Source organism: Haliotis rubra, unplaced genomic scaffold (assembly GCF_003918875.1).
Source record: "Haliotis rubra isolate DU_JTF1 unplaced genomic scaffold, ASM391887v1 Scf252, whole genome shotgun sequence".
In the NCBI taxonomy this organism is placed as follows: domain Eukaryota; kingdom Metazoa; phylum Mollusca; class Gastropoda; order Lepetellida; family Haliotidae; genus Haliotis; species Haliotis rubra.
Genome location: NW_025766581.1, coordinates 1,285,503 through 1,357,591, shown reverse-complemented (window position 1 = coordinate 1,357,591; position 72,089 = coordinate 1,285,503). Strand labels below are relative to the sequence as shown.

Here is a 72,089-nt window from a genome sequence, read left to right as displayed (position 1 = left end):
GCAGATGATTAGTGTTATAAATTTAGTTACAGATAAATAAATGATACATATCAGAGGCCCAGATAAGCTGCGTATCCGGGTAAAATACGCATAGAAAATTTTCAATTACGCATTGAAAAATAATTGTTGCGTACCAATTACTCATTTAAAATGTTAGATACGCAAAATGTTTAAAACAAATGCGTACGGAATATATTTATAAAAATCGCTTACGTAATGAAAAAGACATGGATATTGCTATCCAGTTGTACTGTTAGTATAGGACTAGTGTTGTACTGCCAGTGTAGGATGAGGGATTTTTTATGAAATCATTTCCATTATATTTAAGTTGGTTTTGATAAGGTATGACATAAGGCAGAACATACCTGCTTAGTAAACTTACTCAATGACATAATACTTAGGTGAGTAAAATCACTGAAATACGCACATATTTGAAAGCAGTGGGTAACGGAAAATGAAATACGCACTCAACATTCATAATACCCACTCCATTGGTCCATACATATGTGAATGGAATTTGTAAGTGTAACAGTTACCTTGTCCTACACGTATTGAGTGGTAGTGGCACTGTTTATCACTGTTAAAAAGTGGATGCTAACATACATAAATAGGCCTGACTTAAGAACTGGTATATTTTCATTTACATTCTCTGTAAAAGGTAAGAAATTCTAATAATACCATATCAATGTGTCCCACTTTAATATAAATTTAACTAATCTTACAAACCGAGCACACATGATATGACAAATGTAAAGAAATTTAAATAATACCATCCAAATGTGTCTCAATACAAAATTCACAAATCTCACTAATTGAGCATTTTGTTGATACAGACTATATGGCTCATCTGGACATGCGTTATCAAAACACTAACCCTGGTCAGCCAGATCCCACTCTGGCTATGTGAGAGACCTGTTTTGACAGAATCTGGCTGCGTGAGAGGACACCTCAGAAACTGGCAATAACCAGCCAGACATGATCTTGCTAATTAGGGTGTTAATTATAATCTGATATTCGTTAACTGTAGTTGGATTAACTACTGGCAAAGTGGGAGTAAATCAAGAATGCTGATCAAACAAGCATTGGATTACGATTCTCAATTCAGGTTTTAAGATCTTAAGTTTAACCATCTGCCAGTGGTTAAAAAAATGTTAGGAATTGATAAACTTGAAGTCAATGTACGTCTTTTATATTTGTCTTATAATCCTAATTAGTTTACTATCATATTTGCATGCATTTTGAAACTTAATAGAATGCTAATACTTATTGAATTTATAACAAGATTGTAATATCTAGACATTTTATAAATTGCCAACGTGTATCATATTTCACACACACGCCCTGAGTGCGACTTAATGTATGTTGTCTGTCTTATTACACTTCACGGCAAAAAAAAAATGATTTTGTTGAATGTCATAACAAATAAACATAGACATAATGCAAATATTAAAATTAAAACAGACTAAAGTTATAGCAACAATATCAAGCTATTACCTTGTTCGGGGTATGTATCCATCAATATCCACATACAGGAATGTAATGCCATTCATCTGCAGCTGACAAAGTATCCTGTTCCATGTCATGTGTCTTTTAACAGTCTAATATGCGAAAAAGTGAGTTATTGTTTGAGGTTTTTCACATTGGTGTATAGATCCCATTGGTCACCCAAGATGGCACACCTGGCAAACTAATTGCATGATGTCCGCCATAATTCTTTAAAAGTATTTTAGTTAGCCAGTAATGAGCAATCAATCAATGTATTGGCGGTTAATCATTTGAAGGAAGGACGTTGTTTTTACACTGGCACTTTACGACAGGGTGTATTCAGTATAGATTAGTGAATCTACATACATAAACACTACCTTTTGACAAATCCGCTGTGCAGGGTAAAAGCAATTAATCAATCAGCATGTTATTGGTTAATCCTTTGATCGATGTTAGTTTTGTAACTCAGCTGATAATCCTCTTACTGCATTCCATGCCCATAAGTGTAATATTACATAAGATGTAATACTTTCAGCCTTCTATCAGACCCTCAATTTATAATGATAAATATTTACTCCAGACACAAGCAATGCCAAATGGGAACCTTTGTTGGGTAATCTGAGTGGTGTTATCACTAATTATACCTTATAAATTCATTGACTGACCAGCAAGTTAATGATGACAAATAACATATGTGTAGGTTTACCACCAAACAAGGGTTACAGCAAGAGAGTAGTAATTGCTGTATTGCATGCAAGTTTGATTGCCTGAAAAAAACAAACTTATGGTCCGACACTGTTTTGAGGATACGAACGGAACTTCATTGTTACATAAGAAATATATATAAGCATTTGCTGTGTACTTAGTTAAAAACTGTATATACAGACAGACAGACAGACACATTTATTCAGTAATGTGGGCCTAACGGCCTATAATACAATTGAAACTTACAATATTTTACAATGCCGCGTGATAGTTTCATATATAATGTTTAAACAGATGTTTAAAAAAAAGAGCAACTGATTTAATAACATTAGAATCCTTGGAGTGTAATACATTTATCATGCTTTGTTCACATTGGGACATGGCATTCAGCTGTGGCGAGTACTTTTTCCGAATTTCATTATATTTTGTACATTGCATAAAAACATGGTATTCATCTTCAATCCCTCCAAGATTACCATTTTTACAGATACAACTAATTTTCCCACTGTCTTTATTTCTCCTGTAAGTAACAATTCTAAAATTATGTAAGGATATTCTAAATTTACAAACTGCTCTTAGAAGAGACTTATCATTCAGTTGTGACAAATAACATTCAGTTTCCAGAACTGCTTTCAGCTTACAGTAGTTCGTTAAATAATGCGAGTTACAAATAGGATCATGCCAAGTTTGTTTGTATAGTCAATTAATCTTTCTCTATGTACCAAAGTAAAGTTTCAGATTTATTTTGCAATGGCAAAGTGGGGATGTTTAGTTTATGGATTCAAATATATCAAATGTGTGTTTTTGATATCATAGCATACGTAATAGACATCATGTCTTACATGATTAAATATTGAGGTAAAAACACAGAAATAGGATCAAATTGGATCAGTCACTAAACCATCCAAACATTTGAAAATCTGAAAAAAGCCTACACTGCTGGGATTCTTTATTACAGTCAGACAAGAACTACCGGGGATAGTGTAAATAAGGGCATCTGATGGGCATCCACCCTTCCTAATGTCCCACTGATTAGGTTGAAGAAATTCTGCCAAGGCGGACAGTAGCAGGGTCCCCGCGTCCGTCACGGTCGAGGGAGTAGGGCTGACCAGTTTGCAGCTTGGTTTCTGTAATTAGGATCTGTTAGCGAGAAACATTAATCAGTGGCCCTGTAATGCTTTTCATAAACTAGAATCTCATAAACTATTTGTTTCTGGAATCATCTGTGATATGAACTTGTGTACTGATTTCTCTAGAAATTATTCAACGTGATCTAAAGTGAATAATGTATTAAACATTTAGTTACCTTTTTATTGTAAATGACCAAATTAATTAGTTACACTATAATTTATTAAAGAAGAATTTGGGCTGGTTTTGCAGGGTGTTCCTCTTTTGCCAGTCGGGCAAGTTGTTTATTTAGGGATTAAGATGATCACCAGACCATATTAATTAGCAAGACAATGGTGGGGATGACTGAGGAGATGACCTAAGCAAAGAAAGATATTGCGGATTTCATTATTTATTTCTTATGTTCAGTTATAATGTTATTCCAGGAATCCGCTATCGATAGAATGGCGTTCGGCGAAACGCTATGAGTTCAGCCAGCGCCAGTTCCTGTTTCCATCCGCTCGTTCAAAGCAGTCCGTCGGTGCCTTCAGCATACTGTTATGAGTCGGCGCCCAGCACGAGTTCGATTTCTCCTGGTTTGCCGCCGCAATGGTCAGGCAAGCGGCAAAGGCGTGCTGCGGCGAATGCAGACGGTGGTTTTGTCAATTTGGCGGCGCGCCAGTCATGCGCTGCCATGCCGAGTTCCGCTCCTGCCGTTTTCAGGGGCCAAGCTCTCCAGCACCAGCCTTCGCACTCCCGGAGGGCGGCAGTTTGGCCTTCAAGCTGCCATCCGTCCCAGACCGTGCCAGCTCGCGTCGGCTCTCGGTCACGCTCTTAAGTAGGTCGCGAAATTTTGTCTCTTCGGCGTTCAAATCTCTGCCCATTCCGCACTGAAGCCAACGCCCGCTCGTAGTCTATGTTCCATGGCGTTCGTTGGCACTTCTCGGCGAAGAGTTCGTCGAGCTGTTTGAAGTGCGCAACGCGCGCATAGCACGTTTGCTGCCATCCTGTCCCGCCCCTGCTGGGTGAATGTGCCGGAGCTGGCAATACGTCCGTGCTCCCATCCAGCGCCTGCGCGGTTCCTCTTGCCTCCTTTCAGCAACATCTCCCTACCTCCGACGGTGAAGAGTTCCATCTACCAACGTTTCTCCCACCAGCGTGGCCACATAAAGCGTTCGCCGCATGCCCACGATGGTTTTAATGCAGTCAATGCATGTCGTACTGTTCCGCTGCCCGCCCAGCCCATCTCTGAGCAGCCGCTATCGATTTTGCCACCACCAGCGCCGATATTCCATTTTCCTGTTTACCATGATGCCATGGCAACCCTGCCCAAGTCTGCCTGCGGAATCCTAGCTAACCCATGGTTCAGCACAGTTCGGTAATTTTCAGAAACATATTGTTTCAGGCCCTCAGTAGCACTGCCCAGTGCCATTGTTAAAGGAAGAGCATATCATTTTTGTTTCTATAATTTATTGAAGAGCAAGTAGCTGAATTGTCCCAACATATCCAGTAGCTTACAGTGTTGTTTTACTAAAGCTGAATGGTCTGTCCCGGTGCTGGCCTTCGCGTGCCGAGCATCATTAAAGCAATGAGATTCACAGCCTCCCGCCCCATGCATGGGGTTTTGTGCACGCGGCCAACTCCAGTCTGATGAAATATCCCAGTGCCATCTGTCCCCGGTGTCGAGAGACTCTTGATTTGGGTTTCTCAGCGTCCATAGTCTGTTTGCAGGCCTGGTGCCAGAGCAGCCCCAGCCTGAAACGCCTCCAGCCTGCCGAGCCGCTGCGCCCAAACAGGTGGGGCAGCCACGAGCCCAGTGATTCCCACCCACCTGCCCAGCCTGTCCGCCTCCCAACCCCAGCAGTGCCCCACGGTTCCGTCCCGGCACCCGGCATCCCCGCCGCCCGGACCGCCCGTCACCACCGGACGACCTTCCTGAAACAGCGGCTATCGAAAGGTAGGTCCACCTTTGGGCTGTTTCTAGCATCTGCCGCACCTTCTCGATACCCAGACGGGTCTCTTCTTGTTCCTTCTCGACGCTTTCTATTTCCTCCCGGAGTTCATCCTCATCGTCCTTGTCCAGCATCGACAAAATGTCGACCAATAAATTCGTGGTTTGCTCCACACGAGCCGCCAACGTATTCGTGGTTCGCTCCACACGAGCGGACATCGCCGCAGTTTGCTCCACACGAGCCTCGAGCCTCGTAGCGGTCGTAGAAGTCCTGGACGGTGGGCGCAGTCGACGGTTCTGCAGCAGGCAATACGCTGCTGGTAGACGGCTCGCTGGGGGACAAGATGGCCGCAGGCAATACGCTGCCGGTAGACCATGCGCTAGCGGGCGAGATGGCCGCAGGCAATGCGTCTGTGCTGGGGGTCGACGCCGGATTTAATAGCTTTCTCTCCAGTGGTGTTGGTAGACGGTTCCATGGCCGTATTCCATATTTTGCGTAGTCGATTGGAACCGATGCCGAATGGTTGTCTCGTTTTTTGTGCTGGGACTTTTCCACGCATCTTGCGAATCTCCTCCACTTTGTCTTGCGATAGTTGTCTTTTTGGAGGCATTTGGCTGTACTATATATCTACATGCGCAAAAATTGTCTATATGGGGAAACTAGGGAACACTAGATGCAGACTAGACAAACTGGGGCGCACTAGGTGCAGACTAGACAAACTGGGCACACTAGACAGAACCTAGAAGTTTGCTTGTTTTGCCAAGCATTGCCAAGCATTTGCTTAGCATTTGCTAAGCATTGCTAAGCATTGCTAAGCATTTGCAGGAAGCACAACCTTTTACCGATGCAGCCAGCAGCCAGGGATTCGGCGCATACTTTCAAGGCCATTGGACCAATGGTCGCTGGCCTGCACAGTGGCATGAAAAGGGACGGCTGAGGTATTTAACCATGCTTGAACTATTCCCTATTGTACTTGCCATCAGGCAGAAGGGCTCTGTTATGCCAAACAGCCGGATAATGTTCTTTTGCGATAATCAGGCGGTGGTCAACATAATAAACCGTCAGACAGCGAAGCCTCCACGGGCCATGTCACTTCTTAGATGCTTGGTGCTTTTATGTCTGAGACACAACATACTGTTCAAAGCAAACTACATTGACACCCACGCTAACGTTATAGCAGATTCTCTTTCGAGATTTCAGTGGGCACGATTCAGGTCGGCAGCGCCTCATGCGGACAAGCTACCAACCCCCACTCCCGACGACATGTGGGACATCTGATGTCGGAGGTTAACCGACTCATCACATCAGCATTGGCACCAAGTACATGGCGCACTTATCAGGCAGGCAAAACAGCGTTTGAACAATTCCGTGCTGCATTTGTTTTACTGTCTCTTTGGCCTATACCGCTGGACCAATGACTGCAGTTCATTGCATATTTATCGGTGTCAGGTAGGTAACCTGCCACAGCCTGGTCATATATATCTGCGTTGGCAGCACTCCACAAACTTCTTAATATCTGCGATGTGTCGCATCACTTTCTGGTCCAGAAAGCCCTTTTGGGTATGCCTAGATTGTCTCATCGGCAGGATACAAGACAACCAATAACGACTCACCTGCTGGCAGAGATCATTCGCGCCCTGCCCTTGGTCTGCAGCCAGTCCTACGAGGTAGCGCTGTTCGCTGCCGCATATTTGTTGACTTTCTTCGGGTTTTTCAGAGTCGGTGAGCTGGTAGCAGCTTCAGCAAAGGACACCACTAACAGAGCTTGCCTCTCTTTTAGATATAACTGTCGCGGTTGACTTCTCAACCATACAGGTTCATATGCGGGGCTCCACAACAGATCAGTATGGTCAGGGAGCATACATCACTATTCTGGCGTTGCCCAACTCCCCATTATGTCCTGTTTCCTCGGCATCAGACCCACTGGTATTGGGTATTCTTTCACTCATTTTGATTGCTCCCATCTAAGGAGATTTCAATTTCAGGCAGTGCTCAAAAAGGCTTTGGCGTCAATCCCTGAGTCCATCAACCCTAAGTTGTACTCCTCACATTCATTTCGCATAGGGGCTGCCACCTCAGCAGCATTCCAGGGTGTTAGTTCACAAAAAAATCAGGAATTGGGGCGTTGGAAGTCAGCTGCGTTTTGGACATACATACGCATTCCTTCCATTCAATGAGCTTTGCATTGGGTTAGGGTAAAATGTATACACATAATCCTATAACAATCTTAAAACAATACAGCCTGGTTCATCGGGTCCAGCTAATTGGCCCGGCTCCTACAACATACAGACTCGGGTCAGGCTCGCTTTTTCGCTCAGAGGCAAGTGGTCGGTCAAAGGGGGGATTTGATAGGCCCAGTTCCGAACCTTCGTTGATAGGCTCATCACGCACGAAGCACAGCCAAAATTCCGGTGATCCACCTAGGCTCTAATGACCTCTGTGCCATACCAGCTAAGCTGCTCTTTGATAGCTCTTGATCTACTCTATCTGCGTCTTAGGTGATCTAAGACCACAATTATCTGGTCGGGCATGCTGCCCAGACTGGCATGGAGGGGGGCGCAGAACCCACGCGCCATAGACACCAAGAGGTGCAAACTTAACAGACGGGTAACCAATGCTGTACGTGAGCTGGGGGGGAAAGTGCTCCAGGTTTGGTTGACACATCTCATCAGTTCCGAATGGCGCAGATCGATGCTCATGCTGTTGACAACTGCATATTGATGAGTGCGGCGTAAAACTAAACTCACTCACTCACACAGTAACCCATGCTTGTTGTTAGAGGCGACAAACAGGACCCCCACCCCCAACAAACAAACCACATCTCGACATTACAGCTTGCTCGCTCTACCTGGATACTCGGTACCCGCTGTTACAGCAGGAGCCCAAAGCTCCCACCTGCTGCATCCGCGGGGGGAGTGTTGAGTTTTCCCAGCAGCTGGGCTGCCATGCCACTGCAGACCAACTTGTGCACACCCGTGCGGGTCTGCGAATGCTTTTCGCTAGCCCGTGTGGGCCTTCCATGCTTCCAAATGGCTGAGGCTTCATTGCCATACCGCTAGTGAATAGGTAGGAATGTGGCTGTACCTTATCTGTGTAAGCCTCGTACAGTAGGCTTCATTGCCATACCGCTAGTGAATAGGTATGAATGTGGCTGTACCTTATCTTTGTAAGCCTCGTACAATAGGCTTCATTGCCATACCGCTAGTGAATAGGTAGGAATATGGCTGTACCTTATCTGTGTAAGCCTCGTACAGTAGGCTTCATTGCCATACCGCTAGTGAATAGGTAGGAATGTGGCTGTACCTTATCTGTGTAAGCCTCGTACAGTAGGCTTCATTGCCATACCGCTAGTGAATAGGTATGAATGTGGCTGTACCTTATCTGTGTAAGCCTCGTACAGTAGGCTTCATTGCCATACCGCTAGTGAATAGGTAGGAATATGGCTGTACCTTATCTGTGTAAGCCTCGTACAGTAGTATCTGGTATTCTCTTTCCCTTTCTGCTATCTCCTCTGATGGTGAAGGCAATTCAAGATCAGCACGTTGGTCCTGTAAGGCAGCCATGATCCCCTTCGTATTTTGTTTTGATATAACTTGATTGATTCTCACGATAGCATCATGATCTGCAATATAAGTTATATTCGAATACATAGCCTTTAACACTTATTCAATAAAGCTGAAATGATTAAGCTATAACAGTTGAACAATTGACTTGCATTTGCATGTGTTTGTGATGGGTATCATTCGTGGTATTATTGAATATATACAATATACAATCGGTATCGTTCAATCAAGAAAGTTTTCAGTGGAGATTGTTTAGGATATTGGACGGGTTTTCTCACTTTTATTTCTATTTAAGCCAAATCAGAATAGCCAGCAACAAATACATGATCACAAGCTGCATTGTTTTTACCCATGTCAGCGAATCATTGTAAAGTCTAATTGTACCTGATAGTCTGGTTATTTTACTGTCTTTTGTCTAGAGGGATTTGTTCTATCTTAGTTTGTATTTATTAATATACAAGTCTCGTATTCAAGATATGGCTGAAGTAACTCCGATGTGAATTTTTACTCATTCAACCACTCACTCACTCTTATTGTACCTGGCATGGCGTCCCAGAGACCAATATGTTAATTACTTTGCTAAAATACACTCCATCTTGCATCCAGCATATGCAAACAGATGTTACAGATGGTCGTGGGAACTTCTAATGGGTTTATAATTCATGTAAAGAGGTAAACAGTATGATAAACATTCAAAAACATACGTGCGGTTATCCTATGGATTTCTTTCAGACACTCTTCTATGTCTTCGTCAGTTACGTTTTCTTTTCTTGCTACCCTCACATACAGGTCTTTCTGACTGCCACCTTCCTAGAGAACAAAATATGGTAAAAATATAAGTAGTTCCCTATGGACCAGATTGAACATTACCCAAAACGCAAAATGAAAACTAGAAATATGTGCATATGTCTAAATATGTACGTTTGTTTTCATGTTCTGAACACTCAAAATAGAATACCCATGTTGTTGTTTTTAATTAAATCCTTCAGATGTCTGGTTTCTGCCAAGTTGTACATGCGATACGTTGGACAACGTCAGCACGACATTTGTAAACCGTAGGACCGTGTGTGATCACTATCTGTACGTAAGATTACATTCATTACGCCTCGTGCCCACTGAACAAAGAGGCGTGCATGTGACACGTGTATAACGGCAGCTCATTCTGCATGATTTGTTTGGCACAGTTTCAGCATTGTCTGTGATCCACTATAAATCTTTGTGATGGGTATTATGAGTGGTATAATTGTCGCCATCCCCCTTATCATCACCATTTGCTCAATATGTAATCAGTATCGTACAATTGAAAAAGTGTAATGAACCAATAAATAGATAAACGCATTACCTTGCTCTTTGTCAGTAGTTTGTAATAGGAGACAAACGTCTGTTCCTTCTTTCCTTTCACGTCTTCTGTTACGTCGACATACTTGACCTTCATTGACGCCATTAGTTCTTCGGGTGTTGCAGACCTCATCACCCTGGCGACCGACTGGTGACCTGTCACCAAGTACACTTAAATGTTACTTTGTTTTCGTGAAGAAAGAATATTACACATTTAATATCAACAAATCAATGGTGAACCAACGCAACACACTGACACCCTTTGTTGTCCCGTTTGCAAGGCGTTGGGTCGACGTTTTGAGTCGGTGCTCAATGGTAACCTCCAACAACATAGCATCAGTACAATGCCATTGGTCACCAATGGGCCTAGACGTCTCCCAGTAGACGCAGCACTTGGTTGGTTGTTTGGTTGGTTGGTTGTTTAAAACCGCACTCAACAACATGCCAGCTAAACGGCGGTGGGGCCTGTAAATAATCGAGTCTGGACCAGACAATCCGGTGATCAACAGAATGATCTACGCAACCTGGATACGATGACGTGTGTCAACCAAGTCAGCGAACCTGACCACTCGTTCCCTTTCGTCGCCTCTTACGACAAGCATGGATTACTGAAGATCAACTCTAACCCAGATCTTCACTGGTCTGTATTACCCCTCTTTGTCGTCGGCTGTAAATAAGAGAGCCAAAATTCCACGACTGATGTTATGAACCCTCGAACACTTTGACCGGACAGCATGCCCTTTATGTTGCATGAGATGTCGTCCAGGCCGAATTGTCACCACGATCTCTTAGTGTTTACGTTTCCAACATATTCGATAATGTATCAGCGACAGTATTACTTACGGTTAACTTGATCAATAGAATTTTGGATCTCTTCCCTGTTAAGTCGTCGACCGAAGATGTTGGTGGGGTCTGTAGTGTCTTCCTGAGGCACATGCACATGTGTATAAATGGCAACATAACTCTAATGACTTCAATGAAGGATATATGTTGAATAACATATTTATAAATTAAGTATTAAACGTGTCACCAGTTTACATTGGCATCATTTAGTTTGCAAACTGTTTTGCCATTAAGGTATTTAAGTGTGTATGGGTTCTTTATGATAAAACTGGCAGCTGTAGCACTCTTGGATCGTTAGTTTATTTGTTTACTTCTTTTGGTTGCTGTCCTCCCTTTTGTGAGAGCTCCCAGTTGTGTGAGATGCATTAATTCATGGTTCAGTGCACATAGGGGGGCGGTGGGGTAGCCTAATGGTTAAAGCGTTGGCTCGTCACGCCGAAGACCCGGGTTCGAATCCCCACATGGGTACAATGTGTGAAGCCCATTTCTAGTGTCCCCCGCCGTGATGTTGCTGGAATATTGCTAAAAGCGGCGTAAAACCAAACTCAGTCAGTCAGTCAGTGCACATAGGTGGTGTTTCCCCATCCCTATAATGAATGTGGGAACAGCCCTTTGCTGAAGAGTACTGACAGGGGGCACAGTTCATTAATGAACATCGATAGATATAGAAAATTATTTCTTTATAATGTTAAGTAATATTCATATTCTTCAAATGCTGATTTTAATTTTCCATTGTTATTAAGTGTCAAGCGTATCGTATACTCTGCTTAACTCAATTTAGAACTTCAAACCACAGGTTGCTCTTTGAAACAGGACTTTGTTGCGGAATTGAAAGATGTAACAGATATACATCATCTGTGTCTGTGATGAACGCCACATTATATTATAACGCACCCACTCCAACTGTCTCACAATCTGGGAGTTCTCACAAGTGGGAGTAAACCCTTTGGTTTGCTGTTTTGCTCGGGGGGAGCTTAGGGAGGTGTTATTATGTTATCTTTCATTGCGATAAGAATTTCCCAGTGTGGTTATTGTAAGGAGCAAACTATTTTGACCTTGTTTTCCTTTCCAATTCTCCTTCCGAATTCTATCCAAGTACTCCTGATCAAAAATTCAGCCCATTGCTACCATTTCGCACAGTTTTCAATTTTCCAGCTTTTGAACGAACAATCCAGGATTCGCCCTGATAGAGTCCCTCTGATTCCATGATCTAGGGACTACACATAACCCTCTCGGCTGCAAACAAAACAGAAAGGAGTTAAAGAGGATAGGATAGTATATGGTCTATGGCCTGGGTGACTACTGACTACTTTGCATCGACAAGTTCCACCTGGATTTCCGTTCTCATAAAACAAATATGCAAAATGCACATCAAACATAAGTTTATACCCATTTTGGTATATGAGGCAATCTACACTGGAGCAAATCTCCAGACAAGTGTCTACTGTGCTAGTGTGTGGAAAGAAAGTGTTTACCTTTTTCGCGAACACCTAAGCGACTGGAGTGAAAGTGGAGTATGGGTTTACGCCGCTTTTAGCAATATTTCAGCAAAACATTAAAAACACCCAAATAAAAAATTTATAATACCTAAACTTTGAAATGACTAAGACATGTATCAGCCTCGAAAATGGTGGCTATGGTGTTTAAAGTGAGCCCTTGGCTCACCAAATTATAATGCAAAAATTTAAAATGGCCAAAACATCTTCGAAACACGAAAATGAGCGGATACGGTAAGGTTTTGAAAGCGGAGTCTTGTAATGCATACGTACTGTTGTGAAATACGTATCTGGTGGTCTACATCTGCCTCCGTCAGCCGTTGAGGGAAGAGGTTCCTGGTTCCTGCACTGCTTTCCTCTTCTTCAAAAGAAGATTTTGAGCTTTGTAATTGGACTCACGAAAAAACTTTTATAGCGTCTCTTTCATATAACATATTCTGGGTTCAAATATGCCTGCTTGGTTCTTTTTGTTTGTTGTTTCACGCCGCACTCAGCAATATTTCGAAGCTTATATGGCGGAGGCCTATAGTAATCGAGTCGGGACCTGGGGACAATCCAGTGAGCATCGACCTACGCAAACTAATTTGGGGAGCCTGGTCAACGCAACCCCGTTCGCCGCCTCTACGACAAGCATGGCTGAAGAAGCACCAATTCCTAACCCGGATTTCTACACGGATTCAACATGTAACGCATCAACCGTGATGAAAAAAGTTCAGCACAATTATCTTTGGCTAGAGAGTAAGATTTCTCCGACACGGCACCTTTTCTTTTGCCTCCTGGAAGGAGGATGCAAGTGTCCAGTAGGATCCCTGTCTCCAACATTTTCTTGAGCTTCGGTAAACGTCTCAGCACTGCTACGGTTTCCTTTCTGTTGTCTTCGATTGCCCGGTCTTTACTTAGGGCGTCGTCAAGATCGACAAGCAAGTCGTTAACTGTAAGTCAATAACGACTGGAAATATGATTGACAACAAAGTCAATCACAGCGTAACATGATTGACCACATGGGCATCGATCTAAGCAACAAGGTCACGAATGAGTGTTGTATTACGGCTCCTGTAGCCACGTTCCAGCGATATCATGCGTGTGACACCAGAAATGGGCTTCACACAATGTACCCGTGTATGGAATGGAACCCAGCTCTTCCGCGTGACGAGCGGACACTTTAGCCACCTGGCTACCTCACCACCCCTTATACGGATAGGATGATACAAGTGATCAGTGAGCATACACATCTGATTCTGTTCGTCACGTCTACCGACAATCATTGGCTGCGGGCATAACCAATTTTAACTGAAACTCCAGCTGGTGAATGAGGTGGATCAAGAAATAGCACATGGGTATGAGGTGATGGAGCAAGGTCTTTGAGTAAAGTATCTACAAATGAAACACATGTCACCATCGAGATTCACAAGACGTTATTGGTTGGTTGGTTTGTTGTTTTACACCACACGCCGTGAGTGAGTTTAATTCTATGTCGCACTCCAGCAATATTCCAGCTATATGGCGGTGGTCTGTAAATAACGCTGTCTGGACCAGAGCAATCCAGTGATCAACATCAAGAGCATGGAGCTACGCAATTGGGATGCGATGACATGTGTCCACAAAGTCGTATGAGCTCTCACCACCCGATCCCGTTAGGTCGCTTTTACGACAAACATGGATTACTTGAAATTCAATTTAAACAGGATCTACTACTGTACAATGTCTTTACATCAATGGTTAATACCTACCTTGGAGGAGGGATGAACAGAACCGACCCACCAGTAACCCATTGTGACTTATCTGTACTCGGAACATGAGAAAATTAAAAAAATATATAATTGATCATTACAAAACCCTTTTCGTATTAACAAGATAATTTGGGCACCAAACCTTCAAGCTTCAAGGTCATAACAAAAAGTATACAGCTGTAACGGTGGTGCACATGCATGTTTTCTGCACTGGGAATTCCAAATCTGTCGCCTCTGCGTGACTTTTTGATTGCATAACATTTCTGTCAGGTTCTGAAAGCTATATCACTGCCTCGGTCATCGTTGGACATGACAAGTCTTGCGGGGCAGACATTCACCCTACTCCTAATCCTCCAACCCAATCCCCTCGTGGATACTGCTAAAACGAATGAACATAATCAAGTATAGTTTCAATTCCAGTCAATTTAAACAGATCATTGGTAAGTATATGGTTATAAGATCAACTTCTGAAATGATCTTCAAACACGAGTCCCACTCCCGCAGGGTATTTGGCCTGACGATCTTTCGGTTTTAACTGACTCCTACCTCAAGTTGTTGTGGATAACTAAAAGTACTCACGAATGTTTAGTCTGCAGTCAGTTCATTCAGAAGTTGTAATTTTCTCCTGTGGTTGCATTCGCCGTATGCCGTTTCACAACTCGATACTTAGAGACTTAAAGCGCATTCCGGTTAATTTGAATGGCATTCGCAGGAATCCTTGAGACCTCCTCGTTGCATTATAACTCTAATGTGTGTTTTTATGTAACTTATCTATACATCGCTGTCCGTTTATTCAATCAGGGCGTGAAAAGTTAACGCATGTCAGCGCTATGTGCGGTTTTGTCAGATAAACGTCAAGGGTCTATGAGTCCTTAACCTCAATCCACTGGTGATATTTATCACACAGATACGGGTATGATGCAAAGATATGCTACCAGGAGGCAATACTGTTGATGAATGGTGTATAGTGAAGGAGGTAATATCAAGTTTGTTTCTGAATGGTGTTGCTACAGACATTCCTCATCAACAAACTCCAGAGGTGTAAGGTGGTCCATCTGAATAGGACCCGGTCGTGACGATACAACGCTTTATTTACAAGAAACCACACCGTTCGTTCGTCGCGCCGAAAACCCGGGTTCGATTCCCCACATGGGTACAGCATGCGAAGCCTATTTCCGGTATCCCGGTATTTTGCTAAATTAAAACTCACCCACTCACTCACTCACTCACTCGTAAGACATGACAGTACAGCTTTATTCTCCCACAAAGCAACCATGGGCTGGTTCATGACAGGTTGTGCATTAATACGTTATGACCCTATTGGCTTTGCCTGAAGTTATGCTATTCGTGACTTATCTCTGTGAAATATAAAGCGCCGCATAGGATTTCCCTTTTTGTTTTGTTCACTTTGCATGTTTGTACACCACAAATGATATTGACTTGGCAGTGTTGTGTTGAACATTCTCCCAAGGGACCTGCATGAGTATAAGATACTCCCATACCGCCAGCGTATGAAAGGAATGTAGAACTCAGCAATATCAGTAATCCCTGGGGTAGGCCTCTTCCAGGACCACCGCTGTTCATTTTCTTTAACCGTGACAAAGTGTAATATTGTTAGCGTCCAACGACAGCCAGTTGTCCTACTTCAGTTTTTGTAGGAAGCGGCGCTGGCTGAGTGGGTAAGATAACCGACTTCTGGTGCACTGACTATTAGTCAGCCTGAATCTGAAAGCTGTCGCTCGAATCCAGGATGGGATTCAACCTCTAAAACGTACAAAGAATCAGCACCTTACCTGAAAAATTGTAATCCCGAATATAATAACATATGCAACATTTGACCACTATCCAAAGTTATGTGTATTCGCAGCTTTCGGTCGCCAGTATCCCTAATTTACGCTTATCATGGTTCTAGACAGATTGTGAGCCGTTACATATGCGTGCATGTTATCATTCAGGGTTTGGGTTTGAAATGAATTTTACGTCGTTATATATTATTGGTCATGTCTTCCTTCCCAGAACCAGAGGAAATCTAGACTTTCATTTAAGACTTTGGGGAGGGATATGCAATTGAGTTGACCTGGAGACAGACTTACTGGTACCGTCTAAGGGCCCAGTGGATACAGAGCGAATATAGATCATAATTATTTATCAGCCACCCCCCGCCCCTTCCGTAACCCAGCAAGTAGACTCGTTTCATGTTAAAGAAATACGACAAACCACGTACGTAATGCTGGCCGTTGATAAAAAATAATCCAGTACTTAAATCGCTCATGGCATTATGTCATTGCCGGCACCAAACCGAAAAATATATATCGTCATATTGAGCACCTAAGAACGGTAGCTAAATATTAAATTATGCTGTCTAATGTGAAGTTTTCGATAAGAATCATGCGGATTGACGGTGAGAGATTCAAATACACGAACATGCGTTTGTTGATATAACTTGATCCTCACTGGTCCAACTGAGTGTATATATGACGATCTTGCGGGCTTTGTGTTGAGATTGTTCTAATACATGATTTATGATCTGCACGTAGCTGGTTAATTTTAATCTTTAACATTGGGCCATATGTCACATCTCTGGGGATATTTTAGTCTGACTTAAAATGTCATTATTTTTCAGTGAATTCATTTAAAATTCCACCAGTATGAGAGCAATGCTACACGAATGTCGGGTTTGAGAAATATTTTAAAGTCATTTTGAGTATCTCTTTGGGGTTTTAATTTTAGTTGATATTAATTTTCGCATATTGATTTAAAACAATTGCAGAATATATAAGTTTAACAAATATGTTTATCCACTTCTCTAGTTGTATCAAAGAGTTTTAATTTTTAAATGAATAAGTAAAAACAAAACGGCAATGCACGTGTACGAGTGCTTCGGGTGACATATTGGCAACATTGGAATCAAAATATAGAGTGAGCCTGTCGTTCTGTTTATCGTAGCACGAGTCGCTATTCATTGGTCCCGGAATAACACGAGTTGGTCACGAATGGTGTAAAACATGTCAGTTGAGTCATCTCCCTTTGATGCTGTGTAATAGCCACCATGGTCACTGAATAAAGGATCTTTAGACAGATGTCCTTGTTCCATTTAAAAGCCTGAGACTATAACATACACCTGTGTGTCTCTGTGAATGCATCCAATTCATAGAATGCCTGCAAGTGTTCCTCACCTTGATGTGTGTTGGACGAGTGGTATTGCTGTGTGACGTGGACGATGTGTTCTTTTGTCGGGCGCGTCATTGTCTATATATATACGGCCAAGAGATTTTTTCTTTCTTTTACGCTTGGCATAAATGTGTTTCTTCATACCCGTCATTATACAAGATAACTCAAGATTGTATTCTTTTCAGTTGAGAGATGATTGTGACGACGGTAGAACACAACATCACAGACACTGGGGTTTGCTGCAGCCGTTACAGAGATATATATGTAGTTGACTTTGGTCACCCTCTTTGTGTTCCTGACACATGACCTTTCGTTTCCGCTTAACCCTGACCTCACCTGACAGGTCCTTTTACACAATTATACCAGGCTGTCCCTGGAGTTGTCTCCCTAGCCTGTCACACTGGTACCGCCAGTGAGGGTAACATCACCTGTGAATTTAATCGTATATTTTTTAGAGTTGGCCAAATTATCGATAATCGGAAATATCGTTCGATAAGGGAAATTATTACAACCATCACGATGAAACTTGTCATATTGATTATATCGTCCGTTAACTTCTTTTGAGATAAAATTGTTTCTTCACCCACAATGTACACAGTTTAAGGACTTTTTTCTAAATTATGTTCACAGGACGCTGTTTTGTTACTAATCCATACAGACATGTCACCACCACCAGTGCGATGTGAGATATATTCATTTCTTTCAGACATTTTTGGTAGTTTTGCTCTAAGTTATGAACGGCCTTCGACTGTCTGTGGACCGCGGTCATCCATCAGTTCTAGATTTTTTATCTATCGGCGGCCTTGGACACCTCAAGGGTCTCCCCTGGGCTCATCCACCTTCTTAGAAGGTGTTGGTCATGAAGCTGGCTCCACATTGTCGATGATTAAATCATATTTGTCGGACAGGTGCCAATCAGTTGTGATCGGACAGTCACAATCCAGATGTCACAACATGGGATTATGGTGTACCGCAAGGTTCGTTTCTTGGACCGATTCTGTTTACTTTGTACACCACCCAACTAGGCCATGTGATTGATAATAAATCTGTCGATCATCACGTGTATGATGACGATAATCAGATGTCAGACTGTTTGAATCTTGATGATAGACAACCACTGGCTAAATTAGAATCATGCACCGACCAGATCGCATCCTGGATATCAACAAACAAATTAAAGTTGAATCAAGATAAAAACGGAAGCTATGCTTATTGGTACGATGCAATGGTGACGAAACCAGGTGTTATGCATCTGTCTGTGTGTCACGAAAGTATACCATTTTGTACCTATGGTTAAGAATCTGGAGTGTCTTGATGGAGTCCACATTGAGTATGGATTGTCATATACAAGAGCTATGTCGATGAAAATGCCATTTCATTTAAGAAACATCGGCCAAGTAAGGCATCTTACATGTATATACCAGGAAGCTGCCGCTGCCTCCCGTTCGAACAAAGATATTCTCACGCCTGGACTATTGCAATAGCCTACTGTGTGGTGTGTCACAATAATCTGTTTCTGCTACAAGCAAAATAAAAAATACTGCAACCTGAATTGTGTGTCTTGCTCCAAAGATTTGAACATATACAGCCACTTCTACGATCCCGCACATTGGCAGCCCAAGTTCTTGTACTCGCATACCAGTGCCGTAACGGTATCGCGCCATCCTATTTGTGTGTGACCTTGTGACGCCAGTACAATCCAACCAGAACTCTCAGATCCAGGTCCCAAATTCTGTGCACTGTGCCCAGATACAGACTGGAAACGATTTGGATTCAGATCATTTGCCTACCAATCAGCTGTTCTATGGAATTCTCTGCCCTGAAGATCTCAAAACAGCCCCAAGCTCTGCTTCCTTCTAAAACTCTCCTCAAAATGTTATTATTTGCTAAAGTACTTTTGTCTAGACTCTCACCCAAATAACTTTACTTGTAGCGCTAATGAGCATACACCAGCTGTGTGGAGTTTTGGCGCGTTACAACCATAGCCACCCCTTATCAATATATTCGTATAGTTCACATCAACACATACATATATATGGATTTAAAAAATACCATAATACTGCAATAGACTTAATAATCACACGTTAGGAGCACAAATTCAAGGAAAATGAAGATGTTTTTATTAAAATCATTTTTATCATAATTCCTAATTGGTAGATGACAAACACATCTGTATATGTCTACATATAGCATGTGACAAACACATCTGTATATGTATACATATAGCATGTGACAAACCTTTATAGTATTTACTGTAATGATTATTGGATCATTGTGTAAATATACATAGTGTCGTCACACCTGCAGTTCTTGTGTGTCAATCAGCATCTGTATAATGAGGCTGGGTTTGATCTGCCCCGCCCACTTCTCCACCGGCCTGCTGGGGTGGGGGACCTTGGTGTCTTTGTCGACAGCAGGGACAGGGGATGGTCTTGGACTGTACAGCATCAGGTCTGGTTTGGATGTATGCGGTGAGGTGAGGTGGGATGGGAGATGGTTTAACGTCAATTTAAGAATATTCCGCCTCATATAACGACGTGCATGCGTGTGTATGTGTGCGGCTGCTTGTTGTACTAGCCCAGACTTTGGTTTTATAGTGCTAGCCCACTTTGAGATACCAGAGCCGCAGTTAAGCATGAATACCTCCATTCCAGACACAGCATACTCGACTCGAACCGACCAGTCCTTTTGTTGTACCTATATTAATGCCGAGCGCCAGGCAGGGACCAACAAGTACCATATTTTAATGTCTTTGGCATGACTCGGCGGGGATCGAACCTGCGGCCTTCCGCTCTCCGGGCGACGCTCTAACCACTACACCACGAGGAAGCGGTCGGATGTATGCGGCGACACATTGCAGTTTGATCACACCTGCATAGTGTATATGTACATGTTACTGCGCACAGTTCATGGCAAATCACGCTCTTGCTCTGAGATGTTGCTATCTGAAAGAACATGAAACAGCCAAGCAATAAAATGCAACGTGTTCTGTTTGTCTATGTTTTGCTGTAAACCATGATTGCAACATGAATCAACATTTCTTACAAAACATCTTTCAAGTATCGTAAAGGGATCCAAACGATTGAACATCCGGGTTATAGAATTGCCTCGTCGTAGGATGCGACTAACGGGATCGGGTGTTCCGATCGGCTGCCTTTGGTTCAAACATGTCATCGCTGAAAATGATACCTCGACCAGAATCATGACATGTACACAGGTATTCTTGTTTTTGAAAACTCTTAGAGCTGATTAAATTTAAAACGTTTCATAAATCTGATATCCCTCTGAACTCCACCAGTGTTAGACTCATCCTTGATTGCTCGGAAACAACAAGCCCAGGCTTGGACGGTTGGGAAGCCTAGTGCTGAAGGCGTTCTCCCGTCACGTCAGCAAACTCCAGTTCTGATTCCCCACAATGGACACAATGTGACGAACATTTCTAAAATACCCGCCGTGATATTTCTGGAATATTACTTAAAAGCGGCGTAAAACTAAACTCACTCACTCACTCAAAAAACAGATCACACATAACGTTAAAGATGTATTATCATGTACATGGTTAAAGCGTTCGCTCGTCACGCCGAAGACCCGGGTTCGAATCTCCACATGGGTACAATGTATGAAGCCCATTTCTGGTGTCCCCTGCCGTGATGTTGCTGGAATATTGCTAAAAGCGGCTTACTCACTCACTCACAGTACATGAATGGTTTTATAACTTTAAATCATTAACACACAAAAATGTAAGACAACCGTACGAAACCGATCACATTATGCAGAGCGATCAAGCAAACCAAGTCCCTCAAATATAATCCAATCAGGAAACAGTTGCCAGGTTTATATTTGGCTTATAGGACAAAAGCAAAAACAATTGCTTTGTTATACATACCATTTTTGGGATAACACTTTCCCAGCAAAGTACAGATTCTAGTACTTGTGTTGGGTTGAGTCCCATCAAGGATTCGAACCCACACTCTCAGAGTCAGGAACCAAATCTCCAGCACACAGGAGCCGTCAAGCACACAAGTCTAACCCACTCAGTTTCCGCGGCATAAACTAGAATCTGTACTTTACTGAGAAAGTGTAATCACAAATATAACATGTGCTTACCATTCTGACCATGATACGATTATGGCGATGATGATTATATGCATATTCATATATGCGAGGAGACGATAGCTTTGTAGTTTATAAGGTTTTATTTTTATTCAAGGAGCTGTATATACAAGAAGCATCGTGAACAAAGGTCACGAGTGCCGAGTCTCCGAACACCTAGGAACAGAGTTGATCACTGAACAGGTTAACTTCCCAGGTGTCCTTTTCTCAATGTATTCTTCAAACAACATCTAACAAGCACAACACAGTTTGTGCGATCTTGAGATCAGGTTTTGGACAAATATAGCATACAGAATTATGTTTACCTACAGCATTATTGCAATGTTTGAATCATTGAATGTATTTGTGGCCGTATGTTTCATAGAGACAGAAAGAATCCAGCTGAATCTCCAACCGCAGATTCTGCAGACAGCCTTTGAGAGAGCTGTCACCGATGCTGTCCTTGCTGGAGTCGAATTCCGATGCTGATACTACCTCTACGCCCAGTCTCTGTGGAAAATGATTTAGCATCTTGGACTTGCATCACGTTACAAGGAGGACCAACCAAGACAACTCTCAGGGGCGGATACAGCTTCATGAGAAAGGGTGGGGAGTGGGGGTGCGCACACTCTTGAGGAAGCGGGTGCTTCACTTCATTCTCACCCGTTGGCACGGATCATTTAATCAACCTTTCAGGACAATAGGGGGGTGCGCACCCATGCACACGCACGCACGCACGCACGCACACACACACACACACACACACACACACATACACACACCTGGATCAGCCTATTACTCTTCCAGAGACCACTTGCAGTCTTAGCTCACGTCGTTCAAGTTAGAAGTCATTGCAGAAGCTTCTTTGTTCATGGGCTAAATGATAACGATGAGATTCTCTGTGAGAAGCTAGTGTGGAAGTACTTTACCAACGATTGCAACTTGAGAAACAACCACCTTGAAGGACTCACTGACATCCTGCCATCTCAATGTATATGACTTTGTCAAAATGATCGGGGGACCAGTCAAAGACTCAAGTGAGGCCAGCCCAGCAACTTTGACATCAACGTGTTCCAAGAGCATATCATGGGCAATCTACTTAGTGGCAATTTTGATCTCACATGTGGTTTGACAGTTAATACATTCATGCACGACATTTGGCTTCTTTAAGCAAAACATATACTGACGTGCAAAAGAAACTTTCTCTTCTTTGAAATTGAATATATTCAAAAGCAACAACAACGAAGTAAAAGTAAACGGTTTACTCTTTCAACAAATCATGTACACACATGTTGAACACAAAATTTCGAAATCAAAACAAAATATTCAGCCGTAACACATGAACATGCACACATGGGGTGAAAATAAGAGATCCCCCTAACCATAACAGCACAGAAAACAAAATGAATGTGAAAAGTGAAGCCTCTAATAGCGAGTATGTCCACCCCTGGCCTGGATGCACGAATAAACACGTCTCCTGACTGAAGTGGTCAAGCGTCTGATGACGTCAGTAGGGATACGCCTCCATTCATCAACGAGGGCCTGTGCCAGCTCCTGTCTTGTAACTGGCGGGTGCTGTCTTTCCCGGATCTGTCTATCGAGTTGATCCCACAAATGTTCGATAGGTGACAAGTCAGAGGACCGAGCTGGCCATGGCAAAACACTGACGTTGTTGGCGTTCAGAAAGTTCTGTAGCTACAAATCCTAGGAACATGTGGGCGAGCACTGTCGTGTTGGAATACGACTGCCTGTGGCTGTTGCTGTATAAATGGCAGGACCGTGGGCCTCAGCACCTCATCGATATACCCTTGAGCAGTCAGATTACCGCTGACGACAGGTCAGTCCTCTAGTCACCGCATATGCCACCCCAGACCATGACGCTCCCGCCACAATACGGCCCCGACTCCTGTACACGACAACGAGCTGTTCCTTCACATCTCCTCCTGTACACTGTAACTATGCCGTCGGGCCTCGATAGACAAAATCTGCTTTCGTCAGAAAAAAGAATCCCTACGCCAGTCACGTAGCTGCCAACGTCTGACCTCTCTGATCCAACGTAGTCTCAACTGGCGATGTCTATCCGGCAGTAGCGTTCCTCGGTATGGTCGATCAGATCTGATACCATGGACATGAATTCTTCTGCTTACTGTCCACCGACTCACGGGTGACCTAGTGCCGTTGGCGAAGATGCCGTCACCGTTAGGGAAGCGGTTCCGCAAGTGTAACGTTCCTCAGATGCCGGTCTTCCGCTGCTGTTGTTACCCGGGGTCTGCCTGTCCGTGGTCTGTGCGATGTCTGACCAGTCTGATTGAAGCATTGGCGAAGGTTCCTGAAAGTAACTACGGAGCAACCAAACGTTGCAGCAACCTGACCGGTTGTAGCCCCAAAACTGTAGCATTCCTGTAGCCCTCTCTCGTTCTGCTGAACTTAAACGTGGCATTTCTTTTGAGTTTTTCTGTAATGTCACGCGCCCACCTGTCGCATGCAATGGGTTTATGCCCTTTCTGCACGTGTATTTTGCCTTTATTGCACAACACGTAATTTTCGCAAATCTCCCTACGTCAGATGACTTTTGGTGCGTTTGGTCGCTCTCGTTCCCAAAAAACAAACTCCTGTTTCATACGTTGCCGATAAGTAAACACGCACCTTGGGGAGAATCGAAGCCGGCATTTTGCTACTTGCACACGGAGGTCATTGATTAATCGGGTCCGCAATATTGATAACAAAACAATGGTAAAATGTAACATGTACGGCATATACATGTATCTGCATTGACTGTTTACACTATCAGACGTAACCTTGATGAAACATTGAACCTAATATAAATATGAGTGAGTGAGTTTAGTCTTACGCCGCACTCAGCAATATTCCAGCTCAGCAATATTCCATACTCAAATCCATGGCAGTACAACCCGTGAGGACCGCCTCCGTGGTGTAGTGGTTAGAGCGTCCGCCCGGAGAGCGGAAGGTCGCGGGTTCGATCCCCGACTGCGTCATACCAAAAGACGTTGAAATATGGTACTTGTTGGTCCCTGCCTGGCGCCCGGCATTAATGGGTACAAGGACTGGTCGGCTCGGAGTCAGTATACTGTGTCTGAGTGGGGTATTCATGCTTCACTGCGACATGGCATCTCAGTGGCCTAGCACTATAAAACCAGCTTAAGTCTGGGCTAGTACAAGCAGCCACACATGCACATACACACGTATGCACGTCGTCATATGAGCGAAATATTCTCAAGCACGACGTGAAACCCAAATTCACCTCACCTCACCTCACAACCCGTGAGGATTCATTGAGGCAATAAATACATTTAAGCCAACAATAACCACTCGCTGTCGACCAGCAATATTCTATCGTTATTTGAGTAGAGTGATAAGAGGCCAGGTTTATGTACTGATTTGAGTGTCTAAAAAATCATCTGGCAACAAGGAAGTGTATATCAGAAATGTCCCCTGCAATTCACGCACACAATAAGAGCTGATTTGAATATTGAACATTGACATTCTTGGAAAAGTGTCTGCCGTGACCCAGAATTGCTTCTAAGAATTTCAAAATGGAGGTACACGGGACCAAATCCCGGATTGTACACTATTGAAATACACGTGTATTCAGTTGGAAACACATGATATAACCACATTTGCGTATGTTGTCCGATATTGCCGTACTTTAGGCGGTAACAGGTGCTGAAATCTGTTCAAAGTTCAATAGGGCTGATAAGCGACAGATGAATATTTCAGGACTCCCGCGATCGAAAGCTATGAATACACAATGCCAGTTAGAAAGGGGTTAAGTGAGATTACAAATGGGATATCTCAGTAAGTGTGTGTGTGTGGGGTGTGTGTGTGTGTGTGTGTGTGTTACTTTAAACACGTTTATCTCGACTAACAGTTGTCCTACTTTAATACTTGTAGAAGCGGTGCTGGCTGGCTGGGTACGATAACTGACTTTGTGTACTGACAATTAGTTGCCTGACTCTGAGACTGTGGGTTCGAATCCCGGATGGGTCTCAACCTAACAAAAGTACTAGAATCGGGACTTCACTGAGAAATTGTAATCCCGAATGTAAAATATGTAACCACTTTCTAAATGGCTTTGTGTATTCATAGCTTTCGGTCGTGGGAGCCGTGCCAATTTACACTTATGCCGTTAAGTGCATGCCTCTGGATAGAGTGTGAGCCGTTAAGTGTATGCTTACATGTTGTCATTCACGTTGGGGTTTTATAGAATTTTAGGTCATATATTATCATTATATATATTCCTCAGAACCAGAGGAAATCTAGACTTTCTTTATTTAAGGCTTTTGCATTGCAGAAAGGGTGAGTGAGTCAGTCAGTTTAGTTTTACGCCGCACTCAGCAATATTCCAGCTATATGGTGGCGGTCTGTAAATAATCGAGTTTGGACCAGACTATCTAGTGATCAACAGCATGAGCATCGACCTGCGCAACTGGGATACGATGACGATCCCGTTAGTCGCCTCTTACGACAAGCATTGGTTACTGAAGATCAATTCTGGAAACAGGTCATGCTTTTCTTTCCCTAGCCAACAAACAACAAACACCATCGGGTAAAGGTCTCAGCCATGAACATCACCTGACGACTCCATGTTGCCCTCTGTTACGACTACCACTGCGAGGCTGGGCATGGAGTGAGTGAGTGAGTATGGTTTTACGCCACTTTTAGCAATACCCAAGGAAAATCACGACGGGGGCACCAGAAATGCTACAGGGAGCATTTTGTATGGTGCTGTTAGGGGAAAGTGAAAAACACGCTCGTTCTGTCGTCATCGAGGACCGTTAATGGACAAAGATATACCTTTAAAAGACGCTTTATACATTCACCAGCCGATCGTTCATAAATACTATATTCATAAGAAAAGTAGTAGGGGAACTTCACTTTTAATTTACGATTGAAAAGATGGGAGATATATCGGAGTCAAGCAATATTGATATGATAATAATGAATGTTTTCGAGTGGATCACCACTTGCACTTCCTTATAACCATAGTTGTTTGTACAGTAATCGCTCTTGAAAGATGATTGTTGTATGACGTGAAATTTGCATGTGTACTGTTTTAATTTTCAAACAAACAAAAAAAACTTTCTAGAAACAAACACTAATAACTGTGTGAAGCAAAATTAATGGTCTGCAGTGATTTATAGACATTCTTGAAAACCATCAAAATCAAGAATGACACCCCATGCACGTGGTATGGGGCTACTGCGTTGTGCACGTGCATCACATGCGTTGTGTTAAGGGGTGGTGATAAAGGGAAATCGTGGTGCGTTCATAAGCTGTCTGTCTTTGAGAGGTTTGTCAACGCTTATGCTTCCTGTCCAAATTCATTTTTTAAGAGTATAATTATTTGGCACATCCTTTAAAATTTCGACAGTGGAAATCTTTGTGTTTTAATTAGTTCTTTCAGCAACCTTTGTTTTCGGCAGCTTGCAGACATGTATCAGACCAATCAAGGAAATGCTGTTTGTCATCTGCAAGTGGGCCTAAGTTGTTTTTGTTTTTTGCAGCAACATCCTTTTGACATCTATATTTTGTAATGTCATATGTTCAAGAATCTCTGCCAAAAATAAAAACAAATAGGGCGATACAGCACCTCCATGCTCACGTCTTCTTCTTTGATAAAATGAAATGGTAAATGCCATATTTGTAAAGAATATACGAACTAGGGTTGTTAAACAAGAATTGCACTTTATGGATGTGTATGTTACGAAGCGACGTTTCATCACTGATTTATAATTTTATACTATTGTCAAGCGAAAATATAGTATTGCATCACAGCACATATTTATGTACATCTAATAGCCATTAACAAAAACATGAGTGAGTGAATGAGTTTGGTTTTACGCCGCTTTTAGCAATATTACAGCAATACCAAAGTGGGGAACACCAGAAATGGGCTTCACACATTGTACCCATGTGGGGATTCGAACCCGGGTCTTCGGGTAACGAGCCAACGCTTTTAACCACTGTTCTCATTTTTCGTTAACAACTTTTATTATGATGTTATGCAAAATGGCAGTCTAAGTAAACTTACTCTCAGTATTATTCGTTAGACTCCTACACTGAGTCTAACAAACCCTAGTAGGAGGTTGCGTCAGGTAACCTTTCAGCGACCTATGACAGTCCAATCAAACGCGAGACGGCCGAACGGATTTAACAAATCAGACAACGGCTACTGTTTAGGGTTCGGCGGATGTCCACTTTCGCGATTTGGTAAGCTGTGTTCTGATTGGTCAATCTCAAAGGTTACCTGACTCGACCTCCTACTAGGGTTTGTTAGACTCAGTAGAGGAGTGTAACGAATAGTACTGAGACTAAGTTTACTTATACTGTACAAAATGGTAAAAATGGTGTGTAAATGTTTCCAGATATGATAGAACTGTTTATGTTTCTATTTGCAGACGATATCATTTTGATATCTGAAACTATCATTGGTTTGCAAAATCAGCTAAATATTCTTGAAAGTTATTCTGAAAACTGGACGCTATCCGTAAATTAAGACAAAACTAACATAGCCATATTCAGAAGGGTCGGCGCTGTTGCATCAAAGGAGAAAAAAATCAGGGAAAATCTGTTGCTATTGTTAATCAATATAAATATCTGGGAATATTTTTTTCGCATACAATGAATGTAAAAAGTTGTGTCTATGACTTGTTGCTACGTGCAAAGAAAGCAATGGTTTCAATTTTATCTATCTCCCACGAATGTGGAATTTTTACTTCAAATATATTTTCAACCCATTTTATTATATGGATCGGAAGTGTGAGGATTTCAACGCTACGATTACTTGCAGAGATTACATCTTACGGCTTGCAAGAAGTTTTATGTGTTTGATCCGCTACTCCAAACTGTATGGTTTGCGGTGAATGCGGGAGATACCTCATGTATATTAATTCACAAATACGATGCCTCAAATACTGGTTTAAGATTCTGATAATGCATGAAAGTCGCCTACAAAAATATCGTATAATATGATGGTTCATCTAGATAATATAGGTAAAATATCTTGGGCATCACATATCAGCAATCTTCTCTTTTCTCATGGATATGGATTAGTATGGATAGACCAGGGTGTTGGTGATGTTTCTATGTTTTTCCGCATATCAATATAAACCTCCCATCAAAAGTTTAGACTCACTAGTGTAAAAAGAACCACTTAGTTCAGGCAGCTGTTCTAAACTAAATTTGGCAAATATTCCATACCGTTTAAAGGTACTGTTTACACATGAACTGTAACGTTGAAAAGATTACTGTCATGAGTTCAATAAATGTTAAAAATCAGTGAAAATTGGCGAATTCTTCGCAAAACATTACACCAAAACGCAGCTGTTCACATGCACGATATTTGCACACGCTTTTCAGCAATTTGATGCATGATCCTCGTGCAATTCATCTGCATATGATTTGCAGTTGGTTCCCCCAAGCTAGTGGAGAAATCAATCTTCGATGTAACCATATATATATATATACATAACGTATGGTGAGTGTATTAAGTGAGTCTAAACTATGATTGTGTAAACTCAGTTTTCAATGACAGTCACCTTACACAGTCCAGTATTGGATGGTGCTGTGGTAAAACGTTGTACTGGAACTCATCCCCAACTTCATGAATACAACGATGAGTGAGTAAGTTTAGTTTTGCGCCGCCTCTAGCAATATTCATGCAATATTACGGAGGGGGACACCGGAAATGGGCTTCAGACAGTGTACCCATGTGGGGAATCGAACCCGGGTCTTCGGCGTGACGACCGAACGCTTTAACCACTAGGCTACCCCACCGCCTCAATAGGAAGATGGCATACATTAAACACTATAAGCTGTACATAAACGAAATCATTAGACCGAGGAAGAAATGAACTCTTTTATAGATGACAACTTTGGTATTCTATTTTTTTAAGACGTTTCGAAGCAAGAGTTTAGTAGGATGGCACAGTACAGCAATAACATTTTAACAGTTCGATACACGGAAGAGATTATATTCTATCACAACGTTTCGGTATAGTCAAGCAGGATTGAAGATGGGAGGGCAGTCCTTAACGTCTGATAGGATTAGCAAAATAAAACATGTTCCTTCTGTTCTCACCATTTTCAATGTACATTTTTTTTTATTATCATTCGTTCCTTATCCGTTTCTTCCCGTGAACATGCCCATTAGAACTGATCTTTAACAACTCATGTCTGTCGTAAGAGGCAACGCAAAGACAGATGCTGTTGATCACTGGATTGTGTTGTCCAGACTCGATTACTTACACACCCTGTCATATAGCTGGAATATTGCTGAATGCGGCGTTACACAGCACACAAACAAACGTACTCCCTTTCATGCATACGCGTATGATGTTTTGTTGATCTTTCTTTGATTTAAAAAAATCACGAAAATTCATTTCCCACACATATTTGTGAGGCTTTCTAATGCTCCTACCAAGCATCTGGATTTCTGCCAAGTGAAGATCATTGAACTCTTCAGTAAGATCAGTTCCGAGTTACTGTAGAGTTGTCTTGCGTCGTGGCAGCTCGTTCCTCAATAGGACTTACACCTGTCATCGAGCATTGTGTGGAGTTTTGACCTTTGTTCCAGTGTATTACACCATTGTCTTTGATGGCACTGCTTTTGTACTATACTGCCTTTGAATCTGTACTGCCACGTTATACTTTACCTCCACCGTAATACCGTTGTAGTGATTGGTATCAATTTGTAATCGTAGTTAGTTATAAATAATATTGCATTGTACAAATTATGTCACTTTGCGTTGTTGTTGATGTATCACCAAGTTGTTTTACGGACTGATTGCCGATCGACTACTACTACTACTATTAACTACTACTACTACTACTACTACTACTACTACTACTACTACTACTACTACTACTACTACTACTACTACTACTACTCGATGACTACTACTACTACTACTACTACTACTACTACTACTACTACGACGACGACGACTACTACTACTACTACTACTACTACTACTACTACTACTACTAATACTACGACGACGACTACTACTACTACTACTACTATTACCCCTACTACTACTACTACTACTGCGACGACGACGACGACGACTACTACTGGTACTACTACTACTGCTGCTATTACTACTACTACGACGACGTCTACTACTACTACTGCTGCTGCTATTACTACTACTACTACGACGACTACTACTACTACTACTGCTGCTATTACTACTACTACTACGACTGACTACTACTACTACTACTACTACTACTACTACGACGACGACTACTACTACTACTGCTGCTACCATTACTACTACTACGACGACGACTACTACTGGTACGAATACTACTAATTCTACTAATACTGCTGCTATTACTACTACTACTACGACGACTACTACTACTGCTGCTGCTATTACTACTACTACGACTCATACCACTACTGCTGCTGCTATTACTACTACTACTACGACGACTACAGCTGCTGCTATTATTATTACTACGACGACGACTACTACCACTGCTGCTGCTATTACTACTACTACTACGACGACTACTACTACTGCTGCTGCTATTACTACTACTACTACGACGACTACTACCACTGCTGCTGCTACTATTACTACTACTACTACGAGGACTACTGCTGCTGCTATTACTATTACTACGACGACGACTACTACCACTGCTGCTGCTATTACTACTACTACGACGACGACTACTACTACTGCTGCTATTACTACTACTACGACGACTACTACTACTACTGCTGCTGCTATTACTACTACTACTACAACGACTACTACTACTGCTGCTGCTATTACTACTACTACGACGACTACGACTGGTACTATTACTACTAATCCTACTGCTACTTACTACTACTACTACGACTACGACTATGACTACTTACTACGACGACTACCACTACTGCTGCTATAATACTACTATTACTACGACGACGACTATGACTACGAATACTACTGCTGTTATTACTACTACTACTACAACGACTACTACTACTGCTGCTGCTATTACTACTACTACTACGACGACGACTACTATGACTACGAATACTACTGCTGCTATTACTACTACTTCTACATTAATGGAGAATCAGCACTTAATATATTCACGAATACAAACGTACAACCATTCAAAACGCTGTACTGGCTGTCGTTGGACAGCACAATACACTTTGTTACGGTTAAAGGAAATGAACAGCGGTGGTCCCTGAAAATCTCGGATTTTATCATTGCTGAGTTCTACATTCCTTTCAAACATGGATGTAATGATTATCTTATACTCAAGCAGGTCGCTTGGAGAATATTCAACACAAAACTGTCAAGGCAGCATCATCTGTGGTAAAGTGAACAAAAAACAAAGGCAATCCTATGCGGCAATTCACAGAGATAATTCACGAATAGCATTTATCAGCCACGGATAGCATAACTGCAGGCAAAGCGAATAGTGACATAACGTATTAATGCACAACCTGACATGAACCAGCCCATGGTTGCTTTGTGGGAGAGTATAGCTGTAGAGTCATGTCTTACGAGTGAGTGAGTGAGTGAGTGAGTGAGTGAGTGAGTGTTACGTCGCTATTAGTAATCTTCCCACAAATTCATGGGGAGACACCAGATATGGCTCCGCATGTTATACCCATGTAGGGAACCGAACCCGGGTCTTCGGCGCGACGAACGAACGGTGTGGTTTCTTGTCAATAAAGCGTTGGATCGTCACGACCGGGTTCTATTCAGATGGACCACCTTACACTTCTGGAGTTTGTTGATGAGGAATGTCTGTGGCAACACCCATTCAGAATAAACTCGATATTTCCCCTCACTATACACCATTCGCCAGCAGTGTGCCTCTGGTATATCTTTGCAGCGCTACCCGTATCTGTATCCTGAATATCAGTGGATTGAGGTTAAGGACACATAGACCCGAACGTTTAGCTGACAAAGCTGGCATACGTTCACTTTTTACGCCTTATTGGATAAGCTGACATACTGTATAGTTAAGCTGAACAAAAACACACATTAGAGTTATAATGCAACGATAAGGTCTCCCGATTCCGCGAACGCACTTCAAATTATCAAATACCCCTTTTTAAATCTAGCAACTATAAAGTTGTGTGACGGCATACGGCGAATCACAACTACAGGGAGAGAGAGAATGTACAAGTTTCTGAAGAAAGACTGCACACTAAACATTCATGTGAGTACTTTTGAGTTATTCACCACTTGAGGTAGCCAGTCAGTTAAAGCGCGGGCTCGTCATTCCAAATACCCGAGTGGAACAATTTGCGTGTTTGAAGCTCATTTCAAGATATAACGGACCATTATCTGTTTGAATCTCAAATATATTTGATTATGTTCATTCGTTTGCAACAGTATTCACAGGGATTGCCTTTGTAAGGGGTAAGGGCGTGGTGGTGGGCCTGGCTCTTGGAAGTACATAATAAATGTCCCTGTATGACGTTATCATTCCAACGATGACAGGCAGAGATATAACTTCCAAAACCTGACAGAAATATATCCAAAACCTGCAGAGAGGCGGCAGATTTAGCATTTCCAGTGCATAAAATATACATGTACGCCGTTGGTATTACAGCTGAAAGTATACTTTATTTTGGCACTTTGAAGCTTCATTTTGGCACTTTGAAGCTTCATTGGTGCCAACATTATTTTATTAATACAGGAAAAGCAGCATTTTGTAATGATGTACATGAATATATATTTTTAATTCTCTCATATTCCAGTACAGATAACTCACAATGGGTTCTGGCGCGTCTGCTCCTGTTCATCCACTTCAAGGTAGGTATAACCATTCCTACAAAGGCCTTGTACCCGTGAAGATCCGGGTTAGAACGGGTCCTCAGCAACCCATGCTTGTCGTAAAAGGCGACTAACGGGATCGGGTGTTCAGACTCGCTGGCTTGGTTGACACATGTCATCGTATCCCAGTTGTGTATATGGATGTTCATGATGTTGATCACTAGATTGTCTGGTCCAGACTCTCGATTATAGTAGTATATAAGTAATCAGTTTCGGACATCAAAGCATTCCTAAGGAGAACAATAGCATTCCTAAGGAGAACAATAGCATTCCAGGGGAGAACAATAGCATTTTTTAAGGAGTACTCCTACATACCAAAGGAGTTTTCAGGAGCACATTCCATAAATTCCAGGAGCTGTCCTTTGAACCCTTAACCCTATTGTATACAATGATAGCCTACACTATGGTTCTATACCAGCCGGTAAAGAGTTAAGTGGCGTCTTTATTTAAAGAGATTTCTCATGCTGATTGGAATGTGTATTGAAATGTTATGAATAGGAACCAAGCAAATTTGATATATTGAAATCATTGCTATTAAAGTTGAAATGGGTGGAATGTTGCTTATGTCTATAAATTCATAGCTGATTCTAACCGCTTTCAATAAGTGCTTGGTACCATAAATAATATGTTCATTAAGTAGTACATCTTATTTGTTAACACTTGTAAGCTAGTCTGTCGTACAGACCCTGAAGCAAATATATCCAAGAAAGCCCTAGCAAGTCTAGGAAATGTGGCAAGTCTAGATTTCCTCAGCTTCTGAAAATGAAGAAAGTCTCAGGGCTCCTTTTCATTATATTTTTTTACTATGAACTTTTTTTCAGTAAAATATGTTCATTTCAGAGACTAGTTGTTAGTGTAACTTGTAAGCATGCAACACTTCTAACGTTATATTCCATCAGAATTCCAACCTAGAAATGCAGCAGTCTATTTCCTTTTATATGTAATATCAATGTTCAAACCTTGTACATATAGCTTCTTTGGAAATAACATATGGTTTAAATCAATTGGTTTGAAAAGAAGTACAAACATATGTAAATATGAATGGAAGGTTTAGCCTGGTGAGTCACGCAGATTGGAATGTCAGTTACTGAAATTGAAAATATTCACCCAAACGCAACCGTCCACGTTAAAGTGGGGTCGAAAGTTGGTCATCTCGCCTCAAAGTTGTGTTTTGGCGCTACACTCCAGCGGATCGCAATTTTTTCAATCTAAGATATACTACCCATCAAAAGCTTAAACTCACTAGTGAAAATTAAGTAAAAATAAAGGTTAATGGTACCTGCGGCAAAGATTAATTATTTACAAAACCCTGCAAGATATCATTACACAGCCAACTTACATGAATTCGATATGGGTCATGCTTCCACAAAACAAGGTCATTTCCGATTTCCGTAATTCTGCAACAAACATAACTCTCTGAGATTGGAATGTGTATTGAATTTCAACTGAGTATTTCTCTACTCCAGCAGGTAAAGGGTTAACAGAATGTATGAAATACAGCTCACCTTTTCTAGCTCATTGTACATGCCTGCATATGAATATAATTCTGCAGTATACAAGCAGGTCAAAATTAAGACTATTCTCTGCAAGAAATGAAATATCAAATGCTCAATGGATGAGAAATATTACTTAAAAGTCAATCAATTCTAACAATTTGTACAAAGTTTCAATTACATACCTTCAACTGAACAACATAGGGTTTGCAAAAACACCGTTCCTGGTCTTGAATTGATAACACTAAATTTTTCACTTTGCTTTTAAGGATAGGTATAGTTTCACACAACTGCTTATCATTCAGCTGAATCACACGCCAGGAAGAGATGTGTGCGTTCACCTGTACCTGTGATATTTTTTATATCAACATACAATTAAATCACGTATGTCTTCAATGTTTTACCACTTTATTTTGAATGTTTAATGGTAGACGCTATTTAGAAAATGTCACGATTTATATCACGCTATATCATGACTTACAATTCCTTTGAATTTTCAGTACACATATTCTATTAAAAATGTCACGATCAAGATTTGCAAACCTTTTTGTTTGCAGACAAATAAGAAAGTATACCATATGACCTCTTTACACTATTATCTGATTATTGCATTGTATTCAAATAGTTGTGCCACAAAATATTTTATTGATACTTCATCAACTACAACCTTTATATTAAACTGAGGTCAAATTTAGTTTCATGTGTTTTCTGTGGGAGGTTATTTAGTATGTATGTAACTCATTAATAGCTAAAGATATGCATGACGTAACAAGTCAGCCAAGTCATGGTTGGGTGTATTGTTCTCATGCACTGATACATTCAGCCATCTCAGCCTTCATTAAAGCAAAACAATGGATAGTATAAAAACGTAGTAGCCATTTCCAAATAGGGAAGTGCTGACACAGAAAGGAATGTGTATTCACGTGACAAGCTCACTGTGTGGTCATTGTTGAGATGTTATTATAGATCATGAGCCACAACTGACTAGTGTGGGGGCTGCGACTTGGTGAGGTGAGGTGAAATTGGGTTTTACGTCGTGCTTGAGAATATTTCGCTCATATGACGACGTGCATGCACGTGTATGTGTATGTGCGGCTGCTTGTACTAGCCCAGACTTAAGCTGGTTTTATAGTGCTAGCCCACTGAGATACCATGCCGCAGTGAAGCATGAATACCCCACTCAGACACATTATACTGACTCCGAGCCGACCAGTCCTTGTTGTACCCATTAATGCCGAGCGCCAGGCAGGGACCAACAAGTACCATATTTTAACGTCTTTTGGTATGACGCGGTCGGGGATCGAACCCGCGACCTTCCGCTCTCCGGGCGGACGCTCTAACCACTACACCACGGAGGCGGTCGGCTGCGACTTGACACTATTGAAAAGAGATGCCGTGTGTCAACAACCTGTTTGTGAGCTTTTTAGGTAGATAGCAGAATTCGAAGAACAGCATTTTGCAAAAATATGAAATTATCTAAGCTGTAATCGTTTTGTGTTTTCTTCACACGAAACATTCGAGTTCAACAACACCACCTGGATGTATTGTAGGAATAGTTTCATTGGTAAATACTTTAGGTTTTTCTGCTTATTTGGTCAAAGCTTCTTTAACTTGCTTTGTTGTTACCTCTCGGTAGTTATGTAAAGTGCATGAACACTCATACACACGCAATGTATGCATGACATCAAGGTTAGACGTGATGACAGATGCTAATACACTAATGCTATATTAACTTAGACTCTTCATTCAGCCAAAACATGGCGTAGCAGACCTTTCCATATAAGGTTATGCTACTACTTGATCACCCGATCCAGAGCGGGGGCGGTCTTGTGAAAAGACAATTAGACTGGTGTCAGCAATATATATATATATATATATTCGGGGGTTCGGGGGCGGTGGGGTAGCCTAGTGGTTAAAGCGTTGGCTCGTCACGCCGAAGACCCGGGTTCGAATCCCCACATGGGTACAATGTATGAAGCCCATTTCTGGTTTCCCCCGCCGTGATGTTGCTGGAATATTGCTAAAAGCGGCGTAAAAACCAAACTCAGTCAGTCAGTAACAGCCTGTTCAACATCATATTGTTTTGAACAATAGGATTGCTGAAACATATTTACAATGTGTATGACACCATAGAAACATGAATTAAAAACAACGAAACAAAAATTGTAACAGACCTTTTATTAACAACATAAGGTACAAGTGTAGGATTCAAGGGATTTTTCACAAGAAAAAAAGCAATCTTTTGGTTCAATGATTTTAAAACTTGTATTGTGTTTTAGTCTTAACATGAAACATGAACAACTCAGATACAGCAAGTATAAAACAGAGAAGACTATTGTTTAGCGACATTTATGCCACAGAAAGATGTTTGTGTCCTGGGGGTCCCAACTTGGCTGCTCTTCTGATGTATAGGACCAAGTGTTTCTTTGATAGGGAGCTGTTGGTGTCATTTCGAGAAAACTGTTTTGTCTTCTTGGCAGGTTGTGTTTTTAATATGTGGATAAGTCCACATCTCTTCCTTCCTTTATGTCGGCTTGGTGACTGATTCTTCTGTGTCATTATTATGGGATGATAAAATCTCGACTGGAGGGTTGTAACGCAAGACAAGGATTTTATTCTTGCTGACCCTCATCATCATCATTATCATCATTATCGTCATCGGCAGCCATGACAGATTCACTGTCACTTTCTACTTCGGGCATATCTATACGAGTCAAAATGTCTTTCATGATCGTTTTCATGAAACGGGTTATCTTGTTTTTGATGATAGATTGGTCAGTGCCAGGGTCCATATCACTCAGGCTGTCTAGGTTGGGTTGAAATAGAGGTGCCTGTTTAAAGTATTGAGTGAACTCTATGACATTGTTAATGCTATTGGCCAATTCATTTCCCCATATCTGTTTCATTTTTCTGTCAATCCAATCTTCTGTTCGACCCTGTTGTCTGTACTTTTTCCTTTTGAGTTTCATCACGTCATGGTTGATGTTGTACACACGATTCCAGATGCGTTGTAAACCCACATTTTGCAATAGAGCAATGTCACGAGATTCCTTACCTCTTGGGAAGAGGTTTGGCAATAGCAAAAAGATAATAACATTTTTGTGGTGGGAGGTTTGAGTAAACAGACGGGAAATCCGCTTATCGTTCTTTGCTTCAGACAGAAAATCATCCAACACCATCATGTTCTGGTTGTGGGCATCAAAGTAGTTTTCATCTTCGATATTGTAAGGTATTCCTTTCACAAAACGTACTTGGGGTAAAGTTTGAAGAATGCTATCGTAAATAGGTTGCCACACGGTATAACACCAGACTATACAGTCAGGTAGAGGTTGAATGAATCCATGTCTTAATAGGTTGAAAACAAACACCGACTTTCCACATCCACTGGGTCAGACGATGATGCCATTGGAGGGAATCAGAAATTTGAATCGTTCGTGCTTCTTGTGCTCCTCCAGAGAGGAGGAGGAGGAGGAGGAAGTTGTTTATCCTGAGGCGGAGGAAGATGTTTATCCTGAGGAGGAGGAGAAGGAAGTTGTTTATCCTGAGGAAGGGGAGGATGTAACTCTTGAATTGATCCATGCATATGCATCTGCTTCTGATGTCTTTGTAAATTATCTTTTCGCGTAAATCTCTTGTCACAGTCTGGACAGGTGGTAGTAAGCTCCATAGTGATGTAACACAAGTGGGTGATTAGAGGGTCTGAAGCATTATTTTATACCTTTGAGCCATGTTACGTTTCAAGGCACCTTTAGTCCGTTTCATAATGATATTGGACACGGGTTGTATTATCAGTGCAGTCTTCTTTTTGCCCTTCACAGTTGCCCTTCTTTTTTTCTTGTTAGATGTAACCTGTCTATTCAGCGATCCCATTGTTTTTCTCTGACGTGTTTTTGTTGACTTGCTCTTGCCAAACTTTGTGAACATGGGTGTAGGGCCAAATATATCCCCAGAAGCTCTCCTCATGTTGAAAAAGGACGTCTTATCCATCAGCAGGCAAGAGTGAAATGCCAGTCATTACTTACTTCAGTTTAGTATTATTCGACTCTCTTACTATGCAGGATATCTTTGCAAATGATATTTGCATTTGTATATTTTCTTATACCCAACAAAACATCATTTTGATCTAAACTACTTTTTTTCCATTTTTTTTTCACATACATCAATAGCATCATTGACAACTGGAACAAGAAGGTGTACAGTATTTGAAGTAGTGACAAATATATTGAGATACATAAGTGTCATTCCATATAAAGTTCCTTACATCAAATTGATGAAGAAAGTGATGAAAACTCCAGTTGGTTTTACATTTACATAAGAGATAATACAAACAATAGAAGCCACATACATTTGAATCTACAGATTGTAACCATTCACCATTGTGCAAGTAAGATTTAACATAAGACTTTAAATAACTATCAAATACAACATCAACTGGTTCTGCTAAACTATCAAACAGTTCTGCTCTAGTTCCTTTGAAATACATAGCCACCCAGTGGCGACCACTCTTTTGTCTGCTGTCTGTATTCACAATGACACCCACTCCTTTCTTCAACAGTGAAGGTGTGAGTGTGGGTAAAGTATCTTTAGCATACACTCCCAAGACATGTCTCTCTAAGACTGAATCACACTGTATGGCACATTGCAGTTCTGAAGCTTTCATGTTGATGATTACTTGATATACACATTCCTTGCCTTATCAATTTCTATGATAGAGTTTCTTTCACTCATGATGACACAACTCAAAGTTTTGGTGAGAGCAGATTTGAATTCAATTTCAAGTCTCACATTTCCCGATTTCACCAGATTGAGATATTCAGTTCCTACTTCATCCTTTAAATCTATGTTTGACTGGTTTGTGTAAACTATAAGCATCTTGGTTGTTCACAAATCGTTTCACCTTCCTCAGCTTGATACTATGGTGACTCTTTTTCTTCAATTCATCACGCAGTTTGGAGGGTCCATAATAAGCGCCTGGCTTGTGAGGGTCATAATAATACTTTTCTTATGCTTTTTGCTGTTTCAACTCACTGCTTTTCTTTTGGGAACTCATGTTGTACTGAGGAGAATGTGACTTACTAAACAATATATATAACATAAAACACATTTGGTTTTATTATTTATTCATTCCACTACTATCCACTATTACAATTCACAAAAGTGTGTTACAGTACATAATGATCATCACCATGTTACAAAGCATGATTAAAACACCTCTGAATTTACACTGATAGGATATGTCCTTCAAAATCTTCCCTCTGGATCATAGTCACACAAACAGTCAATAAGTTCATTACAACACACGTGACACTGGACTTGTCCACTATGGCAACTCACGTGACGCAGCATATTATTGTGACTACAAATGCTACAATTTCGTTGAAGAGGAGTAAGTTTCTCTTCTTCATATGGATCTTCCGCTGTTAAATCACATGCGACATTCATCTCCATGTATTGTTTCTCTTGCTGTTCAATGTCTTCCATGAGTTGAGTGTAATCCAACCACAAGTCATTTAAGGTGGACTCTGTTGGAAGCCAGTCATTGAAGTTAGGTTCTGTAGGAGGTGTTATAGGTTCTATTAGGAGTGATGGAGATGGCTGCGGTGCAGTAGGTGAAATAGCGCTGACATCGCTCCTATCAATAAAGAAGACGAATATAAGACATAAATTGAGAAACAAAATTATTTCATTGTAAACAATTAGGTAGAACAAATATAATTAATTATCGTAATGATTACACTTACCTTGGTTTGATTGCTGGACTGGCTTCCTCCTTTTTGGTCTTCCGCTTTTGTGGTCTTTTGCTCTTCTTTGCCACTGGTTGTCTCTCGTTCTCCTTCACTTTTCTAGTTTTCTTAGCCTTAGGAAGAGATGCGATGGGAGATTTTTGCTTTCCGTTCTCTGAATTCTCGTTGGCAGATGTGGCAGCAATTTTCATGTAATCCAACAGCAAACTCAAGAGAGCGGGCGATACTGATGGCAGTTTCTCTTCTAAGGTCTTCATTCGCTCTGTCATCTCGGTGTATGTGGTTTTGTACAACTCACTTGTTCGTATCATAGTTTCATGCAAATGTACCTGAGTATTCACAATATCCTTCACTTCTTGAAACACACTAGTAAGTAACTGGTCTGTTGAGAAGCCTATACGTCTCATGTCCAACACCTTCTGCGCCATATTGATTGCGAGCAGAAATGCTTTTCCAAAACTCTTCTGGTCTATGATAGCAATGATAACTGATTTGAAATGTCTTATAGTGGAAGGTGCAACATGGGATTGTGTAGTGCTTGTGCTGTCTGATTGGATGCAGAGTAGTACACATGCTGTCTGATTGGTTGGTTAACAAGACACGATAAATGGAATGCCAAACAACACAAATATTTAAAAGATGTAGGTGGCCAATATTCCACCCATTTCAACTTTAATAGCAATAATTTCAATATATCAAATTTGCTTGGTTCCTATTCATAACATTTCAATACACATTCCCATCTCCGTGAGTCATGATGTTAAATAAAGACGTCACTTAACTCTTTACCGGCTGGTATAGAACCATAGTGTAGGCTATCATTGTATACAATAGGGTTAAGGGTTCAAAGGACAGCTCCTGGAATTTATGGAATGTGCTCCTTTGGTATGTAGGAGTACTCCTTAAAAAATGCTATTGTTCTCCCCTGGAATGCTATTGTTCTCCTTAGGAATGCTATTGTTCTCCTTAGGAATGCTTTGATGTCCGAAACTGATAACTTATATACTACTTCCATGTTGTCAATCTTGATTGACTTACAGCCAACGCCGTGCTTGTAGATCTTGATGTCGCTCTTAGAAATGACCAGATAATGGAACACAACAGAAAGGAAACCGTAGCAGTGCTGAGACGTTTGTCTAAGCTCAAGAATGTTGGAGACAGGGATCTGCTGGACACTTGCATCCTCCTTCAGGAGGCAAAAGAAAAGGTAAATCAATCTGAATGATCTTATTCCCGGCCAAAAGATAATTGTACTGAACCTATTCATCTGCCGTTGGTCGTTACATGTTTGAACCAGCGAGGATCCGGCTTAGAATTGGTTTTCAGCATCCCATGCTTGTCGTAAGATGCGATAAACGGGGTTGGGTGACAGGCTCCCTGACTTGGTTGCGTAGATCGATGCTCACTGGATTGTCTGGTCCAGACTCGATTACATACAGACCTCCGCCATATAGCTGGAATATTGCTGAGTGCGGCGTTTAACAAAAAACAAACAAACCCAGTTTATGTTGTGAAAGAGATGCGACAAAAGATTCTCACAGCACAATTACATACTGAAATCGTAATCAGTAATCTTCTTTTGGTAGAAGGAGAAAGCAGCGCAGGGACCAACCTCTTCCCCACCAGGACTGACGCACGCAGATATAGACCACCAGATACGTATCTACAACAGTACGTATGCATTACAAGACTCTCTTTAAACACAGTATCCACAATTTTCGGGTTGATAAATGTTTTGACCATTTTAAATTTTGGTATTATATTTGGTGTGCCAAGAGTCACCTTAAACAGCGTATCCATCATTTTTCTGTTGATAGAAGCCATAGTCAATTCATGTTTGGTATTATATACGTATTTACAACAGTACGTATGCATTACAAGACTCTCTTTAAACACAGTATCCACCATTTTCGGGTTGATAAATGTTTTGACCATTTTAAATTTTGGTATTATATTTGGTGTGCCAAGAGTCACCTTAAACAGCGTATCCACCATTTTTCTGTTGATAGAAGCCATAGTCAATTCATGTTTGGTATTATATACGTATTTACAACAGTACGTATGCATTACAAGACTCTCTTTAAACACAGTATCCACCATTTTCGGGTTGATAAATGTTTTGACCATTTTAAATTTTGGTATTATATTTGGTGTGCCAAGAGTCACCTTAAGCACCGTATCCACCATTTTCGGATTGATAGATGTCTTAGTCATTTCAAAGTTTGGTGTTATATTTGGTGTGCCAATGTTTGTGGAAACGTTTAAGCACAGACTTTCATATCTTTGAAATATTTCAGATGTACAGAATAGACAAAAGCGTGAAAAACCTTTTCACATCCACAAGAAATCTCTTCTCTTGGCGGAATCGATTTCAAAATTTCGGCTATATTATTATGAGCCAATTAATTACATCATGAGCATGTGTATATGAATCACTACCAATGGTGACGATACCAGCTGTTCGCGGTCCGGTGGGGTACCCTAGTGGTTAAAGCGTTCGCTCGTCGCGCCGAAGATATGGGCTCGCTTCCCCACATGGCTAAAAATGCGTCAAACCCATTTTTGGTGTCCCCCGCCGTGATATTGCTGAAATATTGCTAAAAGCGGCGTAAAACCATACTCTCTCACTCACTCACCAGGGGTTCGCGAAAAGGTGAAAACTTTCTGTCCGCTCACTCTACAGTAAACCCTAGTCTGCAGATCTGCTCGGTGTACTTCATAGATCCCATGTAAAATAGTTACAGTGCATAATGAACGTTGCTTTTTTTAGCAAAAGGGATATCTTTGTATTTATATAATATATAACAAAATCTGAGTAAACGTCGATACCGTAGTCAGTAGTCACCCAGGCCATAGACCATATACTATCCTATCCTTTTTAACTGCTTTCTGTTTTGTTTTACAGCCGAGAGGATATGTGTGGTCCTAGATCATGGAATCAGAGGACTCTATCAGGGCGATTCCTGGATTGCCGTACTAAAATCTGGAAAATTGAAAAACGTAGAAATGGACAGCAATGGGCTGAATTTTGATCAGGAGTACTTGGTCGAATTCCGGAAAAGGAGAGCTGAAAAGGAAAACAAGGTTAGACCAAACCAAAATATTTAGCTCCATACAATAACACATGGCAGTTTTGTATCGCAAAGACATATAATATACTAAGAACAACCCCTCCAACCCCCAACCCCCAACCCAACAAAATAACCAAACCTTAAGAAGTAAACAAATAAAAAAAACACAGATCCAAAGGTGCTACAGCTGGTAATTTTTACTTAAAGAACCCATACACCCAGAAATACCTTAATGGAAAAACAGTTTACGAACTAAATAATGTCAATGTAGACAGCTGACACGTTCAATATAGTTTGGCATGAAATGCATGTGGACCCGGTTTTTTGTAAATATCTCTTCATCCAAAGATCCAATCGATCTCAAACTGTGCAAGTGGATGTTTTGTCAGACAACCTAATCACATTGTAAATCACCGATTTTATGCATTTGTATTAAAGAATCTGTCTATGTAACTGTCAACAAAATAAACAGCAGAACGCAGACTGCTTGCAGAGGGAGGTAGGCAATGACCTGTAACAGCGGCAGTGTTGGGTCATAAAGGTCAACGTTTGTCAATGTAGGTCAGCTATGAACGTGACAGGTATGAAGAGGTGTCACAGGTCGTGAATAGGGTAAGGTGGGTGCCAACTGTTAACCATGATACGGAGTTTGTTTCTCTGAGTTGTTCATCATTAACCACAAAACCCATTAGTGAGAATTATTCTGTAGGTTAAAATCTTTAAATTTGTAATGTAATGTACCTAAGTGGAAATGCATTTAAAGAACACAGAAAGTATATTTACACTAAATCATTAATCGGACCGCCTATGGTTAGAGCTCAACAACTGTTAAAGCCCCCTTCCCTCGGACACAAGCACACACAATCATGCACACTCATTGAAGAAAAGATAGAATGAAGACAAAAGTGTTTTGTTTTGATGTCGTTCACATTCCAAATTAAGCAATGCATTTCTAATAGCTTTAAGCATATAGATAGTTAATATTTATATTTTCATGATAATTTTATGTGAAATGAGTGTTTCATGTTACACTATAAGTCGTTGGAATTAGTCAGTGCTGTCATTGTTAAACAAAGTTATATTTCTTTGAGCATATCTGGCTGGATACTATTAGTATCTGTAAATATAATAACAGAATTAAACTTCATCAAGTTCACTCCATTCTTCCACAGAGGAGTCATCAGTGTCCAGACGAATGACAACTGGATTAACTGTTTGCTCCTTCAAGCCATCTTTGAGCCAGTACTCTTTCTCCACCTTCTTGACATGTTCAACACATGCATGCCAGCGTGCAATGTCAATGTCACATATAGCAGTGTTGACAATGTGCTTGACATCATTCAACTTGAATGATTGATTTTTCCGGGCCCCTGTACGTTTAAGGTCTCCCCAGATACGTTCGATTGGGTTGAGATCACAGTGGTACGGTGGTAATCTCAAGACCTTATGGCCGTGTTGGCGTAGCATGTTGTCAATGTTATATGTGGGTGGAGGTTTGTTAGGTTTAATCAAAGAGTACAACTGTGGTTTAGTGGTCTTAATTGAAAATTGTATATTGTTATTTGTTAGCCATTGCTGCATATCTGACTTCTTTGTATTGGAAGTTGGGCACCTATTGTTTGGATCTCGAACACTGTGATAGGGAGCATTGTCCATGACAACAAGACTTTTGTAAGGCAGAGCTGGCAACAATTGTTCCTCAACATACTGTGTGAAAACCGTTGAGTTCATTTCTGTATGATAGTCCCTACCATCTGTGCATTTTGACCGAAATACCAGATCACACCCAGGTAGGAATCCACAGTTGGAACCAGCATGAAGAACGATTAAACGTTCACCTTTGCCTGTTGGTATTTTCCAACCATCACTGGGATCAGTGGGTTGCCACTGTCTGGCAGCAGTATGGTTTGCATTGACCCAGGTCTCATCCAGATATATAGGTTCGAACCCATCCTCTCTTGCCTGCTTAATTTCTCTCAGATAGTTACACCTTATTTTCACAATATCAGATCTCTCACACATTACAAGTTTCTGGTTTGCTACCTTCTTGTACTTGTATCCAAATTTGAGCAGTAGTTTGCTTAGCATAAACCTAGAAACATTAATGCCGTGATCCTCTGCAAGGATGTGTTGTAACTTTCTTGTGGACAGGTGTTCATTTCTAGCAAATAGCCGGCGAATGACATCTCTGATGACCCTGACGTCAAAAGAATCTAACTTTGGATGCCTACCTTTTTGTACAAGGTTCTGTTTATTGGTTGTTGGTTTATTTTTCACAATTTTTAGCACGATGTTCTTTTTCATGCCAAGAGCAAAAGTTGTACGTTTCATGTAATCCGACACCTTACAAATCGGTTTGCTACGTTTGCTCTCTTTTTAAAAAAAATTCAACACATTTCTAATTAAACGTTTAGCATCATCTGAATAAGCTTTCATGATGACAGCTAGAAGTAGTCAATGTGAATGATCCAAACGGTCTATCACTGTGCAGTGCACAGGTAACTATCATGAACTGCACGTGCATTGACCTTTATGACCCAACACTGCCGCTGTTACAGGTCATTGCCTACCTCCCTCTGCAAGCAGTCTGCGTTCTGCTGTTTATTTTGTTGACAGTTACATAGACAGATTATTTAATACAAATGCATAAAATCAGTGATTTACAATGTGATTAGGTTGTCTGACAAAACATCCACTTGCACAGTTTGAGATCGATTGGATCTTTGGATGAAGAGATATTTACAAAAAACCGGGTCCACATGCATTTCATGCCAAACTATAGTTCCTTCATTGACATAATTAAATGTCTTGACAATATGTATTTGATTTATGTAACCATATTACATATGTACATGTGTTTCAGGAAGACACTACAAACCCCACCAATATCTTCTGTCGACGACTTAACAGGGACGAGATCCAAAATTCTATTAATCAAGTTAACCGTAAGTAATACTGTCGTTGATACATTGTCGAATATGTTGGAAACGTAAACACTAAGAGATCGTGGTGACAATTCGGCCTGGACGACATCTCATGCAACATAATGGGAATGTTGTCCGGTCAACGTGTTCGAGGGTTCATAACATCAGTCGCCAATTTTGGCTCTCTTATTTACAGCCGACGACAAAGAGAGGTAATACAGACCCGTGAAGATCCGGGTTAGAATTGGTCTTTCATAACCCATGCTTGTCGTAAGAGGCGACTAACGGGATCGGGTGGTCAGACTCGCTGACTTGGTTGACACATGTCATCGGTTCCCAATTGCGTAGATCGATGTTCATGATAAATAGCAAGATTTATGGATGTCAACACTTCTTTATTGTGAATAACACGACGTTTCGGAGTGTATGCTTGCTCCTTCATCAGGTGAATGGTATGTTGGAATGGAGCAGTTGAGAGGGCTGATTCTTCGAAGGATGTCATGAAAATCTCTGTGATAAGGGGGGACAGAGGGGAACCCGTGGGGAATCCGTGAACCTGTTTGTAGATTTTGTCGTTGAAGTTGAAGTAGGAGGTTTCAAAGCACTATTGCTCATCACTACCTCATCAGCCCACTGGCCTCTTGTTTGTAGTGCTTACTGCACTCCCTTACCTCGTGTCTATACGCCATCACTGGCTTCCCTATTCTTCGATACCCTATCGATTACCATGTTGTTGTAGCGTATCACTGGCCTCCTCGTGTTTGTATTACATATTCTTTCCCCAACATCGTTAAACTTGTTATACATGATTTCTTTGTAAGTGCCTCATGTATGTATATATATCCCCCACCCCCTTATACTCCCTACCATTAACCTGATGAAGGAGCAAGCATACACTCCGAAACGTCGTGTTATTCGCAATAAAGAAGTGTTGACATCCATAAATCTTGCTTTTCTTATGTATTCCACTTCTAAATGCCCTTCAAAGATTTGATGTTCATGATGTTCACTGATGTTCAGTGGATTGTCTGGTCCAGACTTGATTATTTACAGGCCGCCGCCATATAGCTGGAATATTGCTGAGTGCGGCGTCAAATAATAAACCAACCAACCAAATGCTGCGTCTTCTATGAGACGTCTAGGCCTATTGATGGCCAATGACATTCTATTGATGGTACGTTGTTGGAGGTTACCATTGAGCACTGACACAAAATGTCGACCCATACGCCTTGCTTGCGGGGCAACAAAGTGAGTGAGTGAGTTCAGTTTTACGCCGCACTCAGCAGTATTCCAGCTAATCAAGTCTGGACCAGACAATCCAGGGATCAACATCAGGAGCATCGATCTACGCAATTGGGATACGATGACATGTGTCAATCCAGTCAGCGAGCCTGACCACCCGATCCCGTTAGTCGCCTCTTACGACAAGCATTGGTTGTTGAAGATCAATTCTAACCCGGACCATCACGGGTCCGGGGCAACAAAGGGCGTCAGTGTGTTGCGTTGCACTTTCTATGGTTCACCATTGTTTTGTTGATATTAAATGTGTAATATTCTTTCTTCACGAAAACAAAGTAACATTTAACTGTAATTGATGACAGGTCACCAGTCGGTAGCCAGGGTGATGAGGTCTGCAACACCCAAAGAACTAATGGCGTCAATGAAGGTCAAGTATGTCGACGTAACAGAAGACGTGAAAGGAAAGAAGGAACAGACGTTTGTCTCCTATCACAAACTACTGACACAGAGCAAGGTAGTACGTCGTTTATTTGCTTCTGTGGATTATTTAGATTTACTTTTGTTTGAATAAAAGTTGCTGAAAATAAACGTCCAAGCATAGGCTGGTTACAATGTTTTCAAAAGTAAATTTCGTGGAAATATACCATGTAAACAATGCTGTACTCATGCACAAAATCAGAGTCTAAATCTTGACATTTGCGGATAAATTGTCACAAAAAAATGTTTTAGTGACTTTATTAGAGTAAATGTAACAGTTGTGTGGTTCGATTTCTGTTGAACTGAGAAGCAGAATTCAGGTGAACGCCATGGAATGTTTCACGAGTTTCCTGGTTAAACGCGCGACACGCCATTTCTGCGAATCGTTCAGTTAACGAAGTGATCTAACATAAGTATCATGCTAATAATCAGTATTAAATGATATATATATTAAGGGATTCTCTACGCTGGGTTTATAGACGTGAAACGTGTGAATCCAAAGGCCGAGTAGGTAAGGATTTTCGATTAGCGTAAATTACAGAGGATAATTTGGGTACGATGGCAACATGCAAAAACGACTGCATTGAAGTTGATGACAACACCACTGGCTTCCCGAAAGTTAGCGCCCTTGACGCTTCCCGATTACACCTCCTTATATGAATTCTTACATGAGTACAATGTGTGATGCCAATTTCTGGTACCATCTATAACACCTACTGGCAAATGCTTGTATTATTGCAAGATGGATTGGATTCTTGCAAAGTATTGAGTATATAGACATGTCAGGTACAATAAGAGTGAGTGAGTGGTTGAATGAGTAAATAATCATATCGGAAGTATTTAAAGCATATCGTGAATATGAGAGCTGTATATTAATAAAAACAAACATCTTGATTTAGTGAGTGAGCAGTGTTTTACACCGCTTTTAGCAAAATTCCAGCAATATCCCGGCGGGAGACACCTAAATGGGCTTCACTCATTGTGCCCATGTGGAGAATCGAACCCGGGTTTTCGGCGTTACGAGCCAACGCTTCAACCACTAGGCTATCCCACCGCCCTTACATCTTGAGAGGTTGGCGGATATGCATGAACGTTATGTGTGGTGTTGCAAGAATTAGGTAGACAGATTCAGTGGCAGTGCCATTAGGTTGGAGGCGGTCTGTACATGTCGTTACAGCGAATACCATATCTTGTTCATATCAAGTGGAGCTTTAGAGGTGTGAGCTGCCATGACAATTTCTTACGTCCTCGTGTTGTCCAATTTGTGTAAACACCAGCCATCATTTATGGTGTGACAATACTGGTCCTCACACAACACATGTACTGATTTCCTGCGACCTGAGAACACACACGTGCTGCCGTGACCATCGCCGTCGCCGAATCGCAACCAAGTTATGCATCTGTGGACGACCTGAAGAGGTCATCGTCAGCCAGGGTCTCAGATGACGCAACAACTGCGCAGAATGAGTGAGTGAGTGAGTTAATATTTATCGTCACATCGGCAATATTTCAGCCATATCGTGACGAGAACAGTTTATAATTATATTATAGATCAATAAAGTAGGACATTAAAAAACCTGTTGACGAAGAACAGTAAACTACTAGTGTATCACAGATATCCATTTAAAACTAGCAATTAAAACTAAAATATTGGAATTATAAATGACAATACAATATTAAAACAGGCTATAGATTGCCAACAACTGGAGGTAGATCACCAAACTAGGGACCATGGGGACTTACAGTACATTTGCTTCCTGCATGGGCCCTAGCTGGATTTACATCATCCCCTCAGCCGTTAGCAATTGAAATATATCTAGCCATACATTAAAATTACACATATCATACGATTAAAAAATGGAAAGTTGAAATTTACTTTGAATGTTTTGGGACTTACGTACCCTCTCAGGAGGACAATAATTTTACAGTACTTTAACCCCCCTCGTGGATACAGCCACTAACAATCTGTGTTACTAATTCAAACTTCCAATCATAAAATATTTAGCTATTTACAAATCTGTTAACAAATTTAATTCTTTTAAAAAAGCAATAATTAAATGAGGACTTATTTTATTAAAAAGATCCTTCATAGTTCGGGATTTGAAAGAGATATCCCTTGTGATGGAGTACTCAACACAGTCAAGCAAGACATGCTTGACCGTGATTCGTTCATCACAAGGGATAGAAAACGGAGGATCCTCACCTTTTAATAGGTACTCGTGCGTATATCTTGTGTGGCCAATACGACATCGTCGTATGATGACCTCGTCAAATCTGGACTGACAACACAAGTCAGTGTAACCGATATAGGGTTTTATTTCATGTAATTTATTGATACCTACTTGGGTGTCCCACTTCTTTTGCATCAGATCACGGATATAAGATCTTATAGCAGCTTTGTAATCAGATTATGGGATCAGAAGTGGTGTCACAGATTTGTTGAGTGCTGCCTTGGCAGCAAGATCGGCCATTGTATTCCAAGAAATGCCAACGTGGCTGGGTAACCAACAGAGGACGATGTCGTATTGGCCAGTTGCAAGATCATTTTATAATTCTATAATTTCTAATAAAAGTGGATGTTTACGAAAAATATTTTTTATCGCCTGAAGGAAGGAAAGAGAGTCAGAAAAGATTATGTATTGTTTATATTTAGGGTGTCTATTTATATATTTAAGAGCTGTTAAGATTGCGTTTGCTTCTGCTGTGAAAATTGAACTGTCATTGGGCTATCTGGAAGATATTGTTTTGGACCCAATGACAGTGGCACAAGCAACCGCGCCACCATCCTTGGACCCATCTGTGAATAAGGATTTATATGTATTATATTTACTTTTTAATTGATTATATTCTTGTTTATATAGTAAGTCATTAGTTTCTGATTTTGTAAATGTAGTGAGTGTTAGGTCGACTTTTGGCCTAACCAATTGCCAACGAGGAGAAGAAAGAAGACGGGAAGGAGATATATTTTCCAGTTCAATGCCGAAGGCAGTATTGAATGGCTTAATCCTGAGCCCAAGAGGCGGAACAAGAGAAGATTTCTTGTTGTACAAATCCTCATAAAGAGGTTTAAAGATACAGTGAAATGCAGGATTAGACTCGTTAGAATATCGTTTGGTAATATATTGTAATGATAGTTTTATACGGCGTTGTGCAAGAGAAGGCTCATCGGCCTCGACGTAGAGACTGTCAACAGGAGATGTTCTGAATGATCCAAGACAAAGTCTCAGACCTTGGTGGTGGACAGAATCTAATAGTTTTAAGTTGCTTATGCGCAGGCTCCACCATATACGATGGAGCCATAATCAAGCTTCGAGCGGACCAATGATCTATACAGGTGTAGGAGGGTAGTTTGGTCCCCTCCCCACTTTGAATTAGAAACGACTTTCAATAAATCAAGTGCCTTCAGGCATTTAGTTTTTAGGGATTTGATATGCGGAAGAAAGGTTAAATGGGAGTCAAAAATCAGACCTAAGAACTTGGCCTCTTTCACAACCTTGATGGGAGTGCCATTTAAAAACAGTTCTGGGTCTTTATGTGGTTTATATTTACGGCAGAAATGTATGCAATTAGTTTTTGATTTAGAAAATTTAAAGCCGTTTTCAAGACACACGCAGAATGAACTGCCATTATATACGTGTCACCCGCAAGCCTCTTTGCTCAATGGACACGAGGCGTCATGGAATCCTACATGCAGATATTGATCACACACGGTGCTAGAGTTTACAAATGCCGTGCTGAACCATAGACGTCACCGACTGATACAAAAAATTGTACAATCACCTTTGACGTTGTCCAACGTATCACATGTACAACTTGGCAGAATCAGAAATCTGAATGGTTTACTTTAAAACACACACATGGGTTTCTATTTTGGGTGACTGTACAAAACATGAAAACAAACGTACATATTTAGACATATGCACATATTTCTAGTTTTGATATGGTTTGCGTTTTGGGTAATGTGCAATCTGGTCCATACGGAACTACTTATATTCTTACCATATTTTGTTCTCTAGGAAGGTGGCAGTCAGAAAGACCTGTATGTGAGGGTAGCAAGAAATGACAACGTAACTGGCGAAGACATAGAAGAGTGTCTGAAAGAAATTCGTAGAATAACCGCACGTATGTTATTAAATGTTCATCATACTGCTTACATCTTTAGATGAATTAATAACCCATTAGAAGTACCCTCGGCAATCTATAACACCTATTGGCAAATGTTTGTATTAATGCAAAATGGACTGGATTCTAGCAAAGGAAGGAATATATAGCTCTCTGGGACGCTGTCAGGTACAATAAGAGTGAGTGGTTGAATGAGTAAATACTCACATCGGAAGTATTTCAACCATACCGTGAATATGAGAGTTGTATTATAATAAACACTAACTCAGACAGAATAAATCCCTCTCGACAAAGGACAGTAAAACAACCAGACTATCAGATACAATGACTTTACACTGATCCTCTGACAAGGGTAATAACAATGCAGCATTATGATCATGTATTTGATGGTGGCTATTCTGATTTGGCGTAAATGAAAAGAAAAAGTGAGAAAAAGTGCCAATTATCACCGAAAGTCCCCACTGAAAACCTTTTCGACTGTACGATACCGTTTATACACTGAGCAGATACTGATGATAATAGTGATCGCGGCAATAATGTCACTAATAATCCATCACAAACACATGCAAAGGCAAGTCAATTGTTCATCTCGTAAAGCTAACTCATTTCCGAAATGCAGCTTTACTGAATATATGCTATATGTCATATATATTCGAATATAACTTATATTGCAGATCATGATGCTATCGTGAGAATCAATCAAGTTATATCAAAACAAAATACGAAGGGGCTCATGGCTGCCTTACAGGTCCAACATGCTGAGCTTGAATTGCCTTCACCATCAGAGGAGAGAGCAGAAAGGGAAAGAGAATACCAGATACTAATGTACGAGGCTTACACAGATAAGGTACATCTACATCCATACCTTCCATTTACTAGCGGTATGGCAATGAAGCCTCAGCCATTTGGAATTCCGATGAGTTGACTCTCGTCAACCTAGGCTTATTATAAATGGCGACTATATCAGGCCTACCAAAGAAAACTTTCCCACTGTTCAGAAAAACGCAGAAAGTCCACATTAATCGTGGAAATAGCAACATAAACATAATACCTCGCTACTGAAACAGTAAAATACGGCACTTTTAAATCGCTAAAACTGGATAAAAAAACGAAGAGCTTGCAATGTAGGTTTTGCATGCGCACATGGAAGAGGAAGTCTCCACCGACATTTTCCAGCTTGGGCAAAAGTTACATTCCCTTTTTAAAGTATTTTTGTTTTGTTATTTGGCATTTACCATCAAGATACTTGTGTAAACACTTGGTTAGCTTACTTTCCATTCGTATGAAATGATTGACAGACATTATTTCGACATGTTCAATACTTTTTGTACGCGAGGCGATTCAAGGTTGCTCGGGAATACTTTTCCAGGTCAGATCGTAACGCGCATGCGCAGTAGAGGTCAAAGTTCGCAGATATAAAAATGTTGCAGTTTCATAGTTTTTCGTTGCGGTTTTTACTGTTTCAGTAGCGAGGTAATATGTTTTTGTTGCTAGTTCCACGATTAATGTGGACTTTTCTGCGTTTTTTTCTGCCCAGTGGGAAAGTTTTCTTTGGTAGGCCTGCATATGGTGGTTAGACTTGGCGATATGTCTGATGTCATGTTATCGAGGTCCGATGACATGAGTTGTTGTTCATAATGTCCACCACTGGTTTGCCTGGTTACTTACGGGCCGTGGTCACATTGCTCTTACGATCTAGACAATTTAGTGACAAATGTGAGATTATGAAGAATGATTGTTTTTATAATGTTCATAACAATTGTGTGACAAACTATTGTACATGCGAAGGATGATGTTTTGAAGGCGCACAAAGGAACCGATATCAGAATGGAGAAAGATGATATCCAGAAAGTCCTATTGAGTAAGTATCGCTATTGATACATGAGATTATTTGAATCTTTTGAATCGTGTTGGAAAGTATCTCTATTAATAGATGAGATAATTTGAATCTTTGGAATAGTATTGGAAAGTATCGCTATTAATAGATGAGATAATTTGAATCTTTGGAATTGTGTTGGAAAGTATCGCTATGAATAGATGAGATCATTTGAATCTCTGGAATCATGTTTGAAAGTATCGCTATGAATAGATGAGATCATTTGAAACTCTGGACTCATGTTTGAAAGTATCGCTATGAATAGATGAGATCATTTGAATCTTTGGAATTGTGTTGGAAAGTATCGCTATGAATAGATGAGATCATTTGAATCTCTGGAATCATGTTTGAAAGTATCGCTATGAATAGATGAGATCATTTGAATCTTTGGAATTGTGTTCGAAAGTATCGCTATGAATAGATGAGATCATTTGAATCTCTGGAATCATGTTGGAAAGTATCGGTATTAATAGATGAGATCATTTGAACCTTTGGAATCATGTTTGAAAGTATCACTTTGAATAAATGAGATCATTTGAATCTCTGGAATCGTGTTGGGAAGTATCGCTATTAATATATGAGATCATTTGAACCTTTGGAATCGTGTTTGAAAGTATCGCTATTAATAGATGAGATCATTTGAACCTTTGGAATCATGTTTGAAAGTATCGCTTTGAATAGATGAGATTATTTGAATCTTAGGAATTGTGTTGGAAAGTATCGCTATTAATATATGAGATCATTTGAATCTCTGGAATCATGTTGGAAAGTATCGCTATTAATAGATGAGATAATTTGAATCTTTGGATTCGTGTTGGAAAGTATCGCTATTAATATATGAGATCATTTGAACCTTTGGAATCATGTTTGAAAGTATCGCTTTGAATAGATGAGATTATTTGAATCTTAGGAATTGTGTTGGAAAGTATCGCTATTAATATATGAGATAATTTGAATCTTTGGAATTGTGTTGGAAAGTATCGCTATTAACAGATGAGATCATTTGAATCTTTGGAATTGTGTTGGAAAGTATCGCTATTAATATATGAGATAATTTGAATCTTTGGATTCGTGTTGGAAAGTATGGCTATTAATAGAATAGATCATTTGAACCTTTGGAATCATGTTTGAAAGTATCGCTTTGAATAGATGAGATTATTTGAATCTTTGGAATTGTGTTGGAAAGTATCGCTATTAATATATGAGATCATTTGAATCTCTGGAATCATGTTGGAAAGTATCGCTATGAATAGATGAGATCATTTGAATTTCTGGAATAATGTTGGAAAGTATTGCTATTAATAGATGAGATCATTTGAATCTTTGGAATTGTGTTGGAAAGTATCGCTATTAATAGATGAGATCATTTGAATCTTTGGAATTGTGTTGGAAAGTATCGCTATTAATAGATGAGATCATTTGAATCTTTGGAATTGTGTTGGAAAGTATCGCTATTAATAGATGAGATCATTTGAATCTTTGGAATTGTGTTGGAAAGTATCGCTATTAATAGATGAGATCATTTGAATCTTTGGAATCGTGTTGGAAAGTATGGCTATTAATAGATGAGATCATTTGAATCTTTGGAATTGTGTTGGAAAGTATCGCTATTAATATATGAGATCATTTGAATCTTTGGAATTGTGTTGGAAAGTATCGCTATTAATAGATGAGATCATTTGAATCTTTGGAATTGTGTTGGAAAGTATTGCTATTAATAGATGAGATCATTTGAATCTTTGGAATTGTGTTGGAAAGTATCGCTATTAATAGATGAGATCATTTGAATCTTTGGAATTGTGTTGGAAAGTATTGCTATTAATAGATGAGATCATTTGAATCTTTGGAATCGTGTTGGAAAGCATCGCTATTAATAGATGAGATCATTTGAATCTTTGGAATTGTGTTGGAAAGTATCGCTTTGAATAGATGAGATTATTTGAATCTTTGGAATTGTGTTGGAAAGTATCGCTATTAATAGATGAGATCATTTGAATCTTTGGAATTGTGTTGGAAAGTATCGCTATTAAAAGATGAGATCATTTGAATCTTTGGAATTGTGTTGGGAAGTATCGCTATTAATAGATGAGATTATTTGAATCTTTGGATTAGTGTTGGAAAGTATCGCTATTAATAGATGAGATAATTTGAACATTTGGAATCATGTTTAAAAGTATCGCTTTGAATAGATGAGATTATTTGAATCTTTGAAATCGTGTTGGAAGGTATTGCTATTAATAGATGAGATTATTTGAATCTTTGAAATCGTGTTGGAAGGTATCGCTATTAATAGATGAGATCATGGAATCTTTGGAATCGTTTTGGAAAGTCTTAAAATTGATTCGAATTGGAACACATTACCCTACAAGGTCTAAATATCTATTTCTCAACATTTTTCAGGTCTGGATATACTTCAGGAAATAGATACATTAGAAGACACACAGACGAAGAAATTATTGGAAAATCTCAGAAAAGATGAAATGGACATCAGTGAATACATTGTGGACAATATGGACGAATCTGAGGAGCGTTGCTACGCAACGTTGATTTTTGAGAAGCGAGACAAGAAAAGAAAGGTACAGCCTTTGTTTGGAAGTGCAAACGAAATGTATTTTCTGGTTGATTTGCAATGTTAATAATATGAATCTTTTAAGATAATTACAGTAGCGTAAATGATACAATGAACATCTGGAGACAGGTTACGTTAAAGTAATAGTCGTCCTCACACAAGCCTTTATAAGTTTATAAACATGATACAAATGCATATAACAATGAGTACGATGACAATAACATCAATATGATCGTTACAGCCTGGATTGCAATTGTATCAGATTTCAGCAGCTGTGATTATGCCGTACTAACGGCAAACTACGTTTATAACTGTAGTGGTATAGTTTATATATAAATGACAGTAGCCTGTACATAGGCATGTTATACAGATTGTATTTCATCCTTATTCTAGGACAGGAGCAACAGGAACAGTTGCAAATTCTTGACACGTCGAGAAGTAAAAGACATTGTCAAAGGTATGGTACTTAAAGGATCGCTTATTTTGGACTGCCTATAACACGATTAGTGCTTTTACGCACTAAAATGCACATTTAAATCGGGGAAAATGTAGGTTAAAACATTTATTCAGACCAGAACAACGGTTCTAAATGAGTATTGTAAACATATGGAAATGTAGAGAATGTGCAACGACGAGACGTCTCATGGACATGGGACCATGCCGACCATGGATGGGAAAGTTCTTGGCACACGGGGGTAGGAAAAAAGCACAGATATTTTTTAGGTTTGCCAGACTCCCGATATAATCGTGACATGAATTGTGGTGTACCCTATGGATGTATGTCTTAAAGGGCATGACCAGTATTTGATAGTATTGCAGAAAACTTCATATGGAGAGAATCTATATCAAGAGACAGTGCATGGCTAAATTAGTCAACTGTAGGGCTGGCTAAAATGATCGATAATCGGATAATATCATCGTTTGGATATTGTTATTGATTATCGATATGAAAATTGTTTTCTATAATATCGTATATCAGCTTTTGTGACAGAAAAAAAGGTTGAACCTTTTTCACACAATATACAAATTTAGCACTTTATTCATGGTATGCTTCTAAATTATGTTCAGGGCGCTGTTTTGATAGTAATGCATGCAAAACATGCCGGCTCTCATCAGTGAAGTGAAATATATTCATTTCTTTTAAACATTTTGGACATTTCTGCTCAAAGTTACGTCTCAGATATTTATCGATAATGATCGATATTAAGTTAACGATCTATATCCAGCCCTTGTCAATTACATTGCATATTTACTGGTTTAAACTCTCAAGGGGTTCACATTAAATAATCCAGTGATCTCTACATGTATTCAGGGCGGTGGGGTAGCCTAGTGGTTAAAGCGTCCGCTCGTCACGCCGATGACCCGGGTTCGATTCCCACGTCATGGGTACAATGTGTGAAGCCCATTTCTGGTGTCCCCCGCCGTGATATTGCTGGAATATTGCTAAAAGCGGCGTGAAACCATACTCCTTCACTCACTACATGTATTCGTCATTTTCTCTGACCGTTAATTTACTCAATCATACGTGTTGACGTTGATCTTATTATTGCTCTTGTTAATTAAAAGATAAATAGTTTGGTTTGTTCAATTTCCGGGATTCATTGGAATTCAACATAGGCAAATTTAGTTTAAAACCGACTGCGTCAGAAAATGACGAATACATGTAGTGAGTGAAGTAGTATGGCTGACTCCGTCGGTTTAAAACTTAATTTGCTTATGTTGAATTCCAATGAATCCCGGAAATTGAACAAACCAAATTATTTATCGATATTGTAAACCAATTTGTAGTAAGAAGCGTTTTTTCAAGGAACTCTTTGAATGTAGCGCGATCGTGGGTTCTATCACTTTACTATTATCTGATCACATATGATTATATGCCATGGGATTGTACTCCCCATCATCTTTGAATAATTAATTCTTCCAAGAATTTGTCGTCTTCGAAGATTGTGAAAATCCCCCCGAAAGAAAGTGAGGTGGTAATCGATCCATTATGCAAATTCATGCAGCGAAAGTAGTACGGTATTAGTGCCAACGTATAAATGTGTGGTTAATAGGCCATAATTTTCAGGTATGTCGAACACTATTCGACAAGGGTAATTAACCAATCAGATTGCGGAAAACACTCACTATTGGTTTACAATTGAATATAACAGATACCATTCATAGGCTTGACATAAGAAATCTTTACTGAACGAAATCGATTTTACGATCAAGGCTGAATCAGAGGCATTTATTTATAAATCACTATAAAATACTGATGATACCAGTGATCATACCCGTGAAGATCCGGGTTAGAACTGATCTTCAGCAACCCATGTTTGTCGTAAGACGCGACTAACGGGATCGGGTGGTCAGGCTTGCTGACTTGGTTGACACATGTCATCGTATCCCAATTGTCTATATTGATGCTCATACCGTTGATGACAGGATTGTCTGGTCTAGGCTTGATTATTTACAGACCGCCGCCATATGGAATATAGCTGGAATATTGCTGAGAGCAGCCCTAAACACCAATCAACAAAAAACATCAAATAATAAAATATACTTATACCAAAACCATACAAATACGTTGTGACTTCAGAATTCAAGGCCGTTTGGGATATACAGCGAAGAGATTCACAAAAGTTGAAGGAACATTGGGACAGAGTGCTCCGAGATGCCAAACTTGATCCAAATAACTTTGAAAAGTTAGAGGGCTATCGAAAGCTCTTTAAAGAGGACATTGAATATAAGGTATTGCTTAAACATTTTCTTGATTTCCTATTTTCGAGTGTATTTCGAATCCCCAGTTCGCCAATGTGTTGATTCTTGGTTTATCAGGACCATATCTGCGGCACAAGGGCGGAGAAAGTCCTATTTCATGTCTGACGTTCAATGTTCCTCTCAGACCTTATTGTAGCCGTTATTCCAGCCTGTGTGATAACGCCAAACTTCCAAAGTGGTTAAACCCTGAAGGTATAGGTTAGAATCTGTTTACTAAGCCTGATTCCAAGCCTGTCATAAGAGGGATCGGGCGGTGAATCTCGCATGTCATTGTATCCTAGTCGCGTAGATCGATGCTCATGATGTCAATCACTGGGTTGTCTGGCTCAGATCTGGTGTGACCTATTGACTGGGTCGGTGTCTGGTACAACTAGGAAGCCTTGTTCACGTGCATATATCTCGACTCAAGAGAGTCACGGGTTGGCAGCCATTATGGCCGTCCCTGGCGCTGTTGTACTGTTGATGAGGACGTCCTGTGTATTCGATTAAATTACGTATGACGTCACTCTGCGAGGTTCAGAATGCAAGCATTCCTTATGGTGAAATCGAAAACGGTGCATTTGAACTCTTCCCAGGAGTTCTCAGAGGGCAATGGGATCTGGCCAGTTTTAAGACGGGATTAGTAGCAATTCCTCCTGATCGTTAATTATATCTATATACTTATTATAATGTATAATAATGCAACAGACATTTCGTTCGTTTAGTTACTTTAATCCTTCATAAACATTTACCCAGGTTCAAAACGAGATATTGATACAGTAAAATGCGTCTAAAACGACCACGCTTATTACGAAACGACGGATATAATGAGCAGTTTAGGTCCCGGTTTATATTTTTGAAGAAATGCGTATCATGCATGCTTTTGACTTCGTTATAATATAACCGTGGATTACTATTAGGCGTGTAAGTGAAAAACACACGTCACCAGAATTATATTGTAATTGTACAGCTCATATGGTAAAACAATTATTACTTTTTCAAATTAGTTCGTTTATGTTGTTCCGCTGATGACTATATTCATTCTGTGCAACAGCAACAGAAACGGAAAAATGCATCCTCAAGTCGTGGATTTGAAAATCTTCTGAAACAGCAAGATGTCCAGCGCATTATGTTTAAATGTAGGTATCTTCACGGAATTTAATGTATATGCACAGGGTTTACAACACTGAGCAACAACATTTGTAAGGAATTGCATGAGCTCTGAATATGTCCAGGGCATCAAGTACCATGTTCATCGTTCCACTGGAATGTAAAGCTATACCTATATTCAGTTCTCATAACACACAACCGCCATCGAGGACATATGATAGAGCTCGTCTCTCCGGAAAGAGAAAAATCGGTGGATTGGTCCCTGGCCATGTCAGATCAAAATACTTTTAAAAGTCTGCTGAAAAATGTTCTCAGAAAAAAAGTACCGGAAAACAGTCCTAAATTTGCCTAGGAAAAAAAGTCCTATTTTGCAAAAGGATTTTTTGACAAAAGAATAAAAAGTATTTTTTTAGTTTTTCATAGTTTTTCATAGCGTTTATTGACTTTCATGTATTGCATATTCATACAACAAATGTAAAATAGACACATCCTGAAAACATTGTTTTAAAGATCAAAGATCAATTTGAATATCTAATCTGTCCGTTATAATCACTAAAAGTAAGTACTTCATGTAAATGTCAGACACTTTGACACTATTAACTCTTGCCTTTGAAAACACTGTTTTAAAGATCAAAGATCAATTTGAATATCTATTCTGTCCGTTATCATCACAAAATGAAAGTATTTCATGTTTTTACATGTCATTTAAGAGATCAAAGACATATCTAAATATTTAATCCGTCCTTTTAATCACCCTTTGTATGTGAGTACTTCGTGTTTTTACAAGTGTCATTAAAAAGATAAAATATCAATTATCTATTTAATAACCCATATGTGTGAGTTATCAATGTTTTTTTCTAAAATCTTTGACCTCAAAGTAGATGAATAAATAGGTTTTTATTACAATAGGACTTTTTTTCCTGAGTGGTTTTTTCCCGTACTTTTTTACCGAGGACTTTTGTTTCCAAGGACTTTTTTCCTACAATCCTTTTAAAGACCAGGGTCCCGATCCACAAAGCATCCGTAACGTTGCGACCTGTCGTAACTCTATAGTTTATTGATGATAGGCTTACGAATGTGAATGTCCCGGAGCTCAGCAGTACTACTGTTTGCCTCGGTATAGTCTGTGAGACAAATGTATCCAGGTAAAACCACAACATGATATCTCAGTGGGTAACATAAAAGCATCATTATTCAAGAAACGTACAATCACATAAACATTTAGACACTGTTCAACAGTATGTAATAACCCATCGCGCTGCCAAATGTTTAAAACGCTTTCATACTTTACAGAAAGGATATTCAAATAATGTGTTAACCCTTTTGTTTGCCTTTTTGGGAGGTTATAATGTAATCTACGTAAATCAATATGTGTAATCAAAGATACTATTTAGATTTGTTTGATTTTAGTGTACCCGGCTATCATCAGGATAAACGAAATAATAGAAGCATTCATCGTTGCCAAAGAGAAACGTGAAGAGAAAAGGGTCATCGATGATCTCGAAAAGAAATGCCACAGAGCCATAACTGCTCCGTCCGCTGAACTGGTGAAGGGAATTGTTGTGAACAACAAGCAGAAAGGGTATCTCACAATGCTGTCTGGAACAATAGGCGACGCCACACAAAGCACAGAGGTCAGAGCTTATTCACTTACTGTGAGAGAAAACTGTTTTACTTACATCCCTTTAGAGCATGCCTCGGCGTATGTTCGAGACTTAATGGCGTTGATATTTCAAATTTGTAACTAACCCTGCACTACTTACTTCCTGCACTTATTGCTTACGGGTCGAAAAGCGTGGCTTGCCAGACGATGTTAAAAGACGTAGAACTGCAATCACTTCCTGGTCTCGGCTGCTACTCGTCTGCGCATGCGTCACCAGAATGTGACGTCAGCCACCTCAGATTATTGCTTTTCGCACGCCAACTCTTCATTGTATCCTACGGGATTTTTTGTGTGTAGTTGTTGAACTGACTTTGTGTGTATTATTATACTTTTTCCTCTACGAGAAGTGTGGGTATTATCTTCCATTTTTTCTTGGTATTTTAATTATGTAGTTCTGTTTAGTGATGTCGTACGTTTATAACACGGTCCCGTCATCACTTTATCACTTTCCCATTTCAACACTTCGCCGTATTTGTAAGTCGTTGTGTTTTATTTGGTTCAGGCTTATATATTATACCATATAGTAGTGGTATTTTTATTATGTCTGTATTATGGTCTCTTTATCATACAGTTCTTTGAGATGTTGTTCTCAATTATGCGCTTGGCGCTTCCTCGCCTCCTACGTTCTTGCTGATGTTGTCACCGCAACGGCCGATGGGTCAACAGTTTGCGCCGTGTCAGGCGCCCCAGGCTCCTGTGTCACAGTCCTTTCCAGTGTTCCCGGGGCAGGCGCCTTATGCGTATCACCCGTCTACAGGTTTTCCAATGCCTCAGGCGCCTATGATGCAGGCGCCATACGGCCAACAGCAGTTTGATGTGTCCACGCTCAGCACTCTCTATACTTTATTATCAGGTCAAGCCGGTACCTCAGCGCCTATGCCGTTCATGCCTCCAACAACATTGGCGCCTCTCCCTCCTACAGTGCCTCCAGCACCTTTGCCACCTCTGCCACCTCTGACGCTTACGGCGCCTATGCCTCCTCCAGCACCGGTGCCTATCCTGTCTACTGTGTCAGCTCATGTGCCTACGCCAACGTCTCCCGTTGCCTCCACGTCCTCGGCAGGCGACCATAGGTCGATATCTCGGCACAAGGCGTCTTCTTCTAAGGCGTCGTCTGAACGTAGCCGTTCGCCCTTGCTGTTTCGTTCACCGTCCTCAGAGAGAGACTTTGCCCCAGACTATGATGAGGATTTGGGATCTAATCACCTTGGTTTTGATCACGTGTTTCACTGGACTGCTGATCGTTTGGTAGCCTCAGTCGCTTCACCGGGACCTGATGTTGCAAAGTCGCTTACTATTTGGGACTCGCCTTCCTTAATGTTACCGACACATGAGGCGGTCAGGGAAATTCTATCTACACTTGATGAAGATTTCGCGGGGATGTCTCTCAACCCAACTAGTAAAGAGCCTAGAGTCTGACGTGATGACTATCCTATTCATGGCTTGGACTTTGCCCAGACAGTGACTAAGTTGGATGAGGAGATAAAACTAGCTCTTCCTCTGTTTCCTCTTATAAAGTTCAGGATGCAAGGGTATCTGCTTTGGACTTGGAACTTAAGCGTATGCTACGCTCTATATCGGCATTGGCGTCAGCGACTGATGCCATTACTCAGGACCTTAAGGAAGTTAATCCTGATCGACTGTATCATCTCTCAACTATGATGCTGTGGCAGGGCAAGGTGTTCACTGACCTTCGTGAGCACCTTAGCTATCGCGTGCGTCATCCGTCAGCAAGGCTTTCTCTCTTTCTCTTCATGGGATTCGGAGTTTCAACGCAAGTTATTCCACCAACCCTGGTCATCGTAGACACTGTTTAACAACGCTATTCATGACATTTATCGGGAGGTGTGTGAATTTGCCAAAGGTGAGACATTTCTGAAGGCTTTCCAAAATGGGCAACGCCCTTCCTCTATGCCATCCAACACCTACCAGTCTCGACGACCGTCTGTTCGGCATGCCAGGAATCCAGCGTCGTCTCGTGGCAGGGGATGTGTTGCCACGGCTAGATCAGACAGGGTGGGATATCAACGTCGCCGTGCTCCCGCCCATGGCGGAGGGCGTCGGGGCAAGTGAAGTGAGGGACATGCACGACTGGACACTCCCACCTCCAGAAGTCCCAGTTTATCCTACACCGGTAGGTGGGAGAATAGGGATCTTCTCGGGAAATTGGTCAATCCTAGGGGATCCATACGTCACCGATATATTGAGGCAGGGGTTTCGACTCCCCCTCCTCTCCGATCCACCTCTGACGCTATCTCCGCAACGGCACAATCATTCCCAGATTCAACACGACCTCTTAGCAGAGAACATAGCTATTCTGTTGGAGAAAAGAGCCGTCGAATTACTCCCGCATCCCGTCACAATGCCAGGGTTTTATTCTCCAATATGCTTAGTTACGAAGAAAGGGTCCACGAAAATGAGGATGATTCACAATCTGTCCTATTTCAACGAGACTTTCCTGGAACGTCATCCGCACTTCCGAATGACGTCCCTCGAATACCTCAAATCGATGGTATGCGTCAACGACTTCCTCATCAGCCTGGATCTTCAGGATGCATACCTTTATGTTCCAATACGCCCCAGCGACAGGAAGTACCTGCGCTTTTATTTGAACAATCAACATATCCAATGGGCTGTCCTCCCATTTGGAATTTCAACGGCCCCATGGTTGTTCACACGTATCACAACTCCTGTTTCCCGGTATCTTCATTTGAGGGGCATCAATTTCGACCCGTACCTGGACGATTGCCTTATGCACCTGCTGGACCATCTGCTTCTTGTACAACAATGTGATTTCACCCTTCGTCTATTGCGGCAACTAGGTTGGCTTGTCAACCTGGACAAATCGGAGCTTGTCCCACCTCACACTCTGACATTCAACGGAGGCCATTTCCAGACGGACAAGAACCTTGTTCAGATTCCTCTGGACAGGTGGGACAAGATTCAGTCTCTGATTCCACGTGCGCACTCCGAACCCCTGTCTCTCCGCGAGTGGCAGGCACTCCTGGGATTGTTGACGTCAGCGCAGGACCTTACCAGCACATTATCAACGGTTTTGTCTTCCGCCTCAGTTACATCCTTACCTTCTTTGGTGGACTCGCTCATTGAACGTCTTAGGAAGAGTCTCTTTGGCAGAACGGTCACCGGATTACCAACTGTTCGTCGACGCCTCCGTGCAAGGTTCGGGCGCTCACTTACACGACCAGGCGGCCGCCTGCCTTTGGTCGGGTCAACACCAGAGCTGGCACATAAACAGTCTCGAATTGGAGGCCGTGATACTTGCTATCCATCCATCCATTGCGTATCGGCTACGAGGAACTTGTCTTCTGGTGGCCACAGACAACACCACGGTGGTATGGTACATCCGGAAGCAAGGGTCGCCACGCTCACAGTTTCTTCTCTATCAGACCTTCCGTCTCTTTCAACTGGTCGACGATCTCCACCTTCTGTTGAGAGTTCGGCATATTCCTTGTTGCAAAATCATATTAGCAGACACTCTCTCGAGACCCGACAGAGTTGCTCCCACGGAATGGATGCTACACAAGGAGGCTTTCATGCGCTGGGTTCTCCAAACATATATAGAGCTATTTGCCACCGGTCAAAACCATCAACTGCCAGTGTATGTGTCCCTAGTACCGGATCCAGTGGCAGGCGCGGTGGATGCTCTCAGCCTTCGTGGGAGGGGCTTCACGTGTATGCGTTTCCACCGCCGGTTCTCTTACCCAAGGTTCTTTCAAAGGAGACGACTTGCCTTTGACTAATTTTGGTCGCGCCTTGGTGGCCGGCCAGGAAATGGTTTCCCATTCTAAAAAGTCTAGTGGTAGGAGATCCCTTTCCTTTACCGTTCTCGTGCATCTTCACAGCCATCTTCCGCATCCTGCTCAAGAATTGTTAAATCTGCACGCATGGACCGTTTGCAGAAAGCACTGCATGCTAAGGGGTTTTCGGCCAGTGCAGCCAAAGCCATTGTGACGGCACACAGAACTTCTACTAGACACTTGTAAGTGGCAGTCGTTTGAGCGATTTTGTGTCACCAGGAAGCAGGATCCGCTGAAAGCGTCTCCTCAGTTCTTAGCAGATTTCATACTTTATCTCCGAACATCCAGGCGTTTGAAGGGAGGCACCATTGCCACGTATTTGGCGGCAATTAGCTCAGTTTTAGCGGTCCCCACTGACAGAAGGATTTCCAGTATCCCAGAATTACAGGCCATGCTTCGTTCTTTCAAACCTGAAGATCAGAAATTGATCTCAACACTGTGTTAGACCATCTACGTGGTGCACCTTATGAATCAATTGAGAACGCTCCCCTCGATGATTTGTCTTTAGCGACAGTGGCTAGAGTGAGTGAGGTTCACGCCCTCGACGTGACTAGGGTCAAGTTTGAGCGTCGTCGTCATGGTTCTGTGCACTTGGGTCTGTGTTGGGATTTCATCGCTAAAAAACAACTACCAGGTCAACCTAATCGGCAGTTTTCCATTCCACCATAATCATCTATTGTTGGCACTGAAGATGATACTGAGTTGCTCTTATGTCCGATTCGTGCGCTCAAAACTTACATTGACCACACCAAAGGCGTCCGTGGCACACAGAAACGGTTATTTCTTCCCCTATCCCGAACGTCACAATCAAATGTCAGCAAAAACACAATTTCCTTATGGTTGAGAACGACCATTCTTCAGGCATATAAAGCGGCTGGGTTGGACCCTCCTACGTCCTCTCATCCACACGAGATTCGTGCGTTTGACTTCACAGTAATTGTACTGTGTCATCCATTATGCAAGGTTGTTTTTGGTGGTCGTACACGGTTTTTGCCAGTCATTATTTGCGTGACATGGCTGTCAAGGACGTTAACGATGTCCACAGCTTCGGGCCATAGGTGGTTGCTCAGCAACTCGCCATCCCCCGAAGAAAGTGACTCTCCTGCCTTGTGTTTTCTTCCCACGGACCACCATGTGGGGAATGAGTTGTTTTCTGCAGAAACAACTAGGTATGTTAAGGAGTTATCCTTGTGTTTTCAAGTCCATGCTTTTTACTGCATTCCTTAAGCTTCGCCAGATTTAAAATTAGTGGTTCTTTTCATTTATAAATCGATCTTACTTGCGAATTACCACTGCCTGATCGTCACTCGCTGATTCGCTCTCTGTTCTAGGCGCATTACCAACGCTTCCCGAGCACGGGATTTACGGATTGAGCTGGCTAATATTATGTAAGCAAGGCGATCCCTCAGATTACACGCCCACCTTTTAGCCTGTCGGATAAAATGCAGGAAGTAAGTAGTGCAGGATTAGTTAAAAATTTAGTAAAATCTAAATATCTTTTATATTTGTAAACTTATCCTGAACTACTTATGATAAGGGCCCACCCTGCGCTATCAGCTACGTCCCCGCTTTGTGTGCCTTCTGTGGGATTTCTGGCAATAATCTGAGGTGGCTGACGTCACATTCTGGTGTCGCATGCGCAGACGAGTAGCAGCCAAGACCAGGAAGTGATTGCAGTTCTACGTCTTTTAACATCGTCTGGCAAGCCACGCTTTTCGACCCGTAAGCAATAAGTGCAGGAAGTAAGTAGTGCAGGAAAAGTATACAAATAAATATTTAGATTTTACTAATATTATGTCCACGTCTTTTGGTTTGATTCCCTTAATATTTTAGGGGAGATTTTTATGAAATTGTGTGCTGTCTGAACTCTTCGTTCAGCATTCTTCCATTCGTTCATGCAGATTAAAAATCGTATGTATTGAACCGAAAATTAATATTAAATTAGAAATCTCCAGCCTCTTCATATCACCACCGAAAATGAAATGATGCCTTACCTGCGTCATCTCTCAAATGGAACATAAAGACGTGATTTACTAGGAAGATATTCACTGGAAGCACCCTCTCATTGCTTCGTGAAATTGATATTACAATATTCAAACGAGTATACATTTAATTTCGTGTTAGATGCTGAGAATTAACTTAATTCCATATTTTTGTATAAAACACTCGTTAAAATGGATGCATGTCGATGCAGGGTTCTGAGGACAAGTGTTTCGACAAGCGACTGACTTGGAAGCAAATGCGAGAAGTTCTTTCTGGTAAGTATGCTGTTTGTTTGTTTGTTATTAAACGTCTCCCTCAGCAATATTCCAGCTTTATGTCGGCGGTCTGGAAATAATCGAGTCTGGACCAGACAATCCAGTGATCAACATCATGAGCATCGATTTACGCAATTGTGATACGATGACATGTGACAACCAAATCAGCTTGCCTGAAATTATTGCTTTGTTTGACTCTTCAGTTCTTTTACGGCCTGATTTCTGGTTTAAGTTTTAGTTTCATCTTAGAAATCAACACATAACGAAATCCAAGAACACTTAAAACATGGATAATGACATACACTCTATGTAGTAAATACACTCTAATTCGTGTTGAACATTGGTGTTAAGTGCTGTTTTCCACAAACACCAAGTCAAAAAGGGCAGTGTAGGTTCATGTATCGCATAATGTACATGGTATTATCTAATGCTGTGTGCATATTTCAGAGCTCATTTCAAGTTCAACGTTCATTCAAGGAAAACTGTTTTGAGACATATGCCATTTTTGTTTTTTCACCCAATGCATGTTTAATGTTTTTTTCAGACTGGAAAGTCTTCGAACGTTTTGTGGAGAAGATTGTGTCTCGGAGAGTAACAGATACCGAATGTCTTGATTATTACAAAAACGAAGTGAACAACAAAAAGGAAAAAGACACGACAGGCACGATCAGATATTACCGATACAGAAGAATGGAAGAAGATAGGGAAGGGTCTAAGGAATACACAGATAGACATGAGGGAGAAGAATTTGAAGAACTCTGGGGCCACACAGTTCTACATTTAGTAGTATGTGCTAATAAGACAAAAACAGCTACAGCAATTTTGGAAGATACCCAGGATCTTATCGACACCGACATTGGTGCTTGGCCCGATACGAGGGACGCTTACAAAGGACTGACACCCTTCCTCATTGCAGTTGCCCAGGGTAATGATCTCTTGGTAAAACTCATGCTGGAAAAGGTTTCAAAGAAGCAATGTGACTGGATTGGTAAACGAATGAACGGAACTGTATTCATGGGGCAGTTACCGTTCCACACGGCTGTCTTGTGCTACATGAACGACTCAAACAAATACGATACATACAGGGAACCAGAGAATAGATTTGTGAAAATCATGGAATTACTTGCGGAAAAAGCGGATGTTTTCAAAGAGCAGAACTACAGAGGAGATACAGTTCTCCATAGCATCATGCGATTTGTAAACTGCTTCCCTGCGTGTGAGGAACGCACAGTAGACATGATGTCATATTTGGAGTCATTAATGGAAAAAACGGCAAGGGATGCTGGAGAAGATGTTATTGACTACAAAAAAAAGCTATTTTTTACACAAAACAAAAATCACATGACAGCACTTCAGCTTGCAACAGAAAGCGGTCACATTAAACTGTTTGCCTACTTATTCAAAGTTAAAGGAGTCTATCTCATTGAACATCCCCACGATGAACTCTACGAGATACGACGCTTTGATGTGACTGAGATGGACAAAATTGCATTGATTGAAGCTCAGAAGCCTCTGTCTGTGGAAGCTCAGAAGCCTCCACCACCGACGGACAAAATGGGGTCTGACGATAAAAAGGTATACCCAGGGTATAAACAGACACACTCCCCTGGATCCACAGATGCCAGGTCAAATGACGTTGAACGTGACAAGGGAAGTGGTCAACCCAGAGTTGAAAACGGTTCCTTTGCTAACAATTTTGTTGCTGAGCTACTCTGTTGTCAGAGACTACCAGTGGCAACTGAACTGGTTCGTGGAGATGTTTTTGAAGAAATGGTTCGTCGTAAAATGGATGCATACGGGTGTCCCTTACTGTTTCTGGGTTTATTCCACGTCTCTCTGATTTGTTTGCTGTGTGTGTATGTTGTTGCCAGAGCTGGTGTTACTGAAGGAATATACTGGCCAAGTGGATTTCTTGAATTCTGTAACATTCTTACTTTTGTATGTTCTATTTTGTACTTTGTACAAGAATTCCCACTTCGAGTTTGGTTTGCGAAGCAACCATTTGCATGGACAGCGGTGCACCACAATGTTGTGTATAGGGTTACCTTTGTCCTGTTTGCTACTTTTTTATTTGCTGACTTTATATTTTACAGGATACCTAATTCACTTTTTGCTGACTACAAAAGCACGTTTCTTGTGTTGGCTATAATTGTAGGTACATGGCCAATATTGTTCTTCCTGCGATTATTCAGACGTTTCAGTGTGTATGTTGTACTTTTGAATGAGGCTTTGTTTACAGCTGTGGTGCCGTTTGCCGTCTTAATCCTGATGCAGGTGTTTGTTTTCACGGCTTGCATGCATGCATCGTTTCTACACAATGAAGCAAATGCTACTGTTGTAGATGACTTTTCAGATTACGGTATGTCATTGCTTACCATGGGTAAACTGATGGTTGGATTAACAGAAATTGATCAGCTGCTGAAATCCCGCGAAGATGGGATAATATTATTTCTCTTTGCTCTGTTTATATTGATCATCTTTCTGCTGATGATCAATGCCCTCATAGGCGTAATGACCAATCGATTTCAGGACACCCAAACAAACAATGAAATGGTTTGGCGGTTACAAAAGCTATCAGTCATCATCTTTATTGAAGGTTGGTATTCTGAACTGACCTCAAAACTACCAAATAGATTCCCAAGGCTTGGGGTTGATCCTGAAGTATCAATTGGTGAAAATACAGATGAAGGCATCCAATCAGCTGCTGGTGGCTACTCTCAAAAGAGATTTGTGATGTCTTACAGGAAGGTTCGAAGCAATACAGCAGATTATCCAGCAAATACTGAGCATATTCTCCGAAAACAGGTGAAAAAGAGCGAGGAACTTAATACTAAAATGGATAGGTTATTGGATTTCCAAGAGTCCGAGAGTTATGATGGAACCAGAGCCTTGCGAATTTACCATTATCAGTACTAGTTCATACGCGAGCACTGGTGCGATGGCACTATCAACAAACTCACCAAGCCGGCTCTTCAGTATTGACCACACGTCAGAATGCGGCAGATGTGACTACTTTATGATACCATTATATGCCAGAGCGAGCGGTTACCTACTCAAACAAACAACCCCCCACCTGAAGGCTATCTGTATTCGGAATCTTCATGATGTAGTCGAAAAGAAAGAATCGTCTCTTTGTTCAACAGATACATTTGATATAAATTAACGGGAATTTGTTTTGATATTCTAATTTTAGAATTTACAATTTTAGAACTCTTTCTTTGATATTGGTTTAGATTCCACAGAATGTAGAATATTCTGTCTGTGTTGTAATAATCTCTTAATAGATACATTTTTTATGGTATATGTATTCTGTTATTCTGGTTTCTTTTGTTCCAAACAACAATCTGAAAGCCACGCAACATGTTTTCTGGATCAAATTGAATATGGAAGCAATGACGCTATTTATATGAAAAACAAATAACACAAAGATCCATAGTTAAAACACCTTTGATATCAGCTGCGGACATAAGTACACATGGAGATGAATCAGAAACATTGTTTAACGTTGGACAGAAAGCGTGGAATTCGTGGGTTGTCAGCACTATACACAAATTTAGTGTTTGTGGGTTTTATCAGTGTAGAAAAGGACTATACGTTTATATCATTTCTAGCTGCCACTCTGCGGTTTACCATTACAAGGGATACTTATTTCACAGCTTCATCCACGTTGGAT

At 40.9% G+C, this 72,089-nt stretch overlaps 3 protein-coding genes across 3 annotated transcripts; 2 read left to right on the top strand and 1 right to left on the bottom strand.

The window, feature by feature from the left end:
- Nucleotides 1–40,044: 40,044 nt before the first annotated feature.
- Nucleotides 40,045–40,975, bottom strand: LOC124279596. Its single transcript, XM_046715439.1, has 2 exons — nucleotides 40,545–40,975; nucleotides 40,045–40,435 (listed from the first exon to the last, which is right to left on the bottom strand). The coding sequence occupies exons 1-2, from the start codon at nucleotides 40,973–40,975 to the stop codon at nucleotides 40,045–40,047; spliced, it is 822 nt and encodes a 273-aa protein (XP_046571395.1).
- An 11,339-nt stretch (nucleotides 40,976–52,314) lies between these two features.
- Nucleotides 52,315–63,413, top strand: LOC124279595. Its single transcript, XM_046715438.1, has 9 exons — nucleotides 52,315–52,380; nucleotides 53,055–53,227; nucleotides 54,169–54,241; nucleotides 56,657–56,832; nucleotides 57,219–57,282; nucleotides 59,407–59,558; nucleotides 60,622–60,706; nucleotides 62,088–62,379; nucleotides 63,194–63,413. Exons 2-9 carry the CDS (start codon nucleotides 53,114–53,116, stop codon nucleotides 63,411–63,413), a joined length of 1,176 nt encoding a protein of 391 aa, XP_046571394.1. The 5' UTR covers nucleotides 52,315–52,380; nucleotides 53,055–53,113.
- Nucleotides 63,414–68,356: 4,943 nt separating this feature from the next.
- Nucleotides 68,357–72,048, top strand: LOC124279545 (transient receptor potential cation channel subfamily V member 4-like). Its single transcript, XM_046715363.1, has 2 exons — nucleotides 68,357–68,416; nucleotides 68,961–72,048. Exons 1-2 carry the CDS (start codon nucleotides 68,398–68,400, stop codon nucleotides 71,330–71,332), a joined length of 2,391 nt encoding a protein of 796 aa, XP_046571319.1. The 5' UTR covers nucleotides 68,357–68,397; the 3' UTR covers nucleotides 71,333–72,048.
- Nucleotides 72,049–72,089: the final 41 nt, after the last annotated feature.

Coding starts and splice junctions, on each gene's coding strand:
- LOC124279596 (XM_046715439.1), bottom strand. CDS start 40,975: ATGGCGCAGAAGGTGTTGGACATGAGACGTATAGGCTTCTCAACAGAC. Junction 40,436..40,544: donor AGTCCAGCAATCAAACCAAG/GTAAGTGTAATC, acceptor CTTTATTGATAG/GAGCGATGTCAGCGCTATTT.
- LOC124279595 (XM_046715438.1), top strand. CDS start 53,114: ATGGCTGCCTTACAGGTCCAACATGCTGAGCTTGAATTGCCTTCACCA. Junction 57,283..59,406: donor AGTAAAAGACATTGTCAAAG/GTATGGTACTTA, acceptor TTGTGACTTCAG/AATTCAAGGCCGTTTGGGAT. Junction 59,559..60,621: donor AAGAGGACATTGAATATAAG/GTATTGCTTAAA, acceptor TCTGTGCAACAG/CAACAGAAACGGAAAAATGC.